At 36.9% G+C, this 72,089-nt stretch overlaps 2 protein-coding genes and 1 non-coding gene across 4 annotated transcripts; 2 read left to right on the top strand and 1 right to left on the bottom strand.

Annotated features, from left to right (window-relative positions):
- The first annotated feature begins 11,231 nt into the window (after positions 1–11,231).
- LOC136233110 (calmodulin-binding protein 60 D-like) lies at positions 11,232–17,772 on the top strand. 2 transcript variants are annotated; one of them, XM_066022677.1, is made up of 9 exons: positions 11,232–11,500; positions 11,674–11,815; positions 13,828–13,903; positions 14,265–14,323; positions 14,463–14,956; positions 15,075–15,235; positions 15,418–15,621; positions 15,724–15,961; positions 16,535–17,772. In XM_066022677.1, the coding sequence occupies exons 2-9, from the start codon at positions 11,715–11,717 to the stop codon at positions 17,098–17,100; spliced, it is 1,899 nt and encodes a 632-aa protein (XP_065878749.1). In that variant the 5' UTR covers positions 11,232–11,500; positions 11,674–11,714; the 3' UTR covers positions 17,101–17,772. The 2 variants fall into 2 exon arrangements, with proteins under 2 accessions (XP_065878749.1, XP_065878748.1); XM_066022676.1 differs by having other exon boundaries at positions 11,233–11,500; positions 11,668–11,815.
- Positions 17,773–20,512: 2,740 nt separating this feature from the next.
- On the bottom strand, positions 20,513–32,554 carry LOC136234012 (anaphase-promoting complex subunit 4). Its single transcript, XM_066023764.1, has 20 exons — positions 32,438–32,554; positions 32,220–32,332; positions 32,007–32,118; positions 30,940–31,031; positions 30,057–30,140; positions 29,582–29,821; positions 28,472–28,552; positions 28,242–28,390; positions 27,888–28,048; positions 27,693–27,793; positions 27,509–27,583; positions 26,390–26,569; positions 25,743–25,825; positions 25,546–25,635; positions 23,708–23,812; positions 23,236–23,374; positions 22,569–22,793; positions 22,335–22,487; positions 21,343–21,424; positions 20,513–21,089 (listed from the first exon to the last, which is right to left on the bottom strand). The coding sequence occupies exons 2-20, from the start codon at positions 32,286–32,288 to the stop codon at positions 20,995–20,997; spliced, it is 2,316 nt and encodes a 771-aa protein (XP_065879836.1). The 5' UTR covers positions 32,289–32,332; positions 32,438–32,554; the 3' UTR covers positions 20,513–20,994.
- A 16,956-nt stretch (positions 32,555–49,510) lies between these two features.
- On the top strand, positions 49,511–49,617 carry LOC136234280 (small nucleolar RNA R71). Its single transcript, XR_010691171.1, has one exon. It is a non-coding gene; the product is annotated as a small nucleolar RNA R71 (small nucleolar RNA).
- The last annotated feature ends 22,472 nt before the right edge of the window (positions 49,618–72,089 follow it).

The following is a 72,089-nucleotide window of genomic DNA, read 5'->3' on the forward strand; positions in this document are numbered from 1 at the left end:
AGTTTAGAGGCTCAACAGAAGGATTATCGCCTTGGGGCGGTTCATTTCCTGCTCGGCACAGCGGTGTTTACCTTTTTACAAAGCAATCAAGAAGGAGCATCCCTTCAAATGGTCTACGGACTGCCAGGCCGCATTCAACGCCATCAAAACTTTCCTCGCCACGCCCCCGCTACTGTCGGTACCAAGGCCAGGACGGGACATTCACTTATACTTCACCATCGCCGATGAAACGGTAGGAGTCATTTTAACTCAAGAAGAGGAGACGGAGCTCTACCCGATGTACTTTTTGAGCAAGGTCCTGAAGGGTGCTGAAATCCGATACTCCGAGGTTGAGAAGGATCTGTTCGCCATAACTCAGGCATCCGAGCGTCTTCGACCATATTTCCAAGCGCATACGGTTGTGGTCAGGACCAATTACCCTCTCACGAAGGCCATCCAGAAACCAAAAGTCTCCGGTCGGATCACCAACTAGTCGGTTCGACTATCCTAGTTCGACATATGTTTTGAACCCCGCACGGCGATCAAAGCTCAAGTTCTGTCCAATTTCATTGTAGAGTTTACCGGATCATCAACTAGCAACTCCACACCGGCAAAAGCTTACAGCAATGACGTCTGGACCATGAGTGTGGACGGGTCCTGCGACCCAGGGCGGGCAGGCGCAGGCGTTGCCATTCAGGGACCTAATAATCTTCGAATACGGTACGCCATCCGGCTCGACTTCCCGACCACGAACAATCAGGCAGAATATGAGTCCCTAATCGCAGCTCTTCGGTTATCCAAAACGATGGTGAACGGACATCTGACGGTGTACTCAGACTCCAAGCTCATCGTTAGCCACGTCAGCGGTACTTACAAACCGAAAGATTCGACGATTTGTCAATATTTGGCGCTCGCCAAATCCTTGCTCGAGGACCTCAAAGACAAAGGAGTAACCTTTGACCTCACGCTTGTCCTACGAGAAGAGAATGAAGAAGCAGATGCCATTGCCGCTCTCGCAGCAGGTGAGCAGTCCAGTGATCCGCAGACCCTTATCGAAACTGCTGCAGCCCCAGCCATTCATATAGAAAGCTCGTTACAGATCGACACAGTGGACGCAGCAGCAAGCGAGTGGAGGAGTCCGATAATCAGGTACCTACAGGATGGAACATTGTCGGAAGATCGGACGAAGGCATCCCTCGTGGTTCGGCGTTCCTAGCGATATGCAATGCACGACGGCTTGCTCTATCGGAAGTCCTCCATACACCCTTGGTTGCGTTGTATATCCGAGGAGGAAGGGGATCACTGTCTAAAGGAAATACATCAGGGCGTCTGCAGCTCGCATCAGGGCACTCGGGCAATTGCGAAGAAAGCCCGGCTACAGGGACTTTATTGGCAAACCATAGACTCCGACGCAATGCGTTTGGTTCGTAGCTGTCAGGCATGTCAACTACACGCCAATACTCATCACGCGCCGGCGACTCCACTCAAAGGCATTGTCACACCTTGGCCATTTGCAGTATGGGGCATTGATCTGCTCGGTCCGTTTCCGATGGCCTTAGCACAGAAATGTTTTGTAGTGGTAGCAGTCGACCACTTTACTAAATGGATCGAGGTAGAAGCAATCGCAAAAATAACCGCCGACAACATAATCGGTTTCCTCAAGCGAACAGTCATATACCAATTCGGAGTCCCTCACTCTTTCATCACAGATAACGGGAGGCAATTCGACTGCAGTAAATTCCACGAGTTTTGCACGGAATGGGGTATCAAAGGGCGCTACACCTCGGTAGCGCACCCTCAGAGCAACGGGCTCACCGAAGTAAGCAACCGAACAATCTTGCGAGGAATTAAAGCGCGCCTGTCCGATCAGGGTCGAGCATGGCCTGACCATATCCCAGCGATATTATGGTCATACCGCACAACCCCACACTCCGGCACCGGGCGCACTCCTTTCTTCCTCACCTATGGGGCAGAAGCAATGGCGCCATCCGAGGTCATCCTTCGCTCTCCTCGACAGATCACCTTCAAAGAAGCCGACAACAACGCGGAACTTGCTGAAGCAAGTGAGCAATTGGAGGAAGAACGCCTTAATGCCTTACTTCACATCACGGCCTATAAGCAAAGCATAGCGCGATACCACAATAGATGGGCCCGACCCTGCACTTTCCAAGTCGGGGACCTTGTGCTCCGAGACGCCGCTCCGCTCAATCTCCACTAGCTCAGGGTAAGCTCGGACAATCATGGGAAGGGCCGTACAAGATCGATACTGTCCTCCACAACGGCGCCTACAAAATCTCCTCTTTAGACGGTTTAGTCTTTGACAATAGTTGGAACATCCAGACTTTGAAGAAATACTATCAGTAGCTTGCATACACAATTACGATTAATTAAATGCCCTTTTTTTGTTTTTTTCATTAATCGAGCATCTCGAAACGCCTTCGCAATCGCCTAACAATCCCATGTTGTTACCGATTATATGCAAGCGGACACCCAGATGCGTTCTCCGCTACAAAAACATCAAAATGTTATCCAAAGGCTTCTCGAGCATCTCGAACGCCTTCGTAATCGCCTAACAATCTCATATTGTTACCGATTATTCGCAAGCGGACACCCAAATGCGTTCTCCGCTACAAAAACATCAAAACATTATCCAAAGGCTTCTCGAGCATCTCGAACGCCTTCGTAATTGCCTAACAATCCCATATTGTTACCGATTATTCGCAAGCGGACACCCAGATGCGATCTCCGCTACAAAAACATCAAAATGTTATCCAAAGGCTTCTCGAGCATCTCGAATGCCTTCGTAATCGCCTAACAATCCTATATTGTTACCGATTATTTACAAGCGGACACCCAGATGCGTTCTCCGCTAAAATAACATCAAAATGTTATCCAAAGGCTTCTCGAGCATCTCGAATGCCTTCCTAATCGTCTAACAATCCCATATTGTTACCGATTATTTACAAGCAGACACCCAAATACGTTCTCCGCTAAAATAAACATCAAAATGTTATCCAAAGGCTACTTGAGCATCTCGAATGCCCTCGTAATCGCCTAATCGCCTAACAATCCCATATTATTACCGATTATTTACAAGCGAACATCCCGATACGTTCTCCGCTAAACAACACCAAATGTTACTCATAGAGCATCTCGAACGCTCCCTAAACAATCACATAATGACTCAAATATTGTTACCAATGGCCGAGATTATCAAATACCCGGAAGAATCCTTCGCACGCAATTTATGGGAAAATGGCTAAATAACAAGGCTGCATAAACACGTCAGTATTATGACAGCAAACGAAAACAGCATACCAAATTCCATTACAAAAAGAGATCCACAATTAGTACGTCCATTACAAGTACAGATAAAACACACCACAATCAAACTCTCACTCAAGCAAAACGCGGACATAGTCAGGATTTGGAATAGCCTCCTCATCCATCAAGTCTTGATGCATAGCTCGCCAGTCAACACACTCATCGGTATTATGACCGTTCTGCCTATGGTACAAGCATGCTTTCCCCACGTGGGTAACACGATGATTTGGGTTGGCCGGAACGGGACCAAGGCTACCTTGTCTAGCAAACTCAAGAAATACTATGCTTCGAGGTTTAGCAGGGTCGACAAACGTCTGACCATACGGACATGTCAGAGAAGCATGGCGCCCCACTCGTCGATACTCCATCTCATGAGGCAAGTTCATCACTCTCTCCAGCTCATCGGCTAGAAGCCTCTTAATCCATGAAGGATGAGGATTCAATACAGGAGCAACTATCTCGTCAGGTTGAAGGTAGCCGATACCGTCGTGAGACCAGATTTTCTTCTTAGTCGAAGAAAGTGCACTAATAGCCACTTCGCAGGAATCGATCACAGATCCAGTATAGGGAACGGAGTTCTCACTCTCCACAGTCCTTTTTTGAGAACTTGAGCCCCGCCTCATCCACACCGGGGAAGAGTATCGAACCTTCCGCTCAAAATTGTGCCCCTCGCTCGGCGGATAGTACACATAAGGATGTGGCATCGCTGATATTGCTTTCTGTACCTCCAGCACACGGGCCGGATCAACAATGTCCCGAAGAGACATCTAGGAAGCAGAATAGTTAAAACAAAAGCAAGATATAACTCAATAAACCAAGATAAAAAAAGATCGGAAAACCGGCTCCTATTTATAGTGGAAGAAGACAAGACAAGACAAACACATCACAAACTATCTGGTCAAATCAGCATGCAAGGTAAATAATTAACTGCCAAAAGATCACAAAAGAAATCCAAATTGTACGAACAATCATTACATCTTTGAAGCTAACAAAAAGATAAGAGAAGGCCATCCCTATCAACTACTGTTTCTTCTTGAAACGACCGCAGAACTCAACAGCTTTCGCATGTGCAGCTTTGTCGTACACATCCGGAGAGAATATGACCTCCGGGGGAACCTCATAGCCGGCAGAGTGAGCAGCAACGATGAGCATCATGCGATCCATTTTTACCAGCTTCTCCTCGCGTTGTCCTGCAAAGGCTCGAAGGTCGGTAGCCTCCTTCCGAGCCACCTCTAGCTCTTGTTTAAGCTTTTCGATCTCTACGGACAGCAGGTCGGCTTGCCTGGTTTTTTCATTAAGTTTCTCTTTCACCCGACGAATCCACAGGACGGCCATTTTAAGCATAACCTTGTGAGAATGGATCTCCTCGGCATCACGCGCCACCTTCCTCGACAGCTCCACTCGGCCTCCTGTCTCCACTTTCAGCTGCTCAGTCAGCACGGCGATCTCGCCCTTACGGTCCTCCAACAACTCTCCAGTAGTAGCTAACTTCCCAGTCTCCACTTCTAGCTCCTTCACAACATTCCGCAACCCTTGCTCTATATCCCGAAACAAGTTCTCATCATTAACACACATGTCAAATACCGTGTTAGCATTTTGAATGGCCTACATCAGAATGCACGAGTCAGGACACGATCATTAGAAGCAAAACTGAACGAGCATAACAAGAGAACTTACCACACCAAGCGCCGACAAAGTTTCCACACCAAGGTTCATTTTGGACACACCGTCCATTCGGATAACTTCTCCGGGCACCTTGGCAACACGAGCCATCACTCGTGCAAGGTCCGACGTCGCCATGTCTGAGTGCACCGACAACCCCATCACGTATTCCCGGAACTTGGCTATCTTGATATCCATTCTTTTCATCATCTCTAGGTGATCACCTACCCGGTCCATCATATCCGCAAACAGCTCGGCTCCGCCATCGGTACACGCCCATTTGGAAGCCTCGCTTGCCCCGGCAACATCATCGCCGACAGTTATTTCCCCACCCTCAGCTCCAGCAACTAACTTCCTCTTATCTTTCTTACGCTTTCGGGTGAGCACCTCCTGATTTTGGTTCTTGATCTCCTCTTCTTCAATAGCGACCACCTCCACATCCTCCTCAGTCTCCTTACCCTTTTGTTCGCTCACAGGCACACCTTGCGGTATGACAACAGCCGCCTCAGCGCCTTCGTGTGTAGCGAGCACTCCGCCCACGCTCTGAACCACTTGGTTCGCATCCTCGAGAGAGGAGAACGAAGCTAAGGAACCCGAAGCACCACCAAATGCCTCATCCACAGTTTCTAGGCCAACACCAAACTCGTTTGGATCAAAATCCATGCTGACGCGGGGATCTCCTGGACCTGCAAAGCAAGAAGAAAGAGCGGAAAATTTAAACCACGCGTAAAATATATAATAACAATAATATATAGGATGAAATAAACAAAATCTACAACCCCGACCCCTCACCTACAACAACGACGTTCACGGAGATCGCCTCTAGTTCCGCCAACTCTCTGGCTTTGAAGTTGTACCCACGTTTCCACTTCGCGAAGTCCGATGCCGACCAGCCAGATAGCTGAGCCATTCGCCATTGATTCCAGATATAGTACCCGGCGGCCAGAAAGTGACGCACAAGCTCATCCACGTCTTGCTTACGTTCTTTATCTGACGGAAGCCCCTTTAAGTACTTCACGAGCTGCTCCTCAAAAGGCAACATTTTTCGCGATTTCAGCCAACGACTGGAGTCCATGGGATCCTCGTTCCACACTACTCGAAAAGGGAAGTCGCCATCTAGCTTCTGCACCAAGAGATAGTGATGCCTATATTCATGAACTTTATCTTTCAACCCGCCAATCACCTTGAACTTTTGATGCGGGAAGGTCACATGTTGTGATCGGGGTCCTTTGTTTGGCCGGAAGAACTCACGGAATACCAACCCAGTTGCCGGTATCCAGCTGATCGACATAGCGAGTAGAATGCCACCATCATCCTCCATCCATTCGGATGGATCTGACCAGGGTACAGGTCATACTCCTTTAAAACCTCCACAAAAAAGGGAAGCAGGGGCAACCGCATCCCCGATTCCAACTGCTCCTCGTAGACCACAAGCTCGTTCGCACCACCCGCATAATGAGCATAGACTTCTTCTCCAAGCGCAACTAACTCATATGGCTTCCCAAATCGATATACAGCGGAGATAGCAGCTAAATCCGCGGAGACAATGATACTGTGCGCGTCATCCACCGAAAAATATTCTGGTCTCTTTGGCCGTTCTACTCCCTCAAACCGCCTACCATCAACACTAGAGACCCCCGGGGACCGCGTCCATACCCTCTTACGCATTTCCTGGTAAATCGAGGCCAGGGGACGCTTTTCGGTAATCAAACCCTCCGGTACTACAACGACTACCTCAAGCACGCCGGCACCAACTCCTCCTACCGGCCGCTCGACACTAGGCGGTGCACGCTCTACGATTTTCTTTTTCTTTCTCGTCTCTCTAGCAGTAGCAATACTCTCCCCTTCCGTCTCCGCCTGCCTTTTTCGTTTTATGTTCCGCGTTCGCGAAGCGTAAAGTCACCCGGTGTCACTGGCGGAAGTCTTTTTAGGGCTCCCCGTGAAGAACCCTCTGACATACTCCCCCTCCCCAGAAAAACTAAACAAAAGAACTAAAGACAGGAAAAATAGGAGGTACAAGGAAAAATAGGAGTTACGACTGACCTCAAAAATGTTCCAACAACTGTCGTAGAGGATCTTCACCAGAACGCCGTCAACCGATATGCCCGGTGCCCAGCAAGCGCGAGCGAACGACAGAACACCGACGGAAAGATAGGCAGAAAACAGAGGCTCCAAAGGGAAAAGGAAATGGCCAAAGCACACCAGGAGAAGAAAATTTGACAAAATAAGACGAAAATGGAGCCTCCCCCCAGCATTTTATATCACACAAAAAACAGAGGCGTCGACAACGCACAACATTCAATGTCTTTTTACGGCGCGTGCAGGAGCATTAATGAAAGGGCAATCAATTGCGCGTTGAAACCCAAAAGCGCATGCAACGATCTGAAGGGTCTTTCTGAGTAAAGCGGGCACCTTTCATACAGCTGTCCACCACTCGCTAGCTAGAGCATGAACTACTGAAATTCTCGTCTCCTCGCATGAAATACTCGGTATGTCTAGCCGGGGGGGACTACATGATTCGGAATATCACTTAGGCCCAAGAGGCCCAACAAAGCCCGACCAGCGAGAGGGCCAGGGTAACAGAAGGCCCACAGGCCCAAGACAATTCACTATAAATATACCAATCAAGGGAAGAAAGAGGACCGGGTAACTACTTTCTACCTCACTCTCATTTGATTAGAATACGCACTCGAACTACTAACTATCTTGACCGTCGGAGTATCCGCAGGGACCGTTCTCCGCGCAGAGACGACCCCCGAGGAAGCCAGACCTCCCCGACGAGGGTCCAGATCACTGTTCCGCTTTCCCTAATTAAATAATAAATTTTGTCTCCCTACAAAAAAAAGAAAATAATAAATTTTGTTATTTTTAAAACATTTCTTATAGTTATTTATAGAAATAATTTAGTGGATAACATAATGTAAGAATTTCCATTTGGGTAAACTATAAAAATGGGTCAAATAGGAGGCTCATTTACATATTTAACCCATTTACTCAACCTACTACATATCTAGACTGATTTTGTGTGACTTTCCCATAATACCCCTAACCTTCTCATTTCCCCAAACGCGAACGGTCTCTCCCATCTTCTCCTTGGTTGCGCAAAACGGTGGCAGCTCCTCCATTAATGATTCCAAGACTTTTGATCTTCCTATCTTCCTTTAAATTGAACGAAATCTGTACCATTTCTCCAAATCACAATGTATTTCTCTTCTTCCTCTCTTCATCTCTTGATTCTGCAACTTCCTAATCTTAAAAAACGAAGCCATGGTTCTTCATCTTCCATTTCCTGCTCGTTCGAAGAAATGGTGATTCTACGTTATTTTCATCGTTTTTCCCAGTTTATCATATTAGGTTCGTCGAAAAATGTAAGTATATACTGTTTTTTCTGCGTTTTCCTGGACCAATCCACTTAGCATATGCGGTTTTCACGAAGTCTTCGGGGAGAAATTTATTGATTTAACTTCGCGAAACGATGATTACGCGAAGTTTGCGAGGTAATTTGTCACACCCGACCCTAGACGACCTCAATCGGCATCAGGCGTGAAATAGAAAGATTATAATCAACACCTAGGAGTCTCCAATTTATTCCAATATCATATTATATTACAATTGAAATACCAAAGTTCTAACCATAATTCTAACAATAGGCAGCCAACCTCCAAACCTCACCTAATCGGTCGGTAACCTTCTCTATATCCTGTACTTTATCACCTAAAAACATTAAAACATTTAAAAACGTGAGACAAAAATCTCAGTAAGAAACTATCAGCTATAAAAACCAACTTTACATAACATAGCTACATATATACATTTATAAAGGGATTTAATCAAAACCTTATAAAATATACTCAAAACTTAAGTTCATATAACTTTATATATATAATGCATCTTATCAAAACGAATCAAAACAAATAATCAAATAAATGTTTTATTAAACCAACTCGTAATCAATCAAACGTAAAACCTTATATCAAAATCAATCATAACCGAAAACATAATCCAAATGAACTTAAAACATTGTATCCATCCTCGAGTTTCTCCCCTTGAGTATCAATCCATAACCACATATATAGTCGAGACGTCTCTTAACATTGCCTATCCCATATGGTCTTACCCAACACTTCACTACCATACCCAATAGGTCTTCAAACTGTGTACACAGGCCATGTCCCTCACTAAACATGGTCTTCAAATATAAAACCACTGATCCGGATAACTCTCGATGGATATAAAATCATAAAATCATAACGTGCTCAAATTTCTTTTCACAATCAAATTGCAAACTATTTCATAATCATAAATCATTTGGCTTCAATTAGCCCTTTTGTATAACAACAATAACCGTAACAGATTTCTCAATCCAAAAACAATTCGTAAGAAATCATCAAATTCATTTTGTTCAATATAGATATATATTGAAACCAACAATATATATGTATATATGTAAATCAACCAAATTAAGCCTTAAATCAACATAATCAAGTAAAATATGAAATTCACATAGAAGCATAATCAATAGCTTCATTTGAACCGTAATTTCACAATAAAAAGCAAAATCATGAAAAACCTCAATTTTACAAAATTCTTGCATAACTCTAAAATATCAATTTCTGAAACTTCTTTGATATATATTTATCTATATACATAAAACTCAAAATATAGTTGATAGTTACTTACATTGGTCACTAATTGAACAAAATACACCCGATCGATTCGCCGCTAAATTCTGTCTAAAACGTTTCCCTCCCCGAAACTCAAAAACTCTTTGGTTAGGACTTAGATCTATGCATAAGGATGTTATGTTTCTAATTTCGAGTGATTCGGACGGTCAAATCTCCGTAAATCAAAGAAACGATGGAGAAACGGTTCAGGAACGATAAGAGCTGTATCTGATAAAGATGAAAGAAGAAAACGAAAATGAAAAGAAAAGAAATGACAAGGATGATGATGAACGCATATCTCTGAGATATATATCTCAAATTGTCAAATATCACGTTTGATCCTCAATCTTTATATAATATTTTACAAATTATCTTAAATTTTTAATTTATACAGAAAACCATCTATTTAACTTTAAATTTTTCCTATAGCACCAAATAATTATAATATATACTAATATCAAAATATAATTTTTAGAAATTTAGACACGTACGTGACATAATTCGATAAATTTCTCTCGCAGACTCCGCGAAATCATCGTTTCGCAAAGTCAGAGCGTCACATTCCTCCTCGCGGACGTCGCAAAATCATTGTTTCGCTAAGTAAAATCACCCTCTTCCTTGCACATTTATGTTCACATACTTAGCGAATCATCGTTTCGCGAAGCCAAATCTTTCTTTTTTTCTGACTAACACGATTAAATTTTTCTGAATGTGGTTGAATACATAAAATTCATTCTTGGAAGCCGACGTGTTAGGATGCCATGAGAGACATCCATTCAAAAACGCCTGGACTTCCAACCATCGGTCGTGAATAAGAGTCTACACCATGGGACACTTCCATCTCTCAGTGGTTAAAAGCCTATGTGTCGTGCGACATCCATCCATCGGTGGTGAATAAGAGCCTATGTATAATGAAGTGATTTGTTAGAAGTTTATTGTGGTAATCTTAGTGAATAGTAGCCTATGTATTATGAATTGATTTGTTAGGAGTTTATTGTGGCAATTTTGTTGTAAATTTTGATAATGTTATGATTTTAATGTTGTTATTGTGGCAATCTTGTTGTTGTAAATTTTGATAATGTTATGATTTTAATGTTAGAATCCGTTTTTATTTGGCATTTTTTGTTATATACCACTTTACGAATTAGCTTAAAAACACATCCAGACTTCGCATATGCTAATTAAATTCATCAAATAAATTAAACATTAGTTTCACAAGCTTCACATATGCTAATTAAATTCATCAAGTAAACCTAAACATTAGCTTCGCAGGCTTCACATAATATCGAATCTGCGAAGTCAGACGGGAGGGAGAGAGACGCGCTTAAATATTGAGGGTATTATGAGAAAGTCACACAAAATCAGTCTAGACATATAGTATATTAAGTAAATGGATTAAATATGTAAATGAGCCTCTTATTTAACTTAGTTTTGTAATTTCCCCTTTACATTTTTGACGCATAATTAAAAATCATTACTACAATCAAGAGTTCGTACTGCACAACAGTACTAAACTCACGTGGGATAAAGCAAACACAAAACATAAAACGACACACAGATTCGTATGAATCAACGGCTCTGATCTCATCAAACTCCTAAGAATCACAAACACCCAAAACGACACAGATTCTCTCTCTCTCTCTCTCTCTCTCCTTTCACTCTCACTGTTTTCAGATATAGCCGTCGCTGTAATACAATTCAGAACCGAAATCGAAACATCTCCATCAACCCTTTCTTTCAAATATCGAAAATCCCCAAACATTTCCACGAAATTTCCATCAATTATTCTCTCTAATTCGAATAACAATGGAATTTTTCTCTTTATGGCATCGAATTCACTTTTCCCCCTCACTTTGTCTTCTCTCATTGAGGTAAAAGATAAAGGTTTTTCCTCTTTTGCTCTTTCTCAATTATTCTTATCTTTTCCCCCTTTTTTTTGTTCGTTTTGGATTTGGGGGTTTTTATCATTAAATAAGTCTCCGTTTGGTAATATAAGATAATATATGCTTATTAACTGTTGTTTATTGTTTTTTTGTAGCGACAGATAGAGAGTTGTTGAGCTTTTGGGGTGTCTTTTTTGTTAAGATGCAAACGAGGTTCATGGAGAGAGAAAAGAGAGGATTGGATTCAAGCTCTGGTGATGGTGATGAAGGTCAGCCTGATAGAAAACGACCTGCTTTAGCTAGGTAAACTTTTGCTCTTCTCATTTGAAATGTGTTTTAAGGCTTTTGATGATTATTTGTATCCTATGTTGCACGGAAACGGCACGGGAAACGTTATTTGTAAGAAAATTTAGCTAGGAAGCTGTAATGGAAACGGAAGAGAAATGGAAATGGACACAAAATGCAGAAACCTTAGTGAAGAAGAGTTTCCTTGCAACATAGGTTGTATTTTTGACTTAGTATAGTGGCCATTTAGTTTTCCTTTTTATAACTCCGGTAATGGAAAAGGAAATGGACAAGAAACACAGAAATGCTAAGAGTTCCGTGCAACATAGTTGTATCTTTGACTTAGTATAGTGGCCATTTCGTTTCCGTGCAACATAGTTGTATCTTTGACTTAGTATAGTGGCCATTTCGTTTCCGTGCAACATAGTTGTATCTTTGACTTAGTATAGTGGCCATTTCGTTTCTGTGCAACATAGTTGTATCTTTGGCATAGTATAGTGGCCATTTCGTTTCCGTGCAACATAGTTGGTATCTTTGACTTAGTATAGTGGCCATTTAGTTCTCCTTTTTATAGCTCCGATAATGGAAGAGAAATGGACAAGAAACGCGGAAAAGCTAAGAGTTTCCGTGCAACATAGTTGTATATTTGACTTAGTATAGTGGCCGTTTCGTTTCCGTGCAACATAGTTTGTATCTTTGACTTTGTATAGTGGCCATTTCGTTCTCCTTTTTATAGCTCCGGCAATGGAAACGGAGATGGACAAGAAACGCGGAAACACTAAGAGTTTCCATGCAACATAGTTGTATCTTTGACTTATTATAGTGGCCATTTCGTTTTCGTGCAACATAGTTTGTATCTTTGACTTAGTATAGTGGCCACTTTTTTCTCCTTTTTATAGCTCCGATAATGGAACGGAAATGGACAAGAAACGCGGAAATGCTAAGAGTTTCCGTACAACATAGTTGTATTGTATCTTTGACTTAGTATAGTGGCTATTTCGTTTCCGTGCAACATAGTTTGTATCTTTGACTTAGTATAGTGGCCACTTCGTTTCCGTGCAACATAGTTGTATCTTTGACTTCGTATAGTGGCCCTTTCGTTTCCGTGCAACATAGTTTGTATCTTTGCTATAGCGGCCACTTAATTTGTTCTCCTTTTTATAGCTCCGATAATGGAAACGGAAATGGACAAGAAACGTGGAAATGCTAAGAGTTTCGGTGCAACATAGTTGTATCTTTGACTTAGTATAGTGGTCATTTCATTCTCCTTTTTATAGCTCAGTTAAGATTAAGAAACAGCTGCTAATAGCTATTTGGAAGAAAAATAAACTAATATCTACCGGTAACAACAAATAATAATAGTTGAATCAAACAAATTCTTAATTCGGGTCGAAAATTGAAACTTGTTTCAGCTTCTAGCTAGGAATCTAGAACTTATACTATGAGTTTATAAGTGAATTGATTTGGTTATGTTTATGAGCTGTTAGTTTTAGTTTCAAACTCGGATTGAAGTTATTGGCTTGATCAAGCATGTTTTTGAAGGAATATAATTTTTAAAGCAAAACCCGCTATGCATTATTGTAACTAGGCTTGATGTAAGCCTGCAGATTTTGCTAGAAGAATGGACTCGGACATTCAAAATCTAGAACTTAGTCTTTTTTCTTCTTTGTTGGTGTTCTATTTTGATTTTTCGTTAGCTTTCCTTCGAGTCTTCTGAAGAAACTAAATGGAATGAAGTTTGTTTCTCATCGTTACTCTTGCTTTGACGACGTTATGGCCTCAAAAGGAGCTTCTCCTTAGGTCCCTGCTATGCCTAATTCCCGCTGTATTTTACTGTTCAAAAGGTCAAACTTTTTAATAGCCCGTACTCGACCTCATCGGTCCAAAACCCAATTTGTTAACATCTTTTCTACCATCCCTTATTGATCGAGGTGTGTAATGTATGAAACTATGAATAGTTGCTCTTATATAGTTAAGCATTTTTGTTCATCGGACTTAGTTAAAATGCCCGTTTTTCAAATTTATTGCAGTGTAATTGTTGAAGCGTTGAAGGTGGATAGTCTGCAAAAACTTTGCTCATCATTGGAGCCTATTCTTCGGAGAGTGGTACGCTGAATTATGCCATGACCAAGTGTAGTTTTGGATAATAGGGTTTACTCTTAGCTGAACTTCAGCGATTTATTATAAGATTCTACATAATTGTTTTTAAATTATTAAGGAAGTTTTATTATTTAAGAGTTCTATCGGTTCGAATTTTTTTATCGAACTATCAAAGATAGGTCCCTCGAAGAATAGAAAAAAACAAGGGAAATGAAGGAGATTTCATTGTGAATAGGCCTGAGGCCGATAACATTTTGACTAAGACGTCAACTTGAGTCTTGTATATCTCCTCTAAATGCTTATACATTGTACACATCAAGTGCTGCGGATGTTTCTCAAGTTTGTAACTATATTAAATGTCGAGCAGGTTAGCGAAGAAGTGGAGCGTGCTCTAGCAAAATTAGGCTCTGCCAAACTTACTGGAAGGTATACTGAATTTGTCTATGTTTGTCAAGATATTTCTCAAAATATACACCAAAAAACTTGCATGTTGTTTGTATTTTCGCAGTGCTAAATTTCTACTCTAACTAAGTGATATTTGGTTCGATCTTTTGGGACAATGCAGGTCTTCTCCTAAATGCATAGGAGATCCCGATGGAAGAAACTTGCAGTTACGCTTCAGGTCCAGGCTGTCCCTCCCTCTATTTACGGGTGGGAGAGTAGAAGGGGAGCAGGGTAGCGGCATCCATATTGTGTTGATTGATGCAAACAATGGCCATGTCGTCACGTCAGGTCCTGAATCCTCATTGAAATTGGATGTCGTTGTTCTTGAAGGCGATTTTAATAACGAAGATGATGATAATTGGACTGTAGAAGAATTCGAGTCTCATGTAGTTAAAGAGCGTGATGGCAAGAGGCCGCTTCTAACTGGAGATCTACAAGTGATCTTGAAAGAAGGTGTAGGAACTCTAGGCGAGCTAGCTTTTACGGACAACTCAAGCTGGATAAGAAGTAGGAAATTTCGGCTAGGATTGAAGGTTGCGTCAGGCCATTTTGAAGGGGTTCGTATTCGTGAAGCGAAAACTGATGCCTTCACTGTTAAAGATCACCGAGGAGAATGTAAGATATCATTTATTTGATTCAACCTTTAAATCCAATCTGAAAAATCATGCCTTTTTCGAATATTCTGAAAATTCATTCCTTTTTCGAATATCCGTTTGTTCTTTGCCTCCCACAGTATACAAGAAACACTATCCGCCTGCATTACATGATGAGATTTGGAGATTGGAGAAGATTGGCAAGGATGGATCTTTCCACAAAAGGCTGAATAAAGCTGGGATTTTTACGGTCGAAGACTTCCTAAGACTTGTAGTCCGAGACTCCCAGAGATTACGCAACGTAAGGATATAGTTATCATTGAAAATGGAGTCCAGGTGGGGATGGGGACTGCTTCCGATTATGAAATGGGGGAAAAATTGTCCCCGTTCCCATGAGGTTCTCTATTCCTCATTACTTAAATTCTAAGTTTAGCTCGGGCATTCTTGTTTAATTTTCGGTTTATTCGTATCTGACTACTGCAGATTCTTGGAAGCGGAATGTCAAATAAGATGTGGGAAGTCCTTGTTGAGCATGCAAAGACCTGTGTTTTGAGTGGGAAACTTTATGTGTACTATCCTGATAATGCGAAGAATGTCGGTGTTGTTTTCAACAATATCTATGAACTAAGTGGTTTAATTGCAAATGGCCAATATTACTCGGCCGAGTCTCTTTCTGACAATCAGAAGGTAAGTAATCTCGCTATCTCGTTAATGAAGTTTGCGTAGTATATATATACATTGAAATAACATTTTCTATTATTTATTCTCTTAATTTTATGAGTCTAACAGGTTTATGTGGACGAACTGGTGAAGAAAGCGTATGAGAATTGGATGCATGTTTTAGAATATGATAGCAAAACACTCGTTGACTTTAACCAAAACGACAACGTGATTGCTTCCGAAACAGACATTCCATCTGGTCGGGAGGGCTTCTTGAACTCTTATAACCAGCAGGTTACATTACCAAGCCTATCAGTTCCGGCCTCTTCGGAGCAGCACGCTATAGACGCTGGGCCAACAGTTGGAGGTAAATTTGCTAAGTTCAGAAAGCACTTATATTCGTGTATTTTCTACATGTTTGGTGCTTGATTTTAGTTTAGTTTCATGTGATTTCGTAGTTTTTCGTGCATCTGTAATGTATTTCCTTTCATTTTAGTTTTCGGTGAGTTTTTATCTTGTTTTGGCTCTTTTAAGGTGTTGTTTAGTCATTTGGGGCCAAATCTGAGAAAGTGAGGCAAGTCGGAAACAAATCTTGTAGTCAGGACGCATTTGGCGGAGCAGGAGAAAGAACTTGGCGAGTTCTGGTCAAGAACTCGCCGAGTTCTTTCTCTTCACCAGAACTCGGAGAACTCACCAAGTTCTTTCTCTTCACCAGAACTCGGAGAACTCACCAAGTTCTTTCTCTTGCTTCACCAAATGCGGCCGGACTCCGAGATTTGTCCCCAACTTGTCTCGCCTTTTCGGATATGATCCGAAATGACCAAAAAAACACCTGGAAAGAACCAAAACACGATAAAAACTCAATGCAAACGCATAACGAAAATCTCAGTAACAGACATGTTATCAGTAACGGACTGAGAATTCGTGCTTCCTTTTCTAGGTTATGATGATAACATGGCTGGTAGATTCTCAATGCAAACGCATAACGAAAATCTCAGTACATTGTTTCAGTTCGATGCTACTCCATTGCCCTTACCCATACAGAACCCTCCTGTCAGTACCTCACATCAATCCGAGTTTCAAAGAAATGACAGTTTATCGGCACTTGGTCCATCGCAGTTGTCTACGCCAAACTTCCAAGGTGTTTATACACCAAATATGGATCCATACAGGGGATCTGAGGACTTCTTCCCAGAGGAGGAGATTCGAACGAGAAGTCACGAGATACTCGAAAACGAAGATATGCAGCATCTTCTTCGGATATTCAACATGGGAGGTCAAGGCATTTCCTCCTTGAATGCAAATGAAGACGGACATTACTCTTTCCCATCGTCGTACCTTCCTGCTCCGTCTCCAAACTATAGCTTCGGTGGTCATCCGTCTCGTTCATCAGGCAAAGCTGTTATCGGATGGCTGAAGCTCAAGGCAGCCTTAAGATGGGGCATCTTTGTCAGGAAGAAAGCTGCTGAGAGACGGGCACAGATTATCGAGTTGGATGATCCTTAAACATGCCTGTGAAGCTAATACTGTCAAGATTTTCGGCATAGTTGACTTCGACTTCCTCCTCTCCTGGAAGGTGAGGATCTTTTAAGGTGCAATTCATGGATTATAACTATAATCCTTGCATTTGGGGACCTCTATTTTGTGCGGTTCTTCACCGTACAGTTAGCGGACAAATTATACCAATGATCACTGAAGTTTGAAGTCTATTTAACCAAGGTTAGTGAACTTCACAAATGATTTCAATAATGTCATTCCGATCAATTTGTGTGCAAAAACTCTCTGGAATGTTGACGTGACACAGAAGACAGCTGACTATATGCCAACTAATTGTCATGTAGAGTAACATGTCTGACGTGACGGTTAGTTAGTATATAGTTAACCGTCTTCTATATGTTATGTCAATATTTTGGGGAGTTGAAATAATTTTATTGAAATTAAACGTGAAGTTCAGTGATTTTATTGTAAGAAAATGAAGTCCAATGACGTTTCTGAAACGGACAGTGGTGTATTCATCAGAGCTGTTCAATGGGTAGTGTTGACATCTTATCTTCTTATAATGTTCTTTGGGACCCAAGAAAAATAATAAATTGCTTGTTATTGTATTTTTTGTGAAATATTATAATGATTATTACATTAAAATAAAAGATGTAATTCTCATTACATTAAAATTCGGAAGACATTCTTTGTTTATGATTTTATTTAGTTAATTTAAATTTAATATATTGCTCATTATATAATGGTTATTATATAATGGTTTTAATATATCAAGAGCTGTCTAAATAAACCGATTGGTTCCTTAAACTTACAAAGTGTTTCGTTAGTTTTTTTTGAACTAGTTTGAAATGATATGCTTAACTTTTTTAATTCCATGCTACAGAGTAAGAGATGATTTGAATAAATTAAAATTTATATTACTTAAAACAAGTTGAAACTAATAAATGAGTGTAGGCAAGTTTAGAAATCTATAGGCCGTTTTAAACAAACTTTTGTAATTAATGGAGTATTTTAAGTAAGTTTAGAAGGTTAATAAGATATTTTATAAGTATAGTGTGCGAATTGATTTGTTAAAACAAGCTTAACATATAGTAAACCTTATATAATTCATTATGAACTAGTAATAGAATGCTCATTTGAGTACATGTATAATCATAAGGTAATTAGCACTAGGAGAAATCTCAATTATTGATGTCTAACTAGGAAAGTAGTCAATGCTAATTAATATTTATTTATTACTAACATTTATTTACTCTAATAACCCTCTTCATATCTAATCTATTCGCATTAATAATGTTCACACTTTCTTCAAGTTTGAGCTTATATATTTATCACTCCCAATTTGTTAACCCTGTTTCAAGACTTTACTGAAGATATCTTCGAGTTGGAGCATTCTACTTCAATATGCTTGATAGGAACATAAAATTAGAGGCAATGTGAAGAGTTGTTTGATTATCATATCATAACTTTGCTGGAGTAGTGATCTTGAATCCAAGTCCAGATAAGAGATGATGAATCCTTTACTTGCCTTAGACACTAACAATAATACAAGCACATTTAGGTAATTAACTTAGTCAAACATACAAACACATAAATGTACCGGGACGATTGACAACACAACAATAATCAATAATAGCAATACAAAATCCAATAATGTCAATACATAATCATTATATCAAATCAATTCCATGTGAATTCGACAAGGTCAACACAACATTGCAATTGCCCCTTTAACAATTGACATGTGAACTTAATTCATAAATCTAAATGACTAAAATTCATCTAGTGATTTTTGAATCAATTTCACAACTTGTTTCGTTTAGTCCGTGTTTGAGTTTTTTGACGTGTCCGCTTTCCAAGGTATACGAAAAAGTTAGAGCTTCCTGAATTTCATTTGTGTCACTTTGGTCTGACATATCTAACATTTGCACCACATATGTTTGAAGCTCCTCTTCAAACTTCTTTACACGTGCTCTAGTAACAGGTCCATCTGATAAACGTATTCGCTCTATGTGAGGATCTGAATTTTTAGTCTGAGTTATATCATTCCATCTCTCAGGAGGATTCAACCTCGGATCAGAATCTGCATCATAAAAAGATAAATCAAAAACATTAAAAGTAGCAGATACATAATACTCACCGGGTAAGTCAATTTTGTAGACGTTGCCATTAACATGCTTTAAAACTCGAACAAGACCATCGTTGCAGGGTTGAAGCTTATTTTTACGAAGTCCTGTAAGCTTATGATCTTCCTCTATTATCCTCCCTAGGCCAAACCACGCTCTGAGACCACTTTCTTGGGAGCCAAACAAACAACAATACCCACACAAAGAATTAATATAGAAAGGAGAAAAAACACACAAGAATTTATCATGGAAAACCTCTTCAATAAGAGTAAAAACCACGAAACCCTAGGCCACTTAAATTTCCACTATAAAACGCTTACAATTTTTAACGGACAAAAGTATAAAAAAACCCTCTCACATTTACAAACTCAAAGCCCAAGTTAAACATCTCTAGTTAACTAGTCTTGATATTGCTACACATTCAACTAAAAGCCTAAAACCTATTTATAAGGAATACCTCCTTCAGAATCACATTTTTTTTTTCCAATATGGGATTTTGGGAGACATCCCAATAAAAACTCGGTCAAGCTCGACTCGATACATTAATGAGTCAATACCGAGCCAGTCTAGGTTTCGTATCGGTTCGACTCGTTAATACCTTTGGTTCTGTGACTTGAAACTCCTTCGATATCATCCAGGATATTACCATGTAAAGAAGTCTTCAATGATTACAAGGCCATTGTGGGAGTTCCTAGCCAAGGTAGCCAGCTTGTGTATATAGGTGTTTGATTCTCTAAAAATATGGTTCAACTGAGTATGATGATCCCAGAGTACCAATATTATGCAGGGTAGCCACATTGTCAATTTCCAAGATGATCCCCACTAGCCCGTCTACGCGTATTTGATCATTCGTAAATTATATGAGGATTCAAACAGGGATCCCTGTGGGGTGGGAAGAGGTCTCCATCCTCGCCACATCCCCATCTTTGGAAAAAAAAAATCTCTTCTTCATCCTATAGGAAAATAAATAGAATTCTTCGCCTCCGTAAGGTCAAAACTTATCAGGGATTAATTATTCTCATCGCGTTTTCAATCCTATTAATAATGTGAAAAACAAGTGTACACTTTGAATACCACTTTGAAGCATTAGTGCATGGTTTGGACTAGACTTTGATATGTGTATCATACAAAAACAAATAGATGATTAATTAGATGTTAATTTTATAAGGTTTTAATTTCTGATAGGATAATGCAATTTATAATGACAATCAGTTTAATATAATCGATTAACACAATTTCATTTTTTTATCATTTATATCATATATAAATATTGTATGAGAACATGTGAATATCATTTCGTGGATCAACCGAAAGAGATCCTAGTTGGATGCCCTAAGTACCCTTGTAGAAGGTTCAAACACGGACTGATGAGTGACCACCAAGGAATTCCATATCCGGACTCAAGACATATGGCTAAGATTTGATACAAGACCGTTCCAATCTCCCCAATGTTGGGACAAATGTCAACGCGGTCTCCTAATAGGAATGCGACACTTTAAAACTCTAACAGGAGCCACAACCTATAAATAGAGGGTTTATGAGAAGCATACTCTAAAACATCCAGAGTTTCAGCTTCAGAAACCGAACATTTCTGAAATATGAAACTCTTTGAAATCACGGTTTCTTGCTACATAGCTCAATTTCTTTGGATAAATTTACCCACAATTTTTTTTTGCAAATATAGTTTGCCTAGGCCTGAAATATGAACTAATTAAATTACATCTATTAGAGAATTACAAAAGTTACCTAATAATAAATACAAAACCAGAAACTCAAATCATTCTGTATCTTCAACATCATCTTCGTCTTCATCCAGAATGTAAACCAAGGCGCGCTTTCTTGCCGCAAAAACGCATGCTACACCTCTGGATGCTGCCAACCAAAATTTTCACACAAACTCTCCCTCAATTTTTACAAATTTATATCAAGAAATCACATGGATTAGCCAAAACAAAAATTTAACTCACTCCAAAAGGTAACTCAAACGAAGAGGAATGAAGCACTTAAAAGTAGAAATTTCAAAGATATCCACATAAAAATGACTCAATTAATTAAGTATAGAATGACTATCCCTTTTAAATTTTGAGAAGAACAATAAGTAACTAAGCCATGAAAAATATCTTACCACTAACTGCTAATGGAGCAAGGGTAGAATGAGGAATGCAGCGAACCTTTTCGTTCTCCAATTGAAGTTGCAGAGAAGCATCCTGAATGTCAAAAACATCATAATCGTGAGGTTCTTGAAGAATTTAAATACATAAGGGGACTAATATATCAAAAACAGGATAAATACATCCATGGCCCCTCAACTATAGGGCTAATAACATTATAGCGCCCCTAAACTTCATTTCTAACATAAAAATCCTTAAACTTTACATTATGTGTTAAAGTCCAAATCAACAAAAATCCATACAAAAAACTAGCGGAATGATGACCTGGACAAGTTTATCCATGTCACAAAACATTATGCTCAAATACCTATTTCACCCTCATCATCATGTTGTTGATTTGTCAACGGATTTTTGTTGATTTGGACATTAATGTTTAAGAATGTAAAGTTCAAAGATTTGTACGTTTAGGATTAATGTAATTTACACATTCAAAACAAGTTTTAAACAAGTCAAAAAAAGTTAATGAAAGGAAAGAATACATAACTTAGTAGACAATTACAAACTTACAAACAATATATACAATGCCTTTCAACTTGAATTTTTAACAAGACTTTGAAGGATATAAAAAATTCCGAGGAATTTCTCGATTTTCAAATGGGTTTTAACTTCAAGGACTTGATTTATTCATATTGTGACCAATCGTATGATAAGAGAGTGATCACTTTTTGGCACAAGGTAAAACATCATAGAATTTCTCAGACATCTTTTAAGCTATAAAACTTAGTTTGTGTGATCACTTTGGCGCAAGGTAAAACTTCATAGAATTTCGCAGACATCTTTTAAGCTACAAAACTTAGTTAGCAGTGATATAGAAACTGTAACAGCTTGACCATAAATTCAGATACATCATACACGTTGAAAATGCACACGCATAGAAAAGAAGAATTCCAACATTATCAAATTGATTCTGTTTACTGCATATAAGTATAACAGCCACAAAATTTACCTTAAGTTGATGTAATCCCCACAAGTCCAATGAAGTAGATCTTGAAATAGATACAAATGGAAGGTCGCTAGCTTGTAAGACCATCATGCAAGCATCTCCTGGGCTTTCAGACGATGTTGCTGTCCCGTTTAATAGTAATACGATTTGAGTATCCTGTTTTAAGTAATACACGTTACAAAACGTCCCACATGACTGAGCCTTAAAGATGAGATATGGTAATCTTTGATATTTTACCTTATATAAGGAGAGATCAACACAGTCATAGCCAGCAGGAATAGATAACAATACAGCTTCCAATGAAGTATGGCCCGTCTTTAAATTGCTCAAGTCATGCATAAATCCTCTCAATATGCCTATACAATTTGATATTTCCGAAGAAGATTCTTTTGGCACTTGGAAGCAGATATAATCAACAAGGCCGTGGCAAGTTTGATCAGATGAAACAGATTGCGAGACTTCCTACAGGAGAACATTGGGGGGGAAATACTAAAATGCAAAAGTGCTATTATTAAATTAAAATAAAAATTGTTTTCCAGTATTAGCTTTTATGATGAATCAAAGGATGAGATTCGGATTTTTAGTGCAGTGGATGCAAACGTTTTGAATTAAAATGCAAAAGGTCCTTTATTAAATTAAAAAAAAAATTGTTCTTTCAGTAATAGCTTTTATGACGAATCAAAGGATGAGATTCAGATTTTTAGTGCAGTGGATAGAAATGTGTTGAATTAAAAGAAACCCGTTATTCGTTCAATAGCGAATGTTGTTTATAATTACAAACTCAAGGGGAAGAGAGTAGCAAAAGTAGGATTCCTCATTCGCCAAAACATCACAGATACCTATCCACAGGAAAAAAAAAAAAAGGTACCTGAAAGCAATTTATCAAAAGAGAAAAAGAAAGTACCTCATAGTAAGATATTGACATAGGGATTGTCATGGATAGAGATGCTGGTGAAGATGGAATTGGAAAGAGTGGCAGCAAATCTTCACAAAGTAATTTTCTTGAGATTGTAGTGAAAGGCATCTGAAAAGCCTCCTTGAAGCTAAAATTTTGGTGGCCATAAATTTATTACTTGTAATTATGAAGGATCAAATAAATTTGATTAATAAATAAGAAAAAATAAGTTACTTATTGGCATCCAAGATCTTCCTTAGTTGTACTTGGTTTTAGTTTATTTGAAGAAACTAATAATACATGCACTTATCTCAACAGTACTTCTCATACTGAAGGACTTTCTATTTTGCTAGGTTTGGAAGTGTAATGAGTATAAATATTGAACATATTAGCATCCCTGTCAAAACATTATTTAAATTTACTGTGATAAAATCCCATCAATGCAATTTTTTTGAAAAGTTAGAAAGCAGAAAACAATTACCTAGACTCCATTTGTTGAAATTCTTTAGCTAATGTCCTTTTCAGATATTCAGTGTCTGAAAAGCCTCCAAACTGAACTAATTCCTTCACTCTTTGCATGGTTTCCCTGAAAGATTAAGCAAGATAAATTTATTCAAAAGATTAGAAAAATAAAAATTGGCAGTAGAAATGAGTAGAAAATTTATCCATGTGACCAAGTTCTTTAAGCTACAAATCATCCATGCTTTCATACACACAGTTGGATTTGCATACAAACGTATGTAAGGTATATGAGTAACAGATATTCCAGTTGATATAGTGCCCGATTTATAGCATCTTAGATTCCATTGATATATCAAATAGTAATATTTGGACAACAGCCATTGACAAGAATCTCTGCTCAAGTACACTATAAGTCGTCATGGTATATTCTACCGCACGGCAATCAGACCAGTATTGTTATATAGTACGGAGTGTTGGGTAGTCAAACACTGTCACATTCATAAGATGTCGGTGACGGAGATGCGTATGTTGAGATGGATGTGTGGTCATACGAGAAAAGTTCGGGTGAGTAATGAAATAATTAGGACAAAAGTAGGGGTTACATCTATTGAAACTGAAATGAGGGAAAACCGACAAAGGTGGTTTGGCCATGTAAGACGAAGAGCGCTTGATGCGCCGGTTAGGAGGACTGAAGAGTGGCAAAGGGACGTAGTGGTGAGGGGTAGGGGAAGACCTAAGCAAACTTGGAGGAGGGTGATTGAGAGTGATATGAGTTTATTAGGGATTGAGGAGAATATGGTAGTGGATAGGACAGAGTGGAGGGAGAGAATTTGTGTCGCTGATACAACTTGATTGCACGGTTTTATATGATGGTTCATGTTAGCTGACCCCGAATCACTTCGGGACTAAGCCTTTGTTGTTATTGTTGTTGAAACTAACTAAACTTAGTTTTTTTAAAAAAAAGGTTAATTTTCAGTGAACATTATAAAAGTTTTGATAACTAAAAGTAAAACTAACAAAAAATTAAAATGTTGATAAAAATTTATTTCAACAATTGAGTTCCGTTAGTTGACCAAATATCATAGATTTAATGGAACTAGTGTATTTCATCAAACTTATGGAACTCAATTGTCGAATTAAATATTAATTTAAAAAAATTATAAATTTTTATCTTTGGTATTTTTAGTTGCCAAATTTCTTATAATATAAACGTTGTTGTCGTGTGACCGAGAGGTCACGGGTTCGAGTCTTAGGAGCGGCCTCTTGCCAATAAATTGGCAGGGGAAGGCTTGCCCCCAATACATCCTTGTGGTGGGACCCCTCCCCGGACCCTCGCTTAGCGGGAACGCGTAGTGCACCAGGCCACCCTTTATTATTAAAAATTACAATTTAATTCGAAAACTAAGTTCTATTATTGATTTTGTAGAATTTTTTTTGAGTAAGAGTTGAGAAGAAGACCATTTAAAGTGATTAATGAAGGTAACATGGTTATTTCACACAAAAGTCGTCAAAACTGATGGAATGGGTTCACAGTCAGAATCAAAATATAGGAAGGTTAAAATTACTCTTCAAAAACACTGAGGTACTAGTGTTATTGATCAAACCTAGGGAGGTTTAAATTATTTACCCTAATAAAAAAAGAATATTCTACAATTGTAACATCGCTTAACAATGAATTTGAGAATTATTCTTGAAGGTAGCTTAGCAATTTTTTATGGTCTACACCTTAGAACTGCAAATGATATTTCATGTTTTGTTTTTTTATAGGATTAATGCAACCCCATACGACAGATCACAAGTGAAATTCCTGATAATTGAAAAAGCAGACAAATGAATTCAGTTGTATGAGTAGCTTACAAGTCAACTTCAATAGTTTCAGATTGTTCCAGCAATTGCCTAACTGGATCTTGATCATATAAGAACTTCAAGAATATGATAACAAGTTCACTGCAAAAAAAAAAAAAAAAAAAAAGTCAGACAACAAACTTGATGATGCTTAAAGATTCCCAATTGAACTTAAAAAAGAAGAAAAATAAAAAGTCTCTTTGAAAAACCTGTTGTAGGGTGGAAGCTGATCACTTGGTTCTTGCATAAGTAACTTTATACATTTAAGAAGCCAGCTGAAGAAATTTGAAAACTGAAAAATGAAGATAAAACTATTAGAGAGCTGAAACAAGGATATCTGTAAATTCAAGAAATGGGGAATTTCCCTTTCATTTATGGAAGATTAGTAATTTTCATAAAATACATTTAAAAATAAACATTCCTTCGAATGAAAAATTCCCATCCTCACTGAAAATTATAGGGAAAAATGATACCTAAATAAATATGCAGAGTAGAAACACCAAATAGTTTTATTACATGTCAAAGAATTGATTGCTTCCCACTTCATGTATCTCCCTTTAGCGCTTAAATTACAGCCTAACATTATCACATTTTTTATATGCCAGTCCACTATTGAATCTGGACTCCATCCATATGATCAAAAGCATCCTTTAACAATCCCAGAAGTTGCAAAAATGCATCTAATATTAATGAATCAAATTATTCTTCTAAAAACGAAAGATCTAAACTGAACTAGTTCAGAGTGAAATTCCTTCTAATCTCCCTTCTCCCCTTCTCCCTTGATTTAAGAGGATAACTTACCACTTCAAAATAGCTTGCAGAAAATAATAAAGTTTTGATCCTCAAATCACAATACCTGCTGTTCCACAGATGTAAGTACCCTCATAAACCGTTCAATTTGTACCAATAACATGCCAGATTTTTCTGTGGCGTTATTGATAAGCATCTCATCCAAACCAACACCTTGGTACCGTGCACGCCATCTTGAAAGACCTCTCAGTTCTCCCATTCGAAATGCAATTATTTCTGCAGCAGGCTGGGAAATAAATAGTAATCTTTCAGTTTCTATTCAAGCTTCTTTGTAGAAGGAGCACAAGTGCACAACCAAAGAAAACTGTATCAGGCAGGCTAAACATTTGTTGCAGATAACTTGTAATAAGAGTTGGTAGCAACAACAAGAAACTCATACAAAAGTACATACTTCCTAGATGTAGTCTATTTGTAACAACCTTCTTAGAGAAACAAACGGACAATTTTAGAAAAATGACACAAACCGACAATTTTAGAAAAATGCACGAAAAAGATTGAAACAGGACAGACATAGTGATTCATGGAGCACAAATACTAAAATAATTAGGTTAATCATGCAGAAAAATATTTCAGGTAAATATATAGTAAGTTCGCTTCTCAATTCAGAATATTTGAACAAGCTAAAAACACTAAACTGAAGATAACGCCAACAAACATTTCCAGATTGATCAAGCTTTTTGGACAAGTTCAGGGGGCAAATGATGTATTAAGCCTTGTTAATATGTATTTTCATCATAAATGAGGGAAAAGCTCATTGCTCTTGAAAGCAGAAATTTACTCTTCCATCATCTTTATAATATTTTTTTAAGAAAATCAATATAATGAAGGAGGTTCTTATATGCTGATGATGGATATTGCTAACTACAGATGAATAACTTTCGCGAAATTACTGAAAGAACACTTATCATTTACTGAAAGGCTGATATTTTATGGCACTCGCAAATATTTTGTGCAGATGTGTTTTACATGTGCTAAGCAAGTAATTCCAGGATTCATGCATATATTTACTGTTTGCTTGTGAACAGTTCTGTTTTCATGACGCAATAAACTTTTGTTATGTCTAAATCATGAATCTACCAACCAGGCCTCCTAATTCCTTAAATTGCTCCTAGCTTTTAATAAATAATGTATTAACTGCTGATATTTATTTACAAATAGTGCATGCCTGCATATGTTCAAGAACGATTTGCTGAAGTTCTTTTCCAGCACCACAAACAACTTTTGACACACGCTTGACACCCTGCCAACCAAAAAAGGAAAAAAGGAAGGCGAAAGAACAATTACTTACTGTAATGTATAATTTGAATTTCTTCTCATGAAAAAGATACTCTAGAAAAGGCCAACCATACCGCTTCACCAAGAGTGCTAACCAGAAATTGATGTACTGCTGGACTAGTACGAGCACCACCTAAAAGGCTTAGAAACTCCTCTTGGGGAGATGAATCCAAAGCTACAAGGAAATAGTAGGAGCCAATAAGTGGTACGCAAACAAAGAGGGAGTACAATAAAATAGATGATTACCTAGTATGATTATCAGCAATTACCATTGTCAATAATCAAAGTAGACAGAGAACCAAACTTCTCATGAAATGTGCGCATGGCATCTGACCACTGTTTTGACATTACTGACAATGATACCCGGATAACCTCTGTTAATTCCTCAACATTAGAAGCTTGCTGGGCCAACTGATGGAGCTCATTCTTCCTACAATAACCGAAAACATTAATTAGGTAACCCTTCCAATCAACTTTAAGTATGGTTCAAGGGAAAAAAAACATTGGGACTTGCCAACTTTATTAAACTTTAAATAGTAAATGATAAAAACGAGAGGAGAGAGGATCGAAGTGTTAGGCTCTACAGACAATGAGCGAACAATTACAGTTTTCTGACTATTTACCTTTTCAAAAATATAGAAGTATCAAGCACTAAACCATGTAAGCCATGCATATTCCCAGTCAAATGACTTTCTCTGGATTGAAACATATTTTGACTAAGTTGTCCAGAGCACATGACATTCAAACGACAAAGGTCTTTTGACAAAGCAACCTGATGGAAAGAGATATATGTAGATTGCTTCAGAATAGAAACTAAAAAGTTTGAGACTTTTAATATAGAGCATATGAATACCTTGTAAATGGAAGCATTTCTAAGCTGATAAGGATATTGTATGTCCACAAGAGGGATTGAAATAGAAAAGTTGTGTATATTCTGCATTGATTTTGTAAATGTACAAAATTCACAAGTCAAATAACAAGGAAAAGAACAAGAGAAAATGACAAATTGAACATGATAATGAAGAGCACACAAATTTGACATAGGAAAGTAGATGATATATTTTATATAATGCGAAAGCCTAGGAAACCTACAAATCAACCTTGGTGTAGCAATAACTCAACTATGAACTTCCAATCAAATCTGTAGCATTTATGGAGGGTATCTGATAGAGATCTTGCAACTGATTTGGGCCATGTTGCTGATGTGGGCCTTTTAGCTCAACCAGCCCAAAGACCAAAGGAGCTGATAGTTTATACACGCAAAAAGAAGATTACATAGGGGCAGAATGGGTTTTGTTACTGTAAGTTTGTTATGCATAGGGGTGAGGTGGCATAGTTAGTTATTCTCTTTGTTAGCTGGCAGGTCTAGAATGTTTATTTAGAAGGTTACGTTTTGATGGAAGGAGGCTGTTTTTGTGTATCTTTCTGCAATGATTTGCAGGGCTCTGCTTTAGGGTAGAGAGGGAAGTTATTTCCTGTGGAGGCTTGGCCTACTTCTTTGTAATCCTTCTATCTTATCGGATTAATAATACGTATCAACCTTCCCCTTCAATTTGCAAGTTTGCGATCTCTGTTCTGTATTTCTTTAATCTGGGTTTCTATCAGTATCTGCTTAAAATGAATTGAGAAAGCATGTGAAACAAAGTTGAATTGCCAACTAAGTAGTGACTATTAGTCTTGTAGTCATAATAGTTGATTACCATCAAGTTAACTCGCATGAACTAGTCAATAAATTGATGATAATCTCATATTCGAATAAGAAGCCCCATCTAATTGCCTATGGTTTTAAATCTAAGGAGTGATCTACTGGCACAGTTCCTGCACTGATCATCCATAAGAGTATCGAAATCAAAATCCACAAAAAAATAGTGACTTTAGGCTAGAAATTCACTAGGTTCAATAAATTGCGGTGTATTTGAAATTCAGACAATTACAAGACGAGTGATATCGATGACAAACTTACAGTTTTTCCTATTGGAAATATTCCAAATATGCTAAAGCAAATGCTTCCATCCTTGTCAGCACTGCACAGCATATTAAAACGTTGGTATGAAGAATTTGACAACTCCTGATATGAATCTTCATTGTCATCCATGAAACCGGCATCTCCGGACACCACACCAGGCATCCGAGGGGGCTTTGGAGCAGGAGGAAAGAAACGAACTGTCCTGTCTTCATATATTGAGATATTGCAAGAATCATCCTGAATTCCAATTTGGAAACACAATATGAATGATTATAAATTTCTAAAAACGGAGAGAGAGAGAGAGAGGAATAAATGGATTTGCCCAATGCAAAATAAGAGGCAGCAAACGAGTGGATATGAATCAGTGATTCAACTGTAACTAATTACTTATATTTCAATTATTAAAGAGCAAAGAGTTTTATATAAATTGATCTTAACCATGTACATAGACAATGAAGATAGAAGAGCATACTCTGTTTAATTGTCCATCCTCCTCCCAGTTAAGACATACAACCGCAACACTATGAGACCTCAGGCTTTTCAATAACTTCCCATTCTGCTTGATATACAGTACCAGGGATTAGTAAAAAACAAAATAAAGGATAAATAAATCAGAAATTTAATGGGCTAGATGTGTGTTCAAGGGCAATCAGTCCCTAATATATAAAAATATGTGTTTCAAAGTTCCCATCAGCTATATCATTAAATATAGTATACATGCATGTTCTAGAGATATTAGACGTATGAACGAGCAAAAAATAGAAAAAGTCTGTAAGACAAAAGATTCATGAGGCCAGTGATAGAAACTAGCATCAAAAGTACAACTATATGTTGTTGAAACCTTATCTAAAATTAAATGATCAACAGAAACTAGTAAATCAAATCACATGAGAATAAAGATACGAATTTGTTCCTGTTTTGACAACGTAACATAGTAGGAATACAGTAGCATGCAAGAACAATGAGAGATAAGGGTTATAGCCACGGATGAACAGTACTGAAATTCCACTTATTCCCGTAGTAAAGAAACATATGTAAGTTGTAACAATCAAGATGATAGAGAAAACATAGATGAAAACATGCCACATGCAAATCCATTTAGTGGTTTTAGGAGAGGGTTTATTTCACTATTGGCTCCATGTAAGGTGTTGTAATGAGGTCTCACCAATACAGGATCTTCCTTTCAACCAAATTCATAGTCATTGGAGTTACAATATTCAACAAGTATTAATCCACGAGGGGTGAATATATGAAGCATACACAATTCGTCCTATGAGCACAAAAAGGTTTAAGACCAACCTATCTGGAAAAACTAAAAGAAAAAATCCAAAATAATAGAACAAAAGCCTATTCACCTCAACATCATGCAAGGAAACGCTTCCATCTTCAAGCCCAACAGCTATTACCTTACCATCAGGACGCCAGCACAACGATGTAATGCATTTTCCTAAGCAACATATATCATATTATCAAAGGGCTTTTCAGACTAGTTGAATCACAATTTAAAATAAGGATGGGAAGAAGTAGAGCCAAAAACGTCAAGTGAACAATAATATAAGTATTCTATGAAAGCACAATTAAAATGTATTACAATATGATATCATGTCATAAAAGAAATGATGAAAAGATTACATGTGGACCAATAAGGGACACTTCTTCAAAAGGCATAACCGCCGATACACTTGTTCCAATCACAAAACAAAACCCAAGCGCACACCCTCCTTTCCCTCGTTTTGCGCCGGGACTTACGGAAAGAGCAGGGAGGTCCAAAGGGTACCCTAGATACGTACACCAGTCAGGGTCCGCCACGTGGAGACCTACTAAAAATATAGGATACCCTCTCGGACTACTGTAAAAGCTAAGCTCAACATCATAAGGTATACACAACTTCTACCCCTCTCAAATTACTAGAAAGCTCCAGTATCTCTAGTGACTTGATCATCGGAGCAGGGACGCCGGACTCCAGTCCTCTGACTACCCCCTCCTCCGACTGTTCGTTAGTTTTATATCATGTACACCGGGCAATCCTCAGAGGCCAAGTTTGGAAACGGAAGACATCACAATATTACAATAGGAAAGGATTAAATTCCATTACATCTTGCTTGTTCCAAAACTTTTGTTTATGGCACAAACATCAGATTCTTAAAGTCTCGGAAGTGAATTCACTAAACTAATTTATTTGGCAGCAGTATGAATCTGCATCTAGAAGAAAGGCCCTCACAATCTCCTTGCATTGACTAAGAAACTGATATATATATATACACACACACACTCTTAAAGTGAAATGGAAAAAGATCATCTCAAATACGTAGCTAACCAGAATTAAGCAACCCAGACTATCTTTTAAAACCATAGTGAACTCTAGAAGCAGTAATACCATGAGAGTAAAGAAAAAACATCCACGACACGAATCCTATTTTACCAGGGGAAATAGTCCATAATCTCTGCCAATTGAAGCGATGAAGAAAAATCTTAGAATCCTCAGTCACCATGGCCAGCAAATCCTTCTCTGGATTCCATTCTGCAATTTTAATCTACAGACAAGAACTCGTTATCTAAGGACACGAAAGAAAGTCACAAAAGTAAAAGTACACTGCCATGTACACATAAATGAAATGAAAGTGAGATTGAAAACCTTCGAGGCCACCGGTTTGTCAAATTGAAGCTGAAATGGAACCACCCGCTGCTCCTCCTCAGTTTCCATCCAGAGCTCTCACAAGTTCAATTACAGATACTCGCAATTGAGAACTGTATCAAGTGACATTAAAGCATGAAAAAAATTAATAAGAAAACAAAAAAGAGCAGAATGAAATGTTGCCATAAAAACCCTAAATTAGCTGAAACGGTACTCACAGGTGTTGGTGGTGATGAAGTAGAAGAAATGAAGAAGGCTGGCTGATGAAGTAGTGGAGCTGCTCGGCAACGAAGAGGAAAAGAGAACAAGGGCGGGCCTGTTTAATATGAATTTACAATTTATACAGGCAATTTCCAAATTTGTCCCTAACCTTTATGAAGCAAGGGGTTAAATGCACCATTGGTCACTGAACTATATATATGCTCAATCTCAATAGAATCACTCAATTTTGAATTTTATCTCAATTAGGTTATCCTGACGATTTCAGTGATTAAAAGCATCAGAATGATAACATAGATGACGCGTCAGTATGAGTCAACTTAGATCTCTGACCAAATCGAGACATGGCATCCACGTATGTGTCATCTGACTATTCAAAAATAAAATTTAGTTTTTTTTTATAAAAATAGTCACATTTCATTTCGTTCGGTCAGAGATCTGAGTTGACTCATGTTGACGGGTCACTCATGTCATTATTTCGATGTCTTTTAACCACTGAAATCGGCGGAGTGACCTAATTGAATGATTTTATTGGGACAAATTGAAGTTGAGTAACCATTTTAAACAACAAGTAAGTTCAGTGACCAATGATGCATTTAACCTGCTTGTTTAGTAATAACTTTCGAAACTTATAATTAATAAATTAAGTGCTTAGAACATTTTCAAGAGTCCACTCTCTAAAAATAATATAAACAATTAACTCTTAGTGATTTGATGAGTATATTATCTCCAATAATGACCATCATATTCACTATTTATTTATTATTTTATCATTAAAATTAGTAAACATTGTTATATTTAGCAATAGTGAGAGTGAGGAGACTATTGAATAATAAATTATTAATAAAAAATGAAATAACGAGACACTAAGAGCTCCATAGAGCATCTCCAATGAGAGGTGCTTGAAAGAGTGTTTGATGAGGTGGAGAATGGTTGAAAAAGTACCTTGCATTAGAGTAACAAGAGTTGATTAAATGATTATAGCAATATTATCAAATTTTTGGTTGGCACTCTTACTTTTTCTTTTTCTTTTTTAATATAAAAAATGATTTAATTGTCTATTATTATTGATGTAATTTTATGACGATATTTATTATTAAAATAGACTATACACTTTATGGGACCATAGCGGCAAGTTTTAAAGTTGCTCAGCATTGAAGCATTTAATTTTTTTTTGGCTTAATACATCATTTGCTCCTTGAACTTGTCCAAAAAAGTTGATTGACCCCCTGAACTTTCAAAGTGTCCTGATAACCCCCTCAACTTGCATAAAATGTTCAGTTAGCTCATTGAACTTGCATAAAATGTAATCAATTGACCACTCAGTCGTGAAAAAGTAAGTTAAATGCGGAAGATGTATTCCACATATCTTAGGATGTTATTACATAATTCAAAGATAGATTAAAAAGGAAGTTATTGCTTGCTCAACTATACAACTTGTCGTCTCTAATATTAGAACCATATACCCCGATTTTAGTTGTTTTACTTTTTCTAAGACTCGTGCAATACATCTTTCGCATTTAACTTACTTTTTCGCGGCTGAGTGATCAATTTATTACATCTTACACAAGTTCAGGGGGCTAACTGAACATTTTATGCAAGTTGAGGGACCTATCGGGATACTTTGAAAGTTTAGGGGGGCCAATCAACCTTTTTGGACAAGTTCAGGAGGCAAATGATGTATTAAGCCAATTTTTTTTATCTAAAAGTGATATGGATGAAAGAGAAAATAAAATATCATATTTTTGGATGATTTGTTAAATTTTGGCACCCTTTTAAGTTGCTTGCATTAGGGATGCTCTTAATAATAGAGATACTCCTAATGATCTGAAGAATCACTAAGAGACTATTTTATAAAGTATTTTGCTACTTTTAATAAAACCTGGATGAAGGAAAGTAATAGCTAGAAAAAACTGGCTATTCCATCTAAGGCATAAGATGAACCGAGGTTGTTTTTTACATTTGATTTGGAGCTTAATTTGTGTCCAAAATAATGAAATTAACTTACCAAAAATAAATTAATTATTTGACTTGGTATAGTAAAAAATTATTTTGATAAGTTAATTAATTAATTGGGTAATTATTTGATAAGATTTGGTGAGATATTTGATAGATTTTCAAGGAATTGAGCGATCAGTGAAGGTTTGATTGAGATTTGAAGTGATTCTACGTGCATCTGAACCTTCTGTTCCCTAGCTCGGCGAGTTGGATGTAGAAAACAAAGCTTAAAGCTCCTGCCCTCCAGCTTGACGAGCTAGAAGTTTCGAAAGCCACCTCCCCTTTGTTGCATGTCGGCTCGCCGAGCTGGCCTAAAAAATCACCATAATTGACCCAGTCTCACCATTTTGAATATATATTCCTGCAAAATCAAATATGTAATCAAGAAGAATATCTGAGAGCTGATTTTTAGATTTTGTTTGCTATTTAAAGACCTTGTGTGTTCAATTACAATGCACTTTATTATTAGCCCGTTTTTTAGTTTTGTAGTCAATTTCCATTCATTATTGAGTATCCGGAAACTATTTGTAAATTTTCTTTTCCCTTGAGAGCAGTCTGAGCTTCCCCCATTCCACCATTTCCATCTACAAAGCTTATGCATGCCATTAATACACAAGCAATCAAGGTTTCGCCTCCAGTTCGGAATGATGATCGCTTAAGTCGACAGGTTTCAAAAGTGGGCCTTATTTCCCTTTTATTCTTGTCCAACTAGTGAGATCTCTTCCGATGGCCATTGAACATTACACTTTTTAACAACGGTGGCCACTCAACATCTCAAAATGACCGTTGACGGCTTCAAAATAAAAAATTTGAAGAGTTAATGATATTCTAAGGAGCTTTAATTCTTGAAAATTTTTGTTTTAAAGTCATTTAGGTGTTTTTTTATTAGGAGAGAGAGTGAATTTGTAGAGAGAGAAAGCTCCAAAAAAGGTGGTTTTGGAAAATAAAAAATATGGTTTAATGATAAATGTCGTTTTGAACAACTTTAATTCTTGAATATTTTCATTTTGAGGTCGTTACTGGTCATTTTGATGAATTAGTTAAAGTTTAATGGTCACGAGTGTTAAAAAGAATAAAGTTCAAAAGTCATACCGTTAAGAATTGAAATTCAATGGTTACAATGTTAAAATGAATAAAGTTCAGTGGCCATAGGTGTAATTTACCCCATTTCTAAATATTCATTTGTCTTATGCTTGAAGTTTCTATCACTTGCTGGGGTGAGAGGAGAATCAACTCCATTCTTAAACAACAAATGCTTGACTTTGATTGATTCTTTTTCGGAAGTGAGGCGAATATAGGATTACTCGGTTGGAGGGCTGATTTTACACGTGCCTTCGAGAAATTTTTTTTTTTGCTAAATCAAATTTGCTTGATTTTTTTGTATATATGCGTGTTATAAGTTGAATGGTCAAGAACCAATTTTAAGTATTAATGTACAATTTCTCAAAATTAAGCTAGATTTCGTTTATAGTTCTAACATGTAAAAAAATTGGATTTAGGGAGGGCTGAACATATAAAAAAAATTAAAAAAAATTGATTTCAAATAGCCTAAAAAATTAATAATTTGGATTTAAGGAGGCCTAAGAGGCCAAAAAAATTAGAAATTTGGATTTATAGAGGCCTAACAAGCCAAAAAAGTTAGAAATTTGGATTTAAAGATGCCTAACAGGTCTAAAAAATAGAAATTTGGATTTAGAGAGTACCTAATAGGTCCAAAATATTGAAATTTTGAATTTTGGACAAGTCTAACACGTAATGGGATATATTTAATTTTTTTATTAGTTCAATACTAGTTTCTAAGAAAATTATAACATTTTTACATTTTATTATTTTTAGTTTTAAAATTTTAAAATTTAATTTAGAAATTAAGTTGTTTGAGTCTCAAAAATAAGAAATTAATTTTTTTAATGGAAAAGACATAATAAAAATGAATTCAAAAGTGTTATAAAAATAAATAAATTAATTAATAATGGTAACATAGTTTATAATTATTAAAAAATAAAATTTAAATAAATAAACACTTTCTAAAATAAATTGAGTTTGGGGGAATTGAACCTATGACATTTTAAAAAGAAGCAAGTGTTTTAACTATCTCATCTACCTTTAAACAATGAAATATTACTACACATAGTCTATATAGACTAATATTAAGGGGTCGAAACTACTCGCACGGCTGCATTCAGAATGACAACTTTTTTTTATTATGATCTGGTAAAGTTTGTTGGAAGGAATCTTAAAATCTGTCCGATATTAATATAAAGTGGACATTTAACTATTAGCTCGAACTTTTAGTTCAATCGGTTTCATGATATGGTATCAGAGCCGGTGTGATCAAGTGGTCCAGAATTCGATTCCTGGCAGGTCCATTTGTTGAGTTATTTGCATTACATGGTAATCTGTTTTATGGAAACACATCAGCCATAAGCATACATCTTTATTTAATATGATATTCGGTCAATGCTTGGGCGTAACAAATTGTTTCTACAGATGGGAAGCCGAAGCTCTATTGGGTACTCGGAATTAAAAGTCAGTGTATTTGGCAGTTTAGTATCACATCTAAAAACTGTTGAGATTGTTGGCATCCATTATATATGCAGTAAGGGCTATGGTGAATATAAGAATACGCTCAGATTTATTGTGTTTCAACTCACTAATGCAAGGATGTTGGAGAAAATAGTGTTACTTGAAGCTCCGGGACAAGGGATGATTTTCGCCATCAAGTTTGTAGAAACAAAAGAAGGAACAAAACAACTTATCGGAACCGAATTGTTGTGTCGTGGACAAAATCACTGAGTTGAAAACGATTACGTCAGACTCTGGTGCAATCTGGAAGTCCGATCGTCAACCAAGGTTTACACAGCAAGCATCGACCTAGTGCACTCTAGGGCGAAGCTTTGGAATAGCAAAAGTTTAATGCCCAGAGAAGAAATAATATTTGAGAGCAAAAAAGAGAGTCGAAAACAAAAGTTTGTTGAAACACCTTTCCACATAATTTTGATTTGACAAAATGATTTAAGTTAATCCATGATTAAGACAATTAAATTTAAGTGCTTTGATTTAATTGTACTAATGTGTTTGTTCAATGTTAAGTATAAAAATATTTATAAGAATAGGAATCAAGTAAGACAGAACTTAGTCAGCATGATAACATAGCACGGGCTGAGTAAAGAATAACTCAGTACGAAAGAAGGAAAGTCTTCTTCAGTATCGAAACTTTCAAATAAAGCTGATCACAGAAGCTGAGTAGAAAGCAACTCAGCATGAAAGAAAAGAAGTCTTCTTCTGAACTATATCTTGCAGAACGAAGCTGGCCTTGGAAGCTGAGTGAAAAGGCAAATCAGTATCGGAAATAGCAACGCTCAAAGACAACGGCTATCAAAGTCAAGCTGTGTGTTTTTCAGGACAGCACCAATGATCCGTTTGCTAAAAGACAAGATCCGACAGAGATCTGCGCTAAATCAGAAAGCTTTGGAAATATGCATGGATACAATTTTGAGACGCATGGGTCAACTGTCCGATAGCTAAAAGACGAAATCTGTACTAGAAGACAAACCTACGAGAAGAAGACAAGCCTGGTGCCTACCGAATTCAGACGACGGGATTGGCATGCAAATCTGAAGCTGACCAGAACAATGACGCAAGTGTTGAGCGATTTCTGCAAGTGCACGGTATACGCTTGTAGTAATAAAAGATATCGATCCCACAGGGAACGCTTTTTAACAAAAACTTATTTTGAATCAGTTAGATTTATTTTTTTAAGGTTTTTAATATGTAAAATCATTTAATTGGATTTGGTTTTGAAATCGCTGGAATAAGGATTAGAATAGATTATAACAAATGTTTAGAAAATACTTCTGATTTAGGGATGAATTTGCAAAACAGGAACATTTAGTTCTTTAGAAAAGTAAACAAATATATTCGTTTGCATTAAGCAAAGAAAACAACTTTAAACTTTGTATAAATTATAACAATGAAATAAATGACGGAACCTCTAATTTTAGGGCTTTGAACTATAGTCAATCTTCCTACGGTCGGGTAAGATCGCTACCTTAATCAAATTAATACTCTACTGATGATATTAATTTGTTAAGTGTTCAACAAAGTTTCCTTGTAAAGCTTTTGAATTTAACTACGTTTTAATGAAAACGCCAGCATCCACTTCGGATCCTTTACCAAAGTGCTGCATAAAAATCTATCGAATAGAACGGACTTTATTAGATGAAAAATAAATTGATACAAGTTTACAGAGAACAAGGAGCATGAAAACATTCGACGGCGTGCAAGTGAACGGGTTGTCAATCCTTTCCTTGGGTTTCGTTAGAGTTTGTCAGACTCAGGGGCGGATTCTCTACTCAATCTTCTCGCTGTAACTTCGTAATAGGGATACGGTCGGCCTCTACCAAAATGTGAACTAATATGAACAAATCTAAACGCTACTATGTTTGTTATTATTGAATAAACAATGTGTGTACATCATATTGCTTTTTACAGAAATGAAATCTAAATTCTGAATCACTCGACTCGGAATTTCTGCACTAATTCTATACTAATCTCTTTCTTCTATCTATCATATCTTCAACTCTCCATCAACTCTTTATTTATAGATGTTGAAGAGTCGTGATTGAAGTGTCGTGTCCGTTGTGAAGGATCGTATCCTTTGTGAAGAGACGTCTTTATCCACCCGAACGAACGCGTTTTATCGAAAACGAAAGTGTGCAAATGGCTTCATCCAGAATTTCTGAACTTACCGAGAATGCAAATTCTCGGCCGAGAATGGGGGAGCAAATATTTGGTCTTCGAACAAAAGGAAGGAGGGGCTGGTCGATGCTTGTCGCGACCGAGAATTCAGGAGCCGCGGTCGCGGCACGGAACTTTTTCCTAGTCTTCGACTTTTGTTCTCGTTCTCAATTTGGCGTTTTTTTTATCTTCGTCGTCTTTGACTCCTTATGTAGGGTTTTTCTTCTGTTTTTGATCCCTTTTCGTTCCTATTTGGACTATACCAAATATTTAGGTACCTTGCATGAAAGAAACATATTCGAACGTAAAAGTATTCTAAACAGGTATAAATAGCACAAATTCGTAGCAATACTGATGTAATTATTGATGATATATTAGGTATATTTTGGGCTTAACAAATCTCCACACTTAATCTTTTGCTAGTTCCGAGCAAAATTTCACTGAATTTATTCTTTAACTAATCTCTGTATAAAAATAAAACATATATCTTTGTATTTACTTTTAAATTAGTTAAGCCGAAAAGACTAACTTCGCAAGGCAAATTTATACGCAAAATATCAAACTAACTAGTATAAAGGCGATATATCATTCGTCTTGTATCTTTATTTTAAAACTGAAGTATTCGGGACGAAATAAGCACGCATGTTATTGAGTCTTTCGTCTCAAGGCATTTCAAAGCACAAAATTTCCTTTCCCAAACCTAAACTAATATATGAGATATTTTTTTTAAATAAGTACTTAATTTAATTTTATTTGCTAGTTACGCCCGAGATAAGGGTGGTCTCGATCGTAACTTTATACGTATTTTATTACTTAGTGTTCGCTTAAGAGGTACCGACCATGCCATGGGTGGACGCAATCGTTACTTTAAACTTAAACACGCTTAATTTTTTGTTTAAACGTTCCTTCCATACCTCGATTGTGATAAGGGTGGTCGGAACCGTGGCCAAAAGTAAACGGTACTTAATTTTCTTCCCTTTCATACCTCGATTGTGATAAGGTTGGTCTCAATCTTGGCCAAAAGTTAAGAATTCAACTAATTGATTTAATTAATATGAATTATAAAATTTAAATTGTAAATTGGGAAAAAGAAAAATAACACATTCATCCTATATTGACTTAAAATTCAACATGTATTATGGCTAAAGTTTCCTTAAAAACTTCAATTGGTGTTAATGTAAGACAAAATCAAACCGAGCTAAAAATTGTTAGTTTAATTTAATGCATATAAACCTAATTGAAAATTTAAAATAAGATTTATTGTATCATGATTTGCATGATATAAAATAGAGATAGAAATAAAGAATTTATTAACTTAAATACATTCACTCGAGACAATTTTACTTAAAATCGTATCAGAGATTTGTGAAAAAAATTTAAAAATATTACCCGTATAGAAATATTTTTTCTAACGATAATGATAACCTAAAAATAATCATAAGTTAAAATTATTTTTAAACATATGAAAAATAATGTGAAATAAAATGTGTTGCAATATATGTTGCATTTGCATAAAAATTATTCGTTTCATTTAGTATTCGTACTAAAAATTAAAATGATAAATGTATATCTCCTCCCACACTTAGATTGGACCATGTCCTCACTGGTGCAAATATGGAGATAACATGAAAAATAAGCACGAAATAAAGCATACGAAATAAAAATAAAAATTTAGTAAAGAAAAATCATTCAACATAAAATTAAAAATTGTACGAAACATAATAAATAAAAATATTGTACCAAACTTAACAAGATAAAAATAAATAAAAGAGACAACCTAAGCATTAGGCGGGGAATCCGGAGGGGTTGGTAAAGTCTCCACATTGCGGCGACGGAAGAACGAAAGCATCCGATGCCGAGTTGACCTATGCTCATGCCTCAAAGTATTGAAGTTGTCATTCATCACCATATTATTCTCCACCAAATCATCAATTCTTAAATTCATTTGGCGATTATTGGAATTGATTTGGTTCAAAATCCGCCTCAAATCCACCGGATCATCATCTTGAGGTGCTTGGGGGTTGTGGTTGAGCTTGCGGTGCATCTTTCTCCTCCTCCGCCTCGCCTCCGTCTTCGGTACCTACAAATTGTGAACTCGAAGCTCCTCCACCCATAGTGCCACGAAGATGGGCAATACGGGAAGCATATGAAATAAAAACAGGTGGAACCGAAGTAAGCAATAAGTGAGCCCGCTCAAGTGCCGAAATGTTCAAAATCGGAACATATCCATGGTAAGTGGACATGTCATAATCAGCCAATTCACCCCGTGCCCCCAAAACAATAGCCGTGATAAAATTACCGAGAGGGACTTGAATTGTGGAAGCCCTCGAAGCACGGAACAAATTATCAAACAACATACCAATGCTATCAACCCTCAAACCTTTAAACAAACAATCCAAAATAAACAAATCCCGAACTTGAATCTTCGAACTCTCAACACGACCAAACAAGGAAAAACTCAAATACTTATGAAAGAAGAAAACACAATTGTCCTTAATCAACTTGCTTGAGGTGTTTTTGGAGTTAAAATAATCTTGATCCGAAAGAGTTTGCCAAATTGAATCGTTATCAAAATCCTTAGGCTTATCATAAAAATCAGTAGTAGGGAAACCAAACATGTTTCCCATAGCCTCATAATCAATGGTGTAAGTCACACCATTATTCCTAAAAGAAATTGATGTCTTCTTCTTATTCATGGTCAAAGTGACCAAAAACTCTACCACATATTCTTGAATACGGGGAAAACGCATAGAAACAAATTCTTGCCAACCCAAAGCTTCAATAAAAGCATCAATTCGAGTAGAGAAATTCAATGCTCTTACCGAATCGAAGTCAAGGAAGTGCATATCCACGAATTGCCTATTGGCATGGGAAAAATGAATGAACCGAGCGGCTTCCTCCTCCGTTTCGATGTCAAAAGAGGCTCCGCAACGAATACGAAGGCGATTAGCTTCCGTAACGGCCGACTTGTGACCAACACGCTTTTGTCTAGGCATGGTAATGGTGTTTGTAGGGTTGTGCAAAGAAGAAGAAGAAGAGATGAAAAGAGAGAAAAATCAAAGCTTGAAGATGAGTTGGGACTTGTAATGTGTAGGTGAATGAATTGATAAGTGAGTAGAGGGGGAAAGAATAAATGGGGAAGAGTAAAAGTAATGTATGGGGAAGAGTTTAGAGTAGGTGATTGGGTAAAAAGTGAGGTGATGTGAGGTTTGTGTAAGGAGTAGGTTTATATAGGGTGAAATAGGGAGATGTAGAGGTTGAATAGGAATAGGAATAGGCTAAAAATAGGGCAAAAATTCGGATGAAATCTCTCTACAGGTCGCGTGTCGCGATCGAGAATTGCGTAGCCGCGGTCGCGGCACGCGAAATTCAGAGAATTTTTCACTCTGATTTCGACCTGTTTTTGCTGTACTTGCCGAGAATTATTAATTCTCGGCTGAGAATTGGTCATATATGGCTGTTTAAGTGCCTTTTGACTTGGTTTGTGCAATTTAATTAATTAATTGTGTCCTGAACTTAATATAAACTGTACCTGCACTAAAAAAACTTAAATGAAAACATTAAATGCAAGGAAAACTAAAGGTTTATCCTTATTAATTGTAAAAATAAAGAGAAATTAATGGCAAATGAAGAATTAATGAAACATTAATGCACATTTATGCATACAAGTTAAATGAATCATATTCAGTGCATATTAATACATATTAAATGCATGTATTTAATCAATCGAATGAAAGCTTAATGTCTTGAACACAATGAATTAAGTTTATGAAGTGGGATTATGTGTTGATTAAGAAACCATACTAGTTTATTCTAAGCATTGTTGTTTATCATCAATTAACTAAGAATAATTAGAATTCGTTAACATTTAATGGACTAGTATAGACGTATCCATGAGAAAATGGAACAAATATATCTAACTATTAGAAAATCAATAAATGAATTAAGATAAATAGAAAATTTTATTTATTAAATGAACACATATGTACAAATCATAAAAATAAAGAATTGAATAACACAAAAATAAGGAAATATGTACACAAGAAAACTTAAAAATCTAAACTATTCTATATATTCATCCCTATCAAGCGGGATTTCCCTAGCCCTATAATGGTCAATTTGCAACTGCATGAAGGCTTGACGTTCTGGTGCAGAAAGAAAATGTGGTCCTGCTCGAAATACACATTTCACAAGACCTTCATACTCTAGAAACTCATAATCGAGAGTCGGAAAACTCTCATCCTCGCTCCAAGGAATATTGATAGTACCCTTGGTACCGAGAATTATTCCGCAAATTATATTCCCTAATCCAATCTTTTTATCATTGGATCGAGAAGCGGCAACAAGACCCTCCATCAGAATTTTTGAAGTATCAACGGTATTTCCTTGGAATATATCGCCAAGGACATACAAGTTAGTGTCTCGGACTATACTGCTGAAGGTTCGCCCAAACAGACTGTGACACAAGAACTTGTGTAAATACAACATTGAATTGGAGTGAAAAGACTAATTGTAGGCGAGTTTAGGATTGAATCGCCAGAATCCAGTGAGCATTCTCCAAATATCAGTGGATGTCATGTCTTTGCCAGGATGACATTTGATTGTATCCCTCGGGGGAAAACCAAACCAGGCATGCAACTCGGGATATCCGAAAGTAAATATTTCGCCATCTCGATGAAAACTAAGTCGCACCCATCGTTTGTTAACGAAACGAACGGTACAAAAGAACTCGAGTATCCAATTGCCTATAATAGGAAATCGCATGTTGGTGAATTTTGTCCACCCTAGGCGTTCCAAATAGCGACTCATGTCATCGCTTATTCCGAGTTGTGCATTCAAGAAGTCATCCAAATACAACATTCCGATGAAGAACTTGTAACGAAGCCTCCAGTAGCGCCTTCCTTCATCGTGATTGAAGATAGGAAAGGGCGCACCGTATCGTTTGGATAAGTCGGGACGTTTAGTGCCTGAAGCAGCAATTTTCTTAGAGGTTTTGTGTTTAGTAGTCAAGGTGTTTGGGAGGAATCAAAGAAACAAAGTTGTCTGGAACTTAGTTTATTAATGGAGGTTTGAGAAAATCAGAAATTTGTTCTAACAGAGATGAAAAGAATGTAACAGAACTTTGATCCTCTAGGACTTATTTATAGGATTCTAGGATGAAAAGAGGTGTTGTTTGGATGCGAAAAGGCATAAAATCGTACCTCTGAAGATTGAAAAAACTTAATTTTTTGTTTCTGAAAAGTTATGCCTGCAGGTAGAAGAAGATATGGGTCTGATGGTGCAGGAATTTGCCGTGTCGCGATCGAGAATTTCAAATTCTCGGTCGCAGCATGCTGATTTCTTTGCGGAAATCAGGTGTCGAAACCTATGTTTCTGATTCTCGGCCGAGAATATAAATTCTCGGTAAGTTCAGAAAATCCCCTACCTCTTTGGTCAATTCTGAAAATGTGAATTCTCAACTGAGAATTCCAAATTCTCGGCTGAGAATCACCAATTTTCTCCAAAAACGTACTAAAAACCTAAAAATAAAATAAAATCATGACTTAAACATTTTTTATGCATCTAAATATTAGTATAAAGTCTATTTTTTTTTCATAACTTTGGCATGTGTAAAAATTTAAACTAAATTAAAAATCATCGAAAACAAATTAAAACAAACAAAACGAAAAAAAAAGAATAAAAATAAAGTACATTAAATGTAAATGAATTAATTGTCAGAAAAATGAGTTACAACCGCAATTTTTTCGTTTGAAACATTTTCGTAATAGATTTTACATCTATTACCGTTAACTTTAAAACGAACTCTGTCGGGTCCTTCAAGTTCTAAAGAGCCATAATCAAATACATTGAGGACCAGATATGGTCATATCCATCTGGACTTAAGTTTCTCTGGAAATAAACGGAGTCGTGAGTTAAATAACAGCACCTTGTCCCCGATTTTAAAGCTTTTGACTTTAATCTTGGTGTCGTGCCATTTTTTCACCTTTTCTTTATATATTTTTGCATTTTCGTAAGATAGATGACGTAACTCGTCTAACTTATTTAAGTTGAGCAAACGTTTCTTACCTGCTTGTTGCAAATTAAAGTTAAGTTCCCTAATAGCCCAATAGGCTTTGTGTTCTAATTTGACTGGCAAATGACACGCCTTCCCATACACTAAGCGGTATGGAGTCATTCCTATTGGAGTTTTAAATGCAGTACGGTATGCCCATAACGCATTGTTTAGTTTATAAGACCAATCTTTTCTTGAAGATGAAACTGTTTTCTCTAGAATCCATTTGAGTTCTCTATTTGATATCTCGGCCTGACCATTCGACTGAGGATGGTATGGTGTTGACACGCGGTGGCGTACTCCATATTTTTTCACAAGTATATCAAAACTTCGGTTTATAAAATGGGTACCGCCATCACTAACAATGACTCTAGGACAACCAAATCTACAAAATATATCGTCAAGAAAACCAACAACAACTTTAGAATCGTTTGTCGGGGTTGCAATTGCTTCAACCCACTTTGAAACATAATCTACGGCGACTAATATGTAAGTTTTACCATTAGAAAGAGGAAAAGGTCCCATGAAATCTATTCCCCACATGTCGAATACGTCAACTTCTAATATGTTCGTGAGGGGCATCTCATCTTTTTTACCTAAATTTCCCATTCTTTGGCATTTGTCACAACGAGTAATAAATGAACGGACGTCTTTAAACAATGTAGGCCAAAAGAATCCACATTCAAATATCCTGGCTACTGTCTTACTAACGCCATTATGTCCCCCGTAAGAGCTAGAGTGGCATTCTGACATTATAGACTCATATTCATTTTCACTAACGCATCTCCTAATTATCCCGTCACCACAAGTTCTAAACAAAAAAGGATCTTCCCAATAATACTGTTTAATGTCAAAGAAGAATTTCTTTTTTTGTTGGAAAGTTAATCCTTCCGGAACAATGTTGGCTGCGAGATAATTTGCAATATCCGCATACCATGGCGACATGACACTTTTTATTTGATAGAGATATTCATCAGGGAAATCATCTCGTATACCGATAGTTTCACCTATAGGACCGTTTTCATCTTCGAGTCTTGATAGATGATCGGCGACAAGGTTTTCTACTCCCTTTTTGTCTTTAATTTCTATATCAAATTCTTGTAACAATAAAACCCATCTAATTAGATGTGGTTTTGCATCTTTTTTAGCAAATAAATACCTTAAAGCTGCATGATCAGTATAAATAATAACTTTCGAACCTAACAAGTATGACCTAAACTTATCGCATGCAAAAACTACAGCTAACATTTCTTTCTCGGTTGTGGTGTAGTTTAATTGTGCACCGGACAGTGTGTGACTTGCATAATAGATGACATGAAGTTTCTTATCCTTTCTCTGACCTAAAACACATCCGACGGCTAAGTCACTTGCATCACACATGATTTCGAAAGGTAAATCCCAATCGGGTTTAGCAATAATAGGTGCGCTGACTAAAGCTGTTTTCAATGTTTCGAAAGCCTTAACGCAATCTTCATTAAAATCAAAGGTTGAATCTTTCATGAGTAAATTAGTAAGTGGTTTGGAAATTACAGAGAAGTTTTTAATAAATCTTCTGTAAAAACCGGCATGTCCTAAAAACGAGCTTACTCCCTTAACAGTAGTTGGAGGGGGTAATTTTTCTATTACTGAAGTTTTTGCTCTATCCACTTTTAATCATTTTTCAGATATTTTGTGACCTAAAACAATTCCTTCGTCAACCATGAAATGACATTTTCCCAGTTTAATACTAAATTTGTTTCTTCACACCTAGACAAAACTTTATCCAAGTTTTGTAGGCATGAATCAAAAGAATCTCCATAAACGGAAAAATCGTCCATAAAAACTTCCATGATGTCTTTGATGAAATCATTAAAAATCGCAGTCATACAACGTTGAAATGTTGCTGGTACGTTACATAGACCAAAGGGCATTCACCTATATGCAAATGTTCCATAAGGACATGTGAAGGTTGTTTTGTCTTGGTCATCCGGGTAAATATATATTTGAAAGAATCCGGAGTAACCATCTAGAAAACAATAAAAAGCATGACCAGCTATCCTTTCGATCATTTGATCAATGAAAGGAAGAGGAAAATGATCTTTCCTAGTTGCTTTATTAAGGTTCCTATAATCTATACAAACCCTCCAACCGGTGGTGGTTCGTGTAGGTATTAATTCACCTTCGTCATTCCTTACGACAGTGATACCTCCCTTTTTGGGTACACAATGGATTGGACTAACCCATTCACTATCCGAAATAGGATAAATGATTCCATTGTCTAGAAGTTTGGTAATCTCATTTTTGACTACCTCTTTCATATTCGGATTTAAGCGTCTTTGCCTATCCGCTTTAGGTGGCTTATCTTCTTCTAAGTGAATTCTGTGCATTACAATACTAGGATTAATTCCTTTTAAGTCTGAAATTTGCCATCCCATACTTCTTATTCTATTTCTAACAACATCCTTTATTTTTTCTTCTTGAACCTGTGTTAGTTTGTTAGAGATAATTATAGATAGAGAATCGCCTTCGCCTTAGAAAGCGTACCTTAAATGGTTCGGTAACTCCTTAAGTTCTAATTTAGGTGGAACTATAATCGAAGGCGGAACTGGTCCATCTTCTCGAATCAAAGGCTCTGGGTCCTTATCTTCTAATTCTTCACTCATTATAGGTTCTATTATTTCTTCTTTTTGAACAATGTCATTTACACATTCTTCAACTAAATCAAGTTTCATACAAGCGAAATCCTCCATAGGATATTTCATTGTTTGATTCATATCAAACTCGATCTTATCGTCTCCTATTCGTAAAACTACTTTCCCTTCCGACACATCAACTAGAGCACGTCTCGTGTTCATGAACGGTCTACCAAAAATTAGCGGACAATTAACATCATATGCAAAATCTAATATAACGAAATCGGTAGGAAAAATAAATTTGTCAACTTTAACTAAAACATCCTCAATAATACCATATGGTCTTTTAGTGGTTTGATCCGCTAATTGCAAAACCATGTTGGTACGTTTGATATCTTCTTCTAAGCCTAACTTATTAAAAATAGATAATGACATCAAGTTTATACTTGCTCCTAAATCACAAAGACAACTTGGGAATTCAATATCTCCCAATTTACACGGAATGGTAAAACATCCGGGATCTTTGAGTTTAGTGGGAAAATTACTCGACACAATTGAATTGCAATCTTCGGTTAGTGAAATGGATGAAATTCCTTCCCAACTGATTTTCTTTGAAATTAAATCTTTTAGGAACTTACCATAATTTGGAATTTGCGTAATTGCATCCACAAACGTCAAATTAATATGCAAATTTTTAAGTTTGTCTAAAAATGTTAAAATTTGTTTGTCATAGTCCTTATTGCGGACTTTGTGTGGAAAAGGTGGTTTGGGTACAAAAGTTTTTGTACTTGAGTCAATTGGTGTATCTTTTTGGTTTAATATATCTTCTTTGGATTTTGGTAAATCAGTTCCTGGTAAAGTTGAATTTCCGGGCATTTCCGGACCTAAGTAATTTTTCCCTGAACGAAGAGTGATAGCCTTAACATGCTCTTTCGGATTTTCTTCCGTATGGCTGGGAAGACTTCCCTCTTTGCGGGATGGAATTGATTTAGCGAGTTGACCAATTTGAACCTCCAAATTATGGATGCTAGATTATTGGTTTTTAATAAGCTGATCGAATTTATTCTCGATCCGTTTAAAACCATCGTCGTGATTACTTATTTTTCCGCTCATAGCATCAATAAATTTGTCGATTTTAGAAGATAAAGTGCTAATCGTATCTCTTGATTGATTTTGATAATTAGTGGTACGATTTTGATTAGCATTGGCATTATTATTATCTCTCCAGTTAAAGTTAGGATGATTTCTCCATCCATGATTATATGTATTGGAATAAGGGTTATTAGTTTGATTTTGCCCTTGGATAAAATTTACCTGTTCAATTTCGCGCATACCTTCATAATCCACATCCGTTTGGATTGGATTACCAATAGGATCGCATGGTGCCATAAACTTATCAATTTTGTGCGATAAGGCAGAAAATTGGGCTTGTAACATCGTAACTGGATCGAGATTCACTATACCTTTAACTGATGACGTAGTTGAGGATGATGGTTTTGCCATTGGTATGTGTCCACATTCCGCAGACCATATACTACTGTTGATTTCCATTTCCTCCAAAAGTTCCCTTGCTTGGGCCGACGTTTTCTTCATGAATGGACATAGCATCTAATGAACCTCTAGTTGTGGGATTTAAACCATTGTAAAATGTTTGCATTAAAAGTTCAGCGGGCAATTGGTGGTGTGGGCATAAACGTTGAAGTTCTTTAAAACGTTCCCAAGCCTCATAAAGAGTTTCATTATCATTTTGAGAGAAAGATGTTAACTCTTTTATGACTCTTGCGGTTTTTGCTAAAGGAAATTTTTTTAATAAAAATGCTTGGGCTAATTGCTCCCAAGTCTCAAATGATGCGGCTGGCATAGAAGTTAACCATTCTTTGGCTCGATCCTTCAAAGTAAAAGGAAAAAGGCGAAGATTGATTGCTTCCGCAGTCACATTCGGTATTTTAAAAGTGTCACAAATTTCTAAGAAATTTGTCAAATGGGTGTTAGGATTTTCGTTAGGTAACCCGTAAAATGTTACATTATTTTGTAGCATATTAAGCAATGCTGGCTTAATCTCAAATTGATTGGCATTTATTTGGGGTCTAACTATGATGTTCGTCACACCGGCCACTCCTGGCCTAGCGTAATCCATGAGTGTGGTCATAATTTCTGGCTCGGTAACTCTGGTTTTTATTGGAGTTTTGTTTTTCTTTTTCTTGTCTTTCTTGTTCTTTTTAAGAGTTCTTTCAATTTCTGGGTCAATAGGGTCTGGTGGTGTGTCCGAACTTCGAGAACTACGCATGAACTTGAAATTTCGCACGAACCGAAACTACCTTCAAAACAGAATTTGAAAAATAAATATGTTAGTATCTAAAAATAAATAAAATACAAAATTTTGAATAAGTATGAATAAACCTAGATTCGAAATAAAATAAGAAAAATCTAAATTTTTGTCAAAAAATTTGGCGATCCCCGGCAACGGCGCCAAAAACTTGTTGAGCGATTTCCGTAAGTGCACGGTATACGCTTGTAGTAATAAAAGATATCGATCCCATAGGGAACGCTTTTTAACAAAAACTTATTTTGAATCAATTAGATTTATTTTTTTAAGGTTTTTAATATGTAAAATCGTTTAATTGGATTTGGTTTTGAAATCGCTGGAATAAGGATTAGAATAGATTATAACAAATGTTTAGAAAATACTTCTGATTTAGGGATGAATTTGCAAAACAGGAACGTTTAGTTCTTTAGAAAAGTAAACAAATGTATTCGTTTGCATTAAGCAAAGAAAACAACTTTAAACTTTGTATAAATTATAACAATGAAATAAATGACGGAACCTCTAATTTTAGGGCTTTGAACTATAGTCAATCTTCCTACGGTCGGGTAAGATCGCTACCTTAATCAAATTAATACTCTACTGATGATATTAATTTGTTAAGTGTTCAACAAAGTTTCCTTATAAAGATTTTGAATTTAACTACGTTTTAATGAAAACACCAGCATCCACTTCGGATCCTTTACCAAAGTGTTGCATAAAAATCTATCGAATAGAACGGACTTTATTAGATGAAAAATAAATTGATACAAGTTTACAGAGAACAAGGAGCATGAAAACATTCGACGGCGTGCAAGTGAACGGGTTGGCAATCCTTTCCTTGGGTTTCGTTAGAGTTTGTCAGACTCAGGGGCGGATTCTCTACTCAATCTTCTCGCTGTAACTTCGTAATAGGGATACAGTCAGCCTCTACCAAAATGTGAACTAATATGAACAAATCTAAATGCTACTGTGTTTGTTATTATTGAATAAACAATGTGTGTACATCATATTGCTTTTTACAGAAATGAAATCTAAATTTTGAATCACTCAACTCGGAATTTCTGCACTAATTCTATACTAATCTCTTTCTTCTATCTATCATATCTTCAACTCTCCATTAACTCTTTATTTATAGATGTTGAAGAGTCGTGATTGAAGTGTCATGTCCGTTGTGAAGGATCGTATCCTTTGTGAAGAGACGTCTTTATCCACCCGAACGAACGCGTTTTATCGAAAATGAAAGTGTGCAAATGGCTTCATCCAGAATTTCTGAACTTACCGAGAATGCAAATTCTCGGCCGAGAATGGCGGAGAAAATATTTGGTCTTCGAACGAAAGGAATGAGGGGCTGGTCGACGCGTGTCGCGATCGAGAATTCAGGAGCCGCGATCACGGCACGGAACTTTTTCCTAGTCTTCGAATTTTGTTCTCATTCTTGATTTGGCGTTTTTGATCTTCGTCGTCTTTGACTCCTTATGTAGGGTTTTTCTTCTATTTTGATCCCTTTTCGTTCCTATTTGGACTGTACCAAATATTTAGGTACCTTGCATGAAAGAAACATATTCGAACGTAAAAGTATTCTAAACAGGTATAAATAGCACAAATTCGTAGCAATACTGATGTAATTATTGATGATATATTAGGTATATTTTGGGCTTAACAGCAAGCAAAGAGCCGTTTGAATTAAATGGATAAATCCGAATTCAAATGATTGTGTCTTCAGATTTCAACTATAAAAGGACAAGTACACTTCTTGGATCCTTTGCCGAAATTCAAGAGAAAAAGAACATACATACAAAACACATCAAAACAAGAAAAAGATCTTACACAAAATTTCCATTTCTGTGTAAAAGCTAGATTGATTTTGTAATCATCTAAAGTGTTCTTTGTCTGAAAAAAATGACAAGTTTGTATCAATTGTAAAATTGAGAGAGGTGAGCTGAGTACTCGGTTTTAAGTACTCAGCGGTAGAGAAATCTAGGTGTTCGGTTATAGCACTTAGTAGGAGTTGAGTAGACGGATAGAGGGCGGTACTATTGCATATTCAACTGCCTTGTAAACGATTTGTGCTCTACCTTTAAAGAGCTCAGTATTGGATTGAAAAAGCCCGGAGGGATTCTGGGGACTGGACGTAGGCGTAGAGGCCAAACCAGGATAAGTCGTGCTGAGTAATTTCTAACTATCTCTCAATATATATGTGTATGTGTTGCTTGTTACATTTACTCAGTATATAAATTGTTTAAGCTGACACTGAGTAAATCAGAGTGCTGAGTTGGAAGCTGACCACAAAAGTGTCATTTCCCAACTCGTAAGTAAAACAGTTCTAGTCAGTATCTGACTAAAGCCGTCTTACGCCTCACTCGGCCGTGCTGACCAAAACTGAGTTGTGAAACTCAAAGAATTATATTAAGTCAGCATAATTAAAAAGAAAAAGTTATATTAGTTCCTAACCCCCCATTGGAACTAATTACACGGGACCAACAAGTGGTATCAGAGCATAATAGCTCACTACTCAAAGATATAACTATCTTGAGCTGATCCCGATAAATGGCTGAGAACAGCACTCGTTTCCTTCTCGGAAATCAAACAACACAGATACTCCTTGAGGGATTATCGATTAGTCGGCCTCCCTGTTCTTTGGATCTAATTATACCTTCTAGAAGAACAGGATGAAAAACTTTATTCAAGCCACAAACATGAGTGCATGGCTTGCAATAGTACAAGGTCCATATATGCCCTATAAAACTGTTAACAATGAGAAAGTTGTTAAAAGTGAAACTGAGTGGTCAGAAGACGACCTTAAGAAACTACAAAACAACGCTTCGGCTATCAATATGCTTCACTGTGCTCTAGATGCTACAGAGTACAATAAAATTTCAGGTTGCGAGCCAGCACAGGAGATTTGGAAAAAGATGGAGGTGAACTATGAAGGCACAAGCAAGGTCAAGAGGTCCAAAGTGAACCAACATATGAGACAGTACGAGCTGTTCGAGATGAATGAAAACGAAGACATCTCGGAGATGAACTTAAGGTTCACCAATATTATAAATGAGCTCAAGAGGCTCGGAAAGATCTTCACCGAAGAGGAACAAGTGAAGAAAATATTGAGAAGTCTTCCCAAAAGCTGGCAAGCTAAGAAGAAAGCTGTGGAAGAAGCTCAGGACTTGACCACGTACAAATACGACGAGCTGATCGGATCTCTGCTGACTCATGAGATCTCTATGAAAAACTTCGAAGCAAAAGAGAAGTCAGAAGACAAGAAGCAAAAATCACTTGTCATAAAAGCTGACTCATCAGATGATGAGGAGATGGCCATGTTCACAAGAAAGATGAAGAAGCTGTTCATAAAGAATGATAAGAACATCAAGAGACCATACAAAAGAGGCGATAGGTACAAAGCTGAGTCTAGTGACATTAGATATAAGAAGAACAACTCAAAGCCTGTCACATGCTTCGAGTGCCATCAAACTGGGCACATTAAGTCAAGTTGCCCTAATTTGAAGAAAGAAAAGAATGGAAGCAAAAACGCTATGGTTGCTACATGGAGTGACAGCGATGACTCAACATCATCAGAAACTGAAGCCACTGAGTCGGCAAACATCTGTTTCATGGCCGATGACGCTGCTGACCACACTCGATATGAGCAAGCTGACCTTTCAGAAGAATCAGAATAAGAGGAACACTCCAATGAGGTAACATCCTTACACGTGCTTAGGAATGAAATGGTTAACGCCCTGAGTGATATATATACACTAACTAAAAAGTGTAACAAGAAAATAAAAGCACTCAACAGGCGGTGTGATGAGATTGAAGAGGTCAAACTGAGTGATCTCTGATATCTTCTCCAAGACAACTCAACTTTGCATGACAACATGGAAATCATGCACAAGTTTGTCTCGGAAGTCCAATCAGATTCAAAGAAAGGATGTCACAACCCTACAGAACCAAATAAAAGGTTCAACTAAAAATAAATCCCACGCTGAGTACTCAGGTACTGGTCAGCGTAGACAGTTCACTCAGTGTGACTGTTGTGGAAAAAGAGGACACACAATAGATGTGTGTTGGTTTAATCGGCGGATTGTCCAATGTGACTTCTGCGGAAAGAAAGGTCATACCACTAAGGTATGTTGGCATGCTCAGCACAATGGTGCTGACCAAAAACAAAGCCACCCCAAAAGGGTAACATTTTGTGACTTCTGTGGTAAAGCTGGCCACACAATAAATATATGTCGTCACAAACTAAAATATGATGCTTCACCCGTTCGCACTAACAAACGAGGACCCAACAAGAATTGGGTACCTAAAGATGAATAGTTTAAAATGCAGGTGAGCCTGAGATGCGTGGAGAAATCAAAACTGTGGTACATTGACAGCGCATGCTCGAGGCACATGACTGGTGATGAAACTCAGTTCATCACACTTGAGCTTAAACGAGGTGGAAATGTAAGCTTTGGAGACAATAAAAAGGGCAAGATAGTAGGTTCAGGTACTATCGGAGGTAACCCTACTATTGAGTCAGTCTCCTTAGTTAAAGGTCTCAAATATAACCTATTGAGCGTAGCTCAGCTGTGTGACAGTGGTAGAAAGGTGGTATTTGACGCCAATCAGTGTCGGATACTCGAGGGAAAAACAAACGATTTGATTTTAACTGCCCCTCGTGTTGACAATGTATATATGTTGAGTTTAGAAAAATAGTTTTCCAAAAATATATGCTTAGTATCTAAAGAGGACAACTCCTGGCTATGGGATAGGAGACTTGGTCATGTAAGTATGGACCTCCTTGCCAAATTAGCTAGAAAGCAACTAGTTGAGGGATTGCCCAAATTGAAGTTTGAAAAAGATCAATTGTGTAATGCTTGTCAGCAAGGTAAACAAACGAAAAAGTCTTTTCAAAGTAAAAACATTGTCTCAACCAAATGACCATTGGAATTACTACATTTGAATCTTTTCGGACCTGTCCAGCCACTCAGCTTGGGAGGTAAGAAATTTTCCTTAGTCATTGTAGATGATTTCTCTCGGTATACTTGGATCATCTTGCTGAGTAGCAAGGATGAAACATTTGAGATGCTTACAACATTGATTAAAAAGCTTGAAAATGACAAAGACCTAAGAGTAGCTCATATTAGGAGTGATAATGGCGGAGAATTCAAAAACCAACAGATTGATGAATTCTGTGAAGTCAGTGGCATCAACCATAACTTTTCTGCTCCTAGAACGCCTCAACAAAATGGGGTTGTTGAAAGGAAGAACAGAACAATAGTCGAAATTGCTAGGACAATGCTGAGCGAAAATAGGCTTTCAAAGTACTTTTGGGGTGAAGCTGTCCACACAACATGTTATATACTGAATAGGGCTTTGGTTAGACCTATACTCAAGAAAACTCCTTATGAACTTTGGAAAGGATGAAAGCCTAACATTGGCTACTTTCGTGCCTTTGGGTGTAAATGTTTTATACTCAACACAAAAGATAACCTTGCTAAATTTGATGCTAAAGCTGACGAAGCGATCTTTTTAGGGTACTCAACTAACAGTAAAGCATATATGGTGTATAATAAACGAACTCAAGTTGTAGAAGAGTCTGTCCATATCGAGTTCGATGAAGCTGACCCTGCAGGAAAGACAACTCAGCCTGCCGAAGATGAACCAAGCTCAGCTTCCGCTGACCAAATTGGAGCCACTGAGTTATCAGTACAAGGGCTGACCAAAGGTAAACACGAAATAGAAATTACCTTTGCTGACCAATCTAATCCTGCATATATTGTAGAAGCACCTATTCCAGACAACTCAACATTACCCAAAGAAATAAAAATTCCAAGAGGACATTCAGAGAAGTCCATTCTTGATGCTGCTGACAACAAGCTGATGACAAGAGATCAGCTTAGAAAATATCTCAGCAATGTTGCATTCGTCTCAGTTCATGAGCCAAAGAATTTCGCTGAAGCTGAGCAAGACGAACATTGGATCAATGCTATGCAAGAGGAGCTTGATCAGTTCAAAAGAAATGAGGTATGGGATTTAGTCCAAAACCTAGGAATCAAAAGACCATAGGAACTAAGTGGGTCTTTAGAAATAAGCTAGATGAGCAAGGCAATGTAGTTAGAAACAAAGCCCGACTTGTAGCCCAAGGCTATAGTCGGCAAGAGGGCATTAACTATGGTGAGACCTTTGCTCCCATTGCTAGGTTAGAGGCTATACGTATATTGTGTGCATATGCTAGTTTCATGAACTTTAAACTATATCAAATGGATGTTAAAAGTGCTTTTCTTAATGGATTTATAAACGAAGAGGTATATGTTAGTCAGCCTCCTGGGTTTGAAGATCCAAAGTTTCCAAACCATGTTTATAAACTCAAGAAGGCCTTGTACGGCCTGAAACAAGCACCTCGTGCTTGGTATGAGAGGTTGACCAATTTCCTACTGACCAGGAACTATGTCAGAGGCAAAGCTGACACAACCTTATTCATTAAGAAGAAGGGTAAAAATACCCTGCTGGCACAAATTTACGTAGATGATATAATATTTGGTGCTACTAATGAATCTATGTGCAAAGAATTTAGTAAACAGATGCAAACTGAGTTCGAAATGTCTATGATGGGCGAACTCAACTTCTTCCTTGGACTTCAAATCAAGCAAGGGAAGAATGGGATCTTCATTAGTCAGTCTAAGTACGCCAAGGAAATGTTAAAGAAATTTGATATGGAAGAATGCAAGCCCATATCCACACCAATGGGTACTGACACTGTCCTTTGTGCTGATGAGAAAGGTAAGTCTGTAGATAGTAAATTATATCGAGGTATGATTGGCTCTCTACTCTATATTACTGCTAGTAGACCTGACATTCAATACTCAGTATTCTATTGCGCTAAATATCAAGCTGGCCCCAGAGAATCACACCTTATAGACGTGAAAAGAATTTTTAGATATTTGCAGAGCTCAGTTAATGCAGGATTGTGGTATCCAAACTCAAATGACTTCACACTCATTGGATACACTGATGCTGACTATGGACGGGACAAGCTAGAGCGTAAGAGTACTTCTGGAGGATGTCATTTCCTTGGGAGCTGTCTAGTGTCTTGGTTCAGCAAGAAGCAGTCATCAGTTGCCCTGTCTACAACTGAAGCTGAGTACATTGCTACTGGAAGCTGTGTGGCCCAAGTCCTATGGATTAAGCAGCAGCTTGAGGATTACGGAGTCAAAACAGAAACAATTGAAGTCAAATGCGATAACAAAAGCGCTATTGACCTATCCAAAAATCCAATCCAACACAGCATGATGAAGCATGTCAGCATAAGGCATCACTTCATTAGAGACCATGTACTCAAGGGTGAAATCAAGCTGACCTACGTACCAACAGATGAACAGCTTGCGGATATCTTCACTAAGCCTCTGGCTCGTGAGCAATTCAGCATATTAAGGGAAGCTATCGGTATGTGTAATCCCGTTTAATAAATTCTTGATCAAATGTTGAATGATTATACTATATGCCGAGTAGTTATTGCATGCTAAGTAACTCACTCAAACTGAGCTAAACTGTATAACATAGAATCACCATATGCTGACTAGACATACATGCTGTGTGATTACTATAGGCTGAGTTACTTTCGTAGGAAAACTTCTTCTACGTAAAATTGAGCACTCAGTATCTCAAACGTTTAGAATTCCAAATACTGAGTAAAATCCATTTCGCATTAAATGCTAGCACACGCGCCATAAATAGCCATCTAGGAAGACGTAAGCACAATAATTAGAAAACAAATGCGCCGAACATGTCATAAATGCCAGATTATTGTCAATTGATCATCTCGAGGTAAAACGGCTACTCCAACGTATCAGATCAACTCGACATCCCTATAAATAGTGGACGAATTCCCACTCACATCTCTTTACATTTGAAATCTCTGGCATCTGATTTCCATCTCTCTCTCTAAATCCCTAAATTTTCAAATACCCTTAAAAATCTCTGAGAAAATCATGTCGGACTCTCAGAACATCTCCGGTGCTAGTTACGACGACAACCGCTCCGATGAAAATCCACCTTCTCTTGCTCAGTAGGAATACGTCGAGACTCCCACCAAGTCTCAAGAACAGGGTCAGCATGACCAGTCTAAGGTCATTACTCCGAGTAAGAAACCCCAAGCTGACCAAGCAACATCCTCAAAGAAACAGAAGAAAAAAGAGAAGATACCACAGGAAAGAAACTACTCTCCGGTCTACAACAGCGTGAGAGGATACAAGATCGACCATTCTCGCTGGTTTTCTAAGGGGTTTGTAGAAGCCGAAAAACCTTTTTGCGAATGGATTTCAAAAAATGGCTGGACCGGGCTGTTTTCCCTCCGAGAACCCACTTATCCCGAGTTGGTAAAGGAATTCTACGCCAATTTACAAGCTGCTAATGATGACACTGACTACATGGTCACGAAGGTCCGAGGGAAAGAAATCTTCGTCAATCCTCCCTATCTCGCTAAACTCCTCAAACTGACCAATGGAGGAGCCAAACTCAGAACCATGAATGACCACACCAAAATTGACTATCCCGTGGAATTTTGTAAACCGAAAGATCACAAAGGAGAAATTGCTAGCACTTCTATGGGTCAGAATTAGAAGATGGCCCATTATATTCTGACAAACTTCATTTTCCCAAAGGTCAATTCCACATCCTCAGCGTCTAATTTTGAGCAGTGCTTCATTTGGCACATGCTGACCTACCAGCCACTCAACATGCATGTGTTCCTCATCGGTGCTTTCCAATGAAGTACGGGCACACTCAGGTTAGGTTCACTAATCACCAAGATACTCAAAGACTACAGGGTGAACTTAGTTGAGGAAATAAATGTTTGGGGAATAGAGATTACTGTGGCCGTATTGTTTGGATTGGCTTATGACCAACCCATTAAACCCAAGAAAGGAAAGGGGGCTGTAACAGAGGAAGCAGATAATGTGGCTGAAGGTACAAAGGGCATGCTGACCAGAAAGGGAAAGAAAGTAAACCAAGCCTGCACTGACCGCGCTAAGGAAGATAAAAAGAGAAAAGCTAACCAGTCAGCAAAGGATGTCAACACAGTTCCGAAGAAGTTGAGAATAATATCCAGTGCTAAGAAAATTGATGCTGAGCACAGTTAGCAGAGAAAAGTCCAGTTGAGCCTGAGGAAGTCGAAAGTGAGGAAATTCCGGAGACACCTTTGAGGAAGAAGAAAAGAACATCTGGTCTCAGTCCAATTGATGCTGCCCCTCTTGACTTCGTCATCTCCGACGACTCGCACTTTGTGAGAAGTCAAGAGATTGATCTTGAGAAAACACCCTCTGAATAGGAAGATGAATTGGGAGATTTTGGAGGACAGTTTGATGCTGAGCGAACAGCCAATGTTGATGATGAGCAAGATAAGAATGCTGCTGAGCAAACTAAGTCAGTCGATGCTGAGCCAACTGAACTACAAGCTGACCAAGCAGTAAAAGCTCAAACTGTGAGAAGCCTTAATGCTGCCCTAGGGCTCAATTCTTCATCTGAGTCTCTTGACTCAATTGCTGCTGACCCCTCACCTCCAACCAAAACGGTCAGTTCTGAAAAGCGTTTCAAACGCAAAGCTCACAAGTCCAAATCCCTAGACCTATTGGCTGATTCTCCACTTAGAGAACCAATTACTGACCTAATTGGACTTCAGTATGAATTCTTCTCCTCCGTCATCGAGCCAACTCCAGATAAATTCACACAAAAGCAAGCCTCTGTTACTCATACTGAGGAACATGCCAAGACTCTTGAAAATCCAATCTCTGACGAGCAAGAGCTCGAAGTTCAAGCTGCTCCAGAAGGTGAGCAAGCAAAGGAAAATCCTGTCCATGTAAGTTCTGAAGTAACTCCTCCTGCACCAACTCAACTTCAGAATGATACTGAGCAGGTCAACATCTCTGCCGATCGACCTCTTCCTAACCAAATCTCGCAGAATGTTGAACAGTCAGTTCCTGGTGCTAACTTAAACAAAAGTCCAGCCGTTGACCACGCTGGCCCATCTGGTCCTGGTAAACAACCTACTCCTCCACCATCTGGTACTATTCCAATTCCGATCGCTGAGCATCATCCTGATGAAACTTATGTGTACCTGAATGCAACTGAGTCTGGGCGCAGAATCATTGACTCAGCTCAATCCCTACTCCAGGATATTAACCAATCTCATGCCGATGCTGCTAGGTCCGTTAATGTTGAGTCAACATAACTTACTTTTGTCACTCAGCTCCTGAATGAGATCAAGGGTCTCAAAGATCTTGTGAGTGTCATGACCACCTTTCAATCTCAACAACCCAAGCAAGACTCAATAAAGAAGCTGGCTGAACTCTAGTTAATGATGGTAAATCACATGGATTCCCTCCAAGGACAAATCAACAATCTTTCAGCTATGAACTCGGAATATGCAACTTCTGCTGAGTTAAATCAACACTTCACTAAGCTGAACTCTGAGCTGAGCCATGCTAGTGAGTTAATTTCCTCCTCTTCCCAGTGTTCCATCGAGCAAATTAGCGAAGCCGTACGTCTACTCAACTTGAGTAAAGAAGAGATGGATACTGACGTGGTGAAGACTAATGAAATTCTGCAATACTCGCAAGCCACATTCAAACACGTCCGCTATACCAATGCTTAACGTCAGTTCTACGATTCGGCCTTGCTCAAAATGTATCATCAAGCTTATGCCAGGCTGACTGACACACTGACCTGGATTGGGAAATCACAAGAATATATTCTCAGTATGCTTAGTGCATCCATTCGATTCCCCGGATCCATTATAGATGATGGCGTTCCTGTTTTCGACGGTCTTAGGGAGAGCACGAAACAGCTTAAGGCGTACTCAGTGAGATTGACTCGTGATGTTCTGAATGACACCTTCGCTCCTCCTCAGCTCGATGCTGGCAAAACGGGGGAGAAAAACCAAGCTGATGGAACTTAGCAAAACTTGGGGGAAGCATCCGGTAGTCAGCAATAAAGAAATGCCAAAAGAAAAGGCAAAGTTAATCCTGCTCAACAAGCTCAAGTCAACAGGAAGAAATAAGACTGTCTAGTTTTAGTACTTGACTTGTAGTTTATCTGGCATGTTCTTTCATATTTTGTATGCTGACAATATCTATTTTAAGCATCTTTTATTTCAAAATGACTTATCTACATGTGATGCTTATTTGTTGTGATATATGCTGAACTATCTTAAAAGAACAAACACACTAAAATTAAAAGGGAACATGCAAGAGAAAAATGCTCAACACCCACTTACTCTGATACATTAATATTTTTGCTCTAATACATGAATCCATATATGTAATCTCTCTGATACCTAAACTGACCGTGTATCAAACTGAGTAAATACATGTTCTAAGTATTAAACTCTTCTGAAAGCTGACCTAGGTTCATCTGAATTAGATCTTGAAAAGTCTAGAATTGAACTACGTCAGTATAGGCATGTCTTACCTTTTACTCGATTAAATCTTAGAAGGTTTAGAGTTAATATAATGAATGCAACCCTTACGGGGGAGTAATTTCAGAAGAATGTAAGGTAATTCAATCATGGGGAATTTCAAAACTGAGTTCCATAACTAAATATTTTGCCAACATCAAAATGGGGGAGTTTGTTGAAACACCTTTCCATATAATTTTGATTTGACAAAATGATTTAAGTTAATCCATGATTAAGACAATTAAATTTAAGTGCTTTGATTTAATTGTACTAATGTGTTTGTTCAATGGTAAGTATAAAAATATTTATAAGAACAGGAATCAAGTAAGACAGAACTTAGTCAGCATGATAACATATCACGGGCTGAGTAAAGAATAACTCAGTACGAAAGAAGGAAAGTCTTCTTCAGTATCGAAACTTACAAATAAAGCTGATCACAGAAGCTGAGTAGAAAGCAACTCAGCATGAAAGAAAAGAAGTCTTCTTCTGAACTATATCTTGCAGAACGAAGCTGGTCTTGGAAGCTGAGTGAAAAGGCAACTCAGTATCGGAAATAGCAACGCTCAAAGACAACGGTTATCAAAGTCAAGCTGTGTGTTTTTCAGGACAGTACCAATGATCCGTTTGCTAAAAGACAAGATCCGACAGAGATCTGTGCTAAATCAGAAAGCTTTGGAAATATGCATGGATATAATTTCGAGATGCATGGGTCAACTGTCCGCTAGCTAAAAGACGAAATCTGTGCTAGAAGACAAACCTGCGAGAAGAAGACAAGCCTGGTGCCTGCCGAATTCAGATAACAGGATTGGCCTGGAAATCTGAAGCTGACCAGAACAATGACGCAAGCAAAGAGCCGTTTGAATTCAATGGATAGATCCGAATTCAAATGATTGTGTCTTCAGATTTCAACTATAAAAGGACAAGTACACTTCTTGGATCCTTTGCCGAAATACAAGAGAAAAAGAACATACATACAAAGCACATCAAAACAAGAAAAAGATCTTACACCAAATTTCCATTTCTGTGTAAAAGTTAGATTGGTTTTGTAATCATCTAAAGTGTCTTTGTCTGAAAAAAAAAAACAAGTTTGTATCAATTGTCAAATTGAGAGAGGTGAGCTGAGTACTCAGTTTTAAGGACTCAGCGGTAGAGAAATCTAGGTGTTCGGTTATAGCACTTAGTAGGAGTTGAGTAGACGGATAGAGGACGGTACTCTTGCATATTCAACTGCCTTGTAAACGGTTTGTGCTCTACCTTTAAAGAGCTCAGTATTGGATTGAAAAAGCCCGGAGGGATTCTGGGGACTGGACGTAGGCGGAGAGGCCGAACCAGGATAAGTCGTGCTGAGTAATTTCTAACTCTCTCTCAATATATATGCAGGGCCGTCTCCAGCATTTTGGAGGCCCTAGGCGCATTGTGCACTTTTTTTCATATCTAAATCTAATACTATTTTAAAAATAATAAATATTAAATAGTAACCAATATATTATTAACTACAATTCAAGTCATATAATAATAACATAAAGCTAAGAAATTATTCTTCTTCTTGCTTTTGTATATGTAAAATCGAGTTTTCTTTTATATATTTAAAATCAAGTTTCTTCTCACCAGTCATGCGAGAAGCAAGCAGACGACAAAGTATTAATTTCTGGAAATTAATCTTGGACGGCTGAACTCGAACCTAATCGCAAGATTCTATGGAAAGAAAGAGAATAATTTATCTTCGAGATTAAAAATTGGTTGAGTCGCGTATTTATTATGAATTACATGCTTAAATCACTATTTGGACATCGATTGATCCAAGGAATCTTGTCATTTGGCGCTTGAGCTATCCAAAATTTTATCATTTAGCCACTGAACTGAACTATCCCAATTGGTGAAATTTCAATCCAATTTGGATGAAAACTTAATAGAATTATTGGCATATGATTTTTGATAATTAGACTTGATAAATTTTAGTTTAGAGATTTGTTTTCTTGTTTTAATCTCATTAATTATTTGGGTAAATCAACTTTAAAACGTACGACATGTCAAGCTCATGTGTCAAAATATCACCACATATTATAAGGAAACAATTTTATCAAGACTTCATCATAATTAAGTAGAATTTCATCAATTTGAATAGTTTATGGTCCAAATGTGACCAAATAATAAATTAGTGGTCAAATATTAAAATTTTAAATAAATCAGAGTCTAAATAACATTTTATACCAAATTACAAATTGTAATTCATAAGTGAATTTCATTTTGTAATTTATAAAAAAAGATAAAAAAATTTAAAAATAACTATAATAACAAAGTAATAATTTATACATTTGTGTTGTGAAAGAAAAAAAAGAAAAAATGTGAACAAAATAATGCTAATCCAAGGAATTGAACTATCACCCTTGTAAACATCTTCATTATGTCTTTACCACTCAAGCTATCACTATTTCTTGTTATATATTTAATTCTATATACCTTTTAACCATAACATTTTTAATAATTATCAAATCTTAAAAAATTTCCGATCGGAGGCCCTGGGCCGCCGCCTAGGCGGCCTCCCCCTGGAGCCGGCCCTGTATATATGTGTATGTGTTACTTGTTACATTTACTCAGAATATAAATTGTTTAAGCTGACACTGAGTAAATCAGAGTGTTGAGTTGGAAGCTGACCACAAAAGTGTCATTTCCCAACTCGCAAGTAAAACAGTTCTAGTCAGTATCATTTCCCAACTCGCAAGTGAAACTCAAAGAATTATATTAAGTCAGCATAATTAAAAAGAAAAAGTTATATTAGTTCCTAACCCCCCTTGGAACTAATTACACGGGACCAACAAAGTTGTAGTGGACAACGTTTGTGAGAGAAAAACGTGGTTTGTTGAATAAAATTAGGGATAGTGGAGATAAGACTTTAATACAATTTAATATCTCATAAGGTCCAACCCAATATAAACCATTCAACTAACTCTCAAGTTTCCAATGTGGGATACAAAAAATTACAAAACAAATGCAATAGCTAAAAATCCATTTCACATAAAATTTCCAACAAAGTTTGCCAGAAATCGTCATGCATTCGAAAAGCTTCCCCGCATGCTATTGTTGAAGTCGCATGTTTAAAGCGGCATGGCACTGATTCTGATTTTGATTGGGATAAAATTGAATGTTTGAGATGGTAGAGTTCCCCTCCCCATGTTTTGTTAATAGCATATCCGGTATGTAGAAATGTATGTAGTAGAAATTTGAGATTCTAATTGGGTTAAAATTGTATGTTGAAATGCTAGAGTTTTCTCATGTTTTTACAATGTCCTGAACTTTGAAGTTGGAGAATGAGCATCTAAATAATCCTTTTCATAATATGGATTAACAAGATTGATGCTCATTGTAAGCAATATATTTAAACCAAAATTTTCCTAACCAACCTTAATTTGTTAACGCACCAGTGTAAGTTGGTTTGAAAATCTCATATTAAAAAAATATGAGATAAACTAGGGAATATAATTAGGAATGTGAATGAGCCGGCGTTCGGTAGTTTGACTGTATTCGGATTGATTTATAAAGGCAAAAAACATCATTAGGTCTCTGATCTTTCATTTTTTGTTTTTTTAAGCCCTTGATCCTTTATTTGGATACATTAAGCCCCTGATCATTTATTTTTGGTCTCATTAAGCCCTTTATGACCAAAAAGTAATTTTGAACACAACATTTGGTTAATGGACTGTTATTAATTACACCTGCATTCAAAATTTATATTTTTTCAGAGTTTGAAAGTTGTTTTGGATGTGTAATGTGGATATAAGAAAAATATAAAAACCTTAATTCAAATTCTAAAAAATATTTTTTTTAATAATTTCAAATACAGATGAAGTCAATAACGTATTTTAGTAGAATTAGTTGTTCATAATTTACTAATTTGGTCATAAAGGGCTTAATGAGACCAAAAATAAATAATCGGGGGGCTTAATGTATCCAAATAAAAGATCAAGGGCTTAATGAACCAAAAAATGAAAGATCAGGAGCCTTAATGTATCCAAGTCAAGTTTGAGTGTGGCAAAACTCGGGTGGAAAGTTCGCGAGAAGACTCGGTTATAGGTTCATGAACAAATTTGATTATAGTGTTTATGAATACATTCATTAGCAAACTTGGTCCAACTATTATTTTAATATTAGTATTTTTTATAAATGGGAAAACGTAAAACAATATAGTTTTGTGTAAATTTTAGTTTTTTAGGTTTTAAACTATGTAGTTTTGTATTAAAGAAATTTCAACGACAACTTACAATGAAACACTGCTTATCTCTTGTGGCTCCTATTTAGATCTACTTCATCGCTTTGGCGATTAACTCTCCTCCTTCTCAAGTTTGAAGAAGTTCATCACCAGTTCGAGCTTCACCGTCCTTCATCTAGCGAATTCAGTTTAAAGAACCTATCCAGATCCACAAAAGATCGTAGAAATCAAAGGTACCTTTTAGATCAGTTTGCTGCTATCTACTTGAAGAGGAATAAAGAAGCTTGTCTTCCTTCATCCTCATCCTATCGTTTTATTTTCCTAATTTTTTCTTTCGGGCAAAGTACAAAAAAATACCCGTTGTTTGCCCTATTTGCAAATAGAGGTATGTGATTTAAGAGTTTGCAAATAGAGGTATGTTGTATGTTTTTTTTTTTTTTTTTGCAAAACAAAGTATTTAAAATTATATTGTTAAGTTTTAATAATAATTAAGAGTATTTTTTAATTTTTTGAAATTATATTTTACATATTGACAATACATATACACCAAAATCAAATTGCAACCGTGTAAAATGAACTTAAATATTGATTTAGTTCATAAACTGTCAAATTTGTAAAAAATATAAAATGTCCACCATATGATTTATTGGTTCGATTTAGAAAGTTATTCTTTGAGGGGTTGTGTTTTGTCGATATGTAAAAATATTTTTTTAAGATAAAAATGTATTTAGTTGTAATCATAACTTAATTGTGTAATACTTTATTTTTAAAATAAAACATACCACATATCTCTATTTGCAAACTTTTAAATCACATGTCTCTGTTTGCAAATTAGGCAAACCACAAGCATTTTTTTTTAGTTTTAGGATCAAACACTCTACATCCTTTAGATTCTTCATTAACACCTGACAAAATACAAGGAAAACTCTTACCATTCAGCTTACTTCGTTTTGCTTCTGTTACGTGTACATGTGCAACACATCCCCAAACATGAAAATTCTCTACCGAAGGCTTGATTTTGCTTCATGCTCTTAAGGAGTAATGTTCTTTACTGCTAAAGTTGGACATCTATTCAGTAGATAAACTGTCCATTTAACAGCATCGGCCCAAAAGGCTTTAGGAACTTTCTAGGTAGTGAGTATAGAAAGCACCATGTTCACGACTGTACGATTTTTCCACTCACCGACGCTGTTTTAGTGAGGCGTATAGACTGTTGTGAGTTGCCTTTTGATTCCTTGCTCTTCATAAAAAGTTTTGAAGCAGCCTGAAGTGACTTCTCCTCCCCTATCTATCCTCAAACACTTGATGAATTTTTCTGCTTCTTTCTATATTTGCTTTTTGAAGACTTCGAATCTTTCCAAATGCATCTAATTTTTTTCTAGCAAATATGCCTAAGCTTTACGACTACAATCATCTATGAAACACAAGACATACCTCTATCCACTATGTGTTTTTGGTCTAATTGGTCCACAAATATCAGCATGGATGAGCTCTAGGACCTTGGTTGCACGCCATTTACTCTTCTTAGGTATGACATATCTATGTTATTTTCCTGCAAAACAATCAACATAAGTGATACTTGATGTTTCTAATTTTGGAAGTCTGTACATCATCTTTTTAGATTGCAAAATCTTCAAGCCATTGATGCTAAGGTCACTACTAGTGTGTAAGTACTCTTCTGTGACACATCAATCAGATGTTTCATTGAATAGAATGAACATACTATTAACACTCATCTTCGTGCAAGAAATGAGCCCCTTGTGTGGTTGATAGATGTTGCATGCTCCATTTTTAATCAGAATAATAAGACCTTTCCCCTGTAACTATCCCACACTTAACAAGTTGTTTATGAGTTCAGGAATATAATACACCTCACTTATTATAAAATGGATGCCACTAATTACCAACTTTACACTGTCTTTACCTGCCACTAACATCCTTATGTTGTTGCCACATTTAAGAAAATGTTTGAAACCACTGACCAGGTCTAAGAACATATCTTTATCACCACACATATGGTTTGAACAACCACTGTTAAGAAACCATGCATCTTTCCTCTTTGCTTCATGTCCACCTTCATATGCCATTAAAAGCAATTATTCTTCCTCATAGTTTGATTCCTTGCTCCACTTAGGACATTCATATTGAAAATACCCTAAGTCATGACATTTGTAACATTCCACGACAGCTTTATTGAATGTTGAGTAGCCTCTGTCACGCCCTCTACCACGTCCACACCCTTTTCCTCCTCCTCCTCCTCTAATGCTCTCGACATTTAATGCTTCATCAATCTCGATGCTGCTTCTTTTAAATTTATGCTCATGAACCACTACAGAGATTTGAAGTTCATCAATTGACACACAACTAGTATTTTTTATTCTTCAATAGACACAATTGTTGGTCTCGTGTAATGTGAGAATTAGTTCCAAGAGGGGGGGGGGGTTAAGGAACTATTTAAAAATTTTCTCCTTTACGGCTGACTTTCTTTTTATACTTAAGATTTTTCACTTAGTCATTTAGCACAGTGATGCTGAGTGAAGTCAGAGGCAGCTTTAGTTGATCTAAGACTAAGGCTGCTTCTAACATTGAGTTAGGAAATAGCACTAAAGTCTATTCCCGAACTCAGTACTCAAAACACACAACTCAATATATTCAGTTTTAGCGTTTTACTAGGAACAGTACAAAGCAAACATATAAGGAGTTAAGAGTTAGAAAATGTTACTCAGTAGATTTATCCTGGTTCGGCCTCCTTCCTACGTCTAGTCCCCGAAATCCTTCCAAGCTTTAATCCACTACTGAGCTCTTTCAGGTAGAGCACAAACCTATTATAATAGTCAGTGAGTATACAGAGTACCTTCCCCTATATCCTATACCCAATATTATTCTATCACTGAGTGCTATAACCGAGCAACTCAGTATCTCCTTACAATCTTTAGAAATGATAAAGATGTTGTTCTAAATAAACAGAACACTTAAGATGAATTACAATCTAGTCTTTTACACAAAATAAGAGTGAGTGTAAGATTTCTTTGCTTTACTTTGGCACAGAACTTCAGATAACAATTTGGTCAGCGTTTCGCCTTGATGAAGATCTACATCGAATGAAGCAAATGAGAGGCATATTTATAGTGACATCTAAAGCTCCAGTTATTTCAAAATTCAAAAAAACCATTGGAGGGAAACGACTTGCTGTCGCTTTTACTCGTCAGTGCTCAGTGTCTTCGGCCAATGAGAACGTTGCCTTTTCTGTCTTGATCAGGTATCAGGTACTTTAGGTCAGTAAGTGTCATGTTGTCTCTCCATTTATGGTAAAGTCTTCTAGACAGCTTTCTACGGCATTTGAACATTTCCCAAAATGGATTAGCTTTGTCTCCAAGTTGTTCAAGTCAACTACTGACCTGTCTTCTATCCGTTCGACTCGGTAGCTTCATCGTGAAGCAGTTAGGAAGGCTTCTGGATCCTTCTTCATATTGGGCCGAGTTTATCTAGTAGCTTGGATCTGTTGACTTGGGCTTTGACATTCTCTTGTGGGCTTTTGGGCCTTGGTTTTAATGTCTTTTTATACGTGTGAATTAAATACTCAACATTTGAACAAACACATTAGTAACAAATAAATCAAAGCATTTAAATTTAATGTATTGGAATATTTTATCATAGGGATTTAATTATAATTTGAATAATTTTGTCAAATCAAAATCATTGTGGAAATGTGTTTCAACAACAACCACGTAACTAAACTGCTCTGTCAAGGTTCGAAGGACTTTCTCCACCACTTTTAAGTCTAACATCTGCTATCCATTGCTCCTCATTTTGTTTGCAACTGCCATTACTTTAGCAAAGTATTCAATGATGGTTTCAGTTTCTTTCATTGCAAGGATTTCAAACTCCCTTCTTAACGAGTTTAGTAGATACTTCTTCGTACGATCATTCCCTCTGAAATTTCTCTTCAGCGAGTCCCAAACAATTTTTGATGTGCGTCTGTCCAAAATCTGCGCGAATACAATTCTGCCAATAGCTTGAAAAAGGTAGCGTTTCACCTTGTGATCCTTCTTTTTGGCATTCTCTAATTGTTCTCGTTGTGTATATGTCATAGTTTCTGTATTTTGCTCATTGAGACCTTTCACAATATGAATCCATATACCTTTGGAATGAAGAAGATTTTTCATTAATTCACTCCAATAATCATAATGAAGACCATCGAAATATGGTATCTTTGCTGAATTTTTTTCCTCACTCATTAAGCTGCTGCTTACTTCAAAAACTCAGCCAAGTGGTGGCTTTGATACTACAGTAAAACCTCTATAAAATAATAATGTTGGGACCATGGAATTTTATTAATTTATAGAGATATTAATTAATCGATAAATTAATAATTATTAATTTATAGAGTGATTTTAAATTTTTAAAAATAAATTTTAAATTACTAATTGTTTCAAATATTGCAAAATTCGTACATGGGATGAATATGTCACAAAGAATTTAGGGGAAGCAATCACGGAAGAAGACATTCATGAACTTGAGGGAATGATTGGTCAGCTTGGTTATCGCAATCAAATGAATGTCAATCAAATATTGAATTATCCAGTTGAAAATAATGAATTCTCACAAGTCCAAAGTTTAGAAGAAATTGTATCTAGCGTTATGCAAAATTCAATTAAGGATGAAGCTGAGGATGATTTGGTACATTTGAAACCAGTCACAAGAACTGAAGCAATTATAGCATCATCCACTCTTTACAATTTTTTGTTAGAATTTGACAAGGATACATCAGAACTTTTGAATGCATTGAGAATAGTTAGAGATGAAATTCAACTAAATTTCAATTTCAAGAACAAACAAAATACTATAGATTTATATTTTACTAAATTATCTCAAGTATGTATATCTATATATATTTCGCATATGTATTTGAGAAATTATTAATTTATAGAGATAATAATACAATGTATTTATAAAGGGTTGTTCCAGAAAATTATTATCTTATTAATTTATTAAAATTGATTATTTTTTGAACTGACCCAACTCGGGACCAGAAGAAATTATTATTTTAAAAAGTTTATTAATTTATCGAGTATTAATTTATAGAGGTTTTACTGTAGTTTGTACATGTTTCTACAGAATTTTGCCAAAACTGGATTGCTACTCTATTGAACTGAAAGAGTTGTTAAATAGTCTTACAAAAGATTAGATAAAACAGAAAAGAATCTCTAGTAAACAAATTGGAGATTTTGAAAAGCTAACATATTCCTAATAATCAGGATTTATTTAGATAACAAATTGAACTAGTTTTTAGTAACAATTACTTGTTACAAGCAAAGACTACTTCATATTATTATTATTACAACATTCCTCATTTAATATGGAAAAGACTATAAAGTAGTCACAAACTTACCAATTAAGGTTGACTTGAGTTATTAAGAGTAGCAAGTTAATTAAATTAAATGTTTCGTATTCAAATCCTAGTGTAGCGTTTATGAGGTTCGAACCGAGAAATTTGACAAACTATATATATATATATATATATATATATATATATATATATATATATATAAGGCTTAATGCATCATTTGCTCTTTGAATTTGTCCAAAAAGTTTGATTGATCCCCTGAACTTTCAAAGTGTCCCGATAACCCCCTCAACTTGCCTAAAACGTTTAGTTAGCCTTCTAAACTTGCATAAAATGTAATCAATTGATCACTCGGTTGCAAAAAAGTAAGTTAAATGCGGAAGATGTATTTCACGCACCTTAGAATGTTATCACATAATTAAATAATGGACTAAAAATGAAGTTATTACTTGCTCAACATAAATTTTGTCTTCTCTAATATTAGAACCAGATACCCTGATTTTGGTTGTTTTACTTTTTTTAAGACGCGTGCAATACATCTTCCACATTTAACTTACTTTTTTTTTTGCAACCGATTGATCATTTTGCGCAAGTTTAGGAGTCTAACTGAACATTTTATGCAAGTTGGGGAGGTTCTCGGCACACTTTGAAAGTTCAGGGACCAATCAATTTTTTTTGGACAATTTCAATATTGTACTAAACCAAAAAAAGATTTTGCAAAAGCAAAACAATTTTGCATGCCTATATGACTTGGACATGGGTCGAGTCTGCCGGGCTTTTAATAAAATCTGACGAGTCCAAGTCCAATTCAGCCCGCAATAAATTGAGTCGGGTTCAGGCCTAAAATATGAATATCAAGCCCGTCCGTCCAAGCTCATCTGTATATTAAAAAAAATTACAATTAAAATATCACACCAACTTTTCTTAATAAAAAAAATAGTACATACAACACAATACTTAAT

Source organism: Euphorbia lathyris, chromosome 6, assembly GCF_963576675.1.
Source record: "Euphorbia lathyris chromosome 6, ddEupLath1.1, whole genome shotgun sequence".
NCBI lineage: Eukaryota > Viridiplantae > Streptophyta > Magnoliopsida > Malpighiales > Euphorbiaceae > Euphorbia > Euphorbia lathyris.

Bases quoted from the DNA above. Each gene is read 5' to 3' on its own strand.
- LOC136233110 (XM_066022677.1), top strand. From the start codon at position 11,715: ATGCAAACGAGGTTCATGGAGAGAGAAAAGAGAGGATTGGATTCAAGC. The intron at 15,236-15,417 runs GTAAGGATATAG...TGACTACTGCAG, and splicing joins ACTCCCAGAGATTACGCAAC to ATTCTTGGAAGCGGAATGTC. The intron at 15,962-16,534 runs GTAAATTTGCTA...TTCCTTTTCTAG, and splicing joins CGCTGGGCCAACAGTTGGAG to GTTATGATGATAACATGGCT.
- LOC136234012 (XM_066023764.1), bottom strand. From the start codon at position 32,288: ATGGAAACTGAGGAGGAGCAGCGGGTGGTTCCATTTCAGCTTCAATTT. The intron at 30,141-30,939 runs GTGAATAGGCTT...TATATCAAGCAG, and splicing joins TTTCCTTGCATGATGTTGAG to AATGGGAAGTTATTGAAAAG. The intron at 28,391-28,471 runs GTATTCATATGC...TCTTTCCATCAG, and splicing joins GAAATGCTTCCATTTACAAG to GTTGCTTTGTCAAAAGACCT.